Genomic DNA, 72089 nt, shown 5'->3' with positions numbered 1-72089 from the left:
CGTGGAAGAACTTTGTGTAAGCATCGCAGTGTCGTGAATGCATTTTTTAGTATGTTATTTGTTCTATAGTAACTCTTATATGCACGACAAAACCCTATGAATGTGTTGCAGAGTGTTGTAAACATACTATTTGATTATGTACTGTTGTTTTGACTTTTTGAGTCACATTTCTAGGTCTTTTTTTCCTACCAGAGGCTATTGTTGGTATCCTTGTGATTCTCAGAGTTGCTTACTGATCAAATTTGGTTATTTTTATTGTGTTTTATCTCCAACAAGAAGTATTTTTCCTTGTTATTGAGGATGTAGTGTATTTTATTCAGATTTATTTATATGATGTATTTATGGCTCTAGCTAGAGGTATAGTGCCTTTTTGTTAAGGATGTCTTGTTTTCTCTAGCAAGTTGATAAGCCTTGTTGTTGAGGGTGTTTTCATGCTAGCTCCAACAAGATGGTTGAGCCTCGATGTTGAGGATTTGATATAGTTTATGGTTGAGTAAGTGGATGTGGCCTTACTCTTGTTTATCATTATGTTGATTCTTGTTGAGGCTCTTGTTTATGCTTTGGTATCTTGGCATTTTGTTATTCCATTAATTGTTTATGTGATGTGGATACTTTCTTGATATTGCTATCGAGGCTTCTTATTGTTTATGTTGCCCCAAGGTCTTGAAACATGGTTAGGGGGAGTGGGATTTCATGTGATGACCAGGGTCATGAGAGCTAAGCTACTAAGAGGTTCCTAGTAAGAGTGCTTGGAGTCTAAACCACCAGGGCACATTGAAAGTTTTCCTTGTTTAAATAAGGGATAACATTAATAATTAATAATATGGGATGGGTAGTTAGGATTCGTCTAAATAAGATAATAGTGGTTGGATGTGAGCCTCAAGACTTATTCCTAGGGAGGATGTTTTAGGATAAGCTTGGGAAGGCCATTTGATGGAAAACCGAACTCCCTGGATCTCTCATAGGTTGATTTGGTTATGCATGTGTGTCACCTATCAAGAGATTCCTTGTAAGGATGCTTGGAGTTCTAATATATTAAGAGGTTCCTTGAAAGGATGCTTGTAGATATAGATGACAACATATTATGACACTCTTTCCCCACATGTGTCCATGGTCCTTATGCCTTAATTGTTGGTATGCCTTCAAGAGTTTATTTCTCTTCAATTAGCCTTGTGATGTGATTTTGTGTATTCTTATATGGCTGCATTTCTTGGTTGTGCTGTTGTCCTTAGTTGTTAGGTGTTAGCCTAGTTCTAGAGTGTTAGTTGAAACCTTGTGTCATCTCCTAGAATAGGGGGTGGTTCCTTATTGGTTCCACATAGTTGGATGGTTTGATGCCTTCTTCCATTGGGATAATCTTCATTGAATGCTAGTGTGCATGGATGTAGACTTATATATCTCATTTGTATGGATAGATTCTTGGAGCATATTCTATATTATGTGCTTGTAATGATGTACCTTGTAACATGAGAAAGATGTAATTGTAAAAGAGACTATGTAATGTGCATTTTTGTATCTTGTAATCATATGTAATAGGATTTGTAGTAGATTGAGACTATGATGTATTGTAATAAGATATGATTGTTGTAATCATTGTAATGTCAATATTGTAATTGGATAAACATAAATGTATTCATTGATTGGAAAGGGAATTAGGAACATTTGGTTTGGTGCTTTAGGAACTTCAAGGATGATGGGGATATGTTAGAATATGCATATGTCAATTAGTGGTTCTAATGATTAATTAAGAAATTAATCGGTTAGTAAATGAAAGTAATTAATGCAATGCTATCATAGATGTAGATGTGTTTATGAGTTAATGTTTAATTAAGTAATGATGTTTAAGTGCCCTAGAGAATGATGGTTGTTGAATTGTTATTTTTCTTGAGTAATATGATGTTATGAATATGATTATGTTTAAGTTATTTATGAATTAATGAGAAGCTATGATTAATGAATAGGTGAAAATGTATCTTTATATATCGCATTAGTAGATGTTTAAAAAAAATTATCTCTATTTGTTAATTAGATTAGTTATTTTCTCCCTCAAGCAAGAGGAAAATTTTTGGGGCTATGCTAAGAGGTCTGCCTCAGTCAGACCCTCATTTTGGTGTTTCCACCTCCACGGATAGCCAAGATAATAGCCATGGATACATAAAATGATAAAGAAACAAGTAGCTAATCACAATAATAGATATGCTTGATAGAAAATAATGGATGTGTAAATGAACAAAGAGAGAGAGAGAACTCCCCTTCAACACTCAAGGAGCTATGACCCGAAGAAATGAAATTGAAAACCAAGAACTCTTTGAAGACTGTGATAATGGTGGACCTTGAATGCTATAAAATCCTATGAAACATAAAGAGTAGAATGCCAAGAACTCAAGTATTCTCCAAATGATCAAGAAGTCCCAAAATAATCTCAAATAAGCAAGATATAGAACCTAGGGAAGAATCCCAATGTTGGTGGTTGCAAATAGAGGCATTATGAACTCTTTCAAGTGCAAGAATAACGCTCAAATGGCCACCTACATATTGATATATTCACGAGATACTTGCATGACACACAAACATCTCCACAATGCGCTAGTGTTCATAAGTCAAATGGTCAACATGGTCAAGAAAAGGCCAAATTCTAAGCTAACAAGGTGATCCATGTGGACAAAAGGACAAGGAGATGAAGAATGACTCCAATTAACCTAAAGCAAAGGCATTTATGTGGCATGAAATTGCATGGGGTGCAACTTATGATGTTACATTTTGCCCCCACTTTACCAAGCATATCATTATTGAGAGATGAAAAGCTAAAGTAGAGAGATGTTACTAAGATTGTGAAGGGGAAGCCAAATTCATTGATCGAATGAAATCATCCCCACTGAAATAAACTTGAAATTGCATTATATTTTGTTAGGTTGTTTCATCACAAACACGTTAGCAATAGACAAATGTGTTAGATGAGAAATTAATAAAAATGTGATTAGGCATGAAGAAAACAAGATGGTGTAATAAAAATAGACCCCACTTAATGGAGGATAACCCCTATTATAAAATTTACAAGATAGCGTTAGTATGGGTAGAAAGTTGTGTTATGCTAGATAGTCATACAACAAGGTGACCATAGATTGATTTGATAAGTGGTGTATTGGCCACCACAAAAGACGACAAGATAAATAGATCATGTGGCTTGGCCCCCACAAAGGAAAACAAGATAAATAAATTTAGTGGTTTGGCCCACACCAAGGCAAACAAGATAAAAAGATCAAGTGGTGTGGCCCCCACCAAGGCAAACAAGATGCCAAGATAGTTAATTGCAAATGTAGATGTATACACCTAAAAATGGTCTGAAGATAATTAATTAAATAAGCAAATATTTAATTAATCCCCCTTCCTAATTTAATTGAATTCATTAGCAATTTGATTAAATTCTCCCATTCATCTACTTATTAATAATCTAAGGGTTTATTTAATAGGTTCATTTCAATAGTTCCCTTTGATTAATTAATTCAAATTAATTAATCCTCCCCCCATTTAAATCAATTCTTCTAATCCCCTAATTAATTAAAACAAATCAATTTATGAGTTGTTAAAAATTAATTAGTCTTTTCCTATTATTTGAATTTTTAAATTCAAATTACCCACATGCCTCGTAACTTCTAACCACCTAACCTAACCATCCCTCTAACCTAACCCATTTCACCTAACCTTGGGTTTAACTAACCCTATCCTATCTTGCACATCCTAACCTCCTTATCCTAACCTTCTATGGTGTGGATATTCTCCCCTTGAGACACAGGGCACTTTGGCCACATGTCTCCTCTCTTGGACACTTGCCCTCTTATGAGAAAGGCTCCTTAACACTTGTCACCATAGAGATGACAAGTGTCCCTTCCTCCGACCTCTTCTCCAACATCCTCCAATTTTACCCTTGATATCTTCAGACTCAATCTTGACTGTTGATTCCTACCATCTCACCCCTAGCCTTGGAAATCCTATAAATATCCCCCATTTTGGACCACAAAGGATCCCATCTCATTATCAATTTAGGAATTGTTACTATAGGCATATTCATTCTAGCATATCATTTGAGCATTGTTATTATAGGCAATTGCATCTTAGATCTAGTTTAATTTGATCTTTTCTAGCATAATTATTGAATCATGTAGCTTAATCAATCTCTTTTCTAGCTTAATTGCATCATCATCATAGCTTAATCATGCATATAATTAGCCTAATTAGTCTCTTGGATCAATATATCATAATCAATCTCATCTAGCTTGCATATCATTATCATTTCAAATCCTTCATCTAGGTGTAGTCAAGTCACTGGGATTGCTTATCTAGATCTAAGCAAAAATCCATACTCACATCTCTTAGGAGGTGATAGGTCACTTTTTCATGGTTTATCTTTCATTTGATTTTAATTTGATAACCATGCTTGTAATGATCTATTGAGTGTTTGTGTTGCAGCTGCAGGTACCACACTTCACAGGCACGATAGTAGATATGCAGATATGATAGCCCCCCTTTAAAATGGTATGCATGAAAGGCATGTCATTCTAAGGAGAAGAAACATTATGGTACATCAGCATAACAAGATGTATGAGTGTAATGTCACCCTTAATAGATGACACATAAGACCCACAACATCAATGAAAAAATGTAAGAGCATAGGGGGGTCTGATAATTTGGCATTAGAACCCTTTACAGTAAGATAAAAAATATATATATCTGCAGATAGGTGTTTCATCACAATGCCAAAGTTCTCAGATCTGAAGAAGGAGACATGAAAACAAAGATAAAAAATAAAAAATTTGGGTCAAATTGGAAGAAGGCCTAAATGCCCCCAATGCTTTGTATTGTCCCCAAATATAGAAAAGAAAGATATGACAAAGAGAAGAAAGAGATTATCAGATAGAAGAAGGTGCATGATAGAAAATCCCTTATATTCAAGCACTTATGGAGTAACTCGGGTACTCCAAGAGAGCACAACATATAAAGAGAGTCAACCTCCTATTTCCAAGAAGCAACAAAGTAACTTGGGTCCTATGGGAGGGAATAAAACATGTAAAGAAAGCATAGGGGAACAAAAACATGCACACATGCTAAGCTACAAGATAAGAAAGGTATTATCCTATAGGTTATCACTTAGGATATCATCATCCTCTCAATCTAGATCATATGGGGAAGGAGGATGTACCCAGAGAGGAACCACTACAAGAGAAACACCAAGCATCTTACCAGTAGTGAGAGCAAGGGACAAGGCAATTTCAACATCCACATCCATAAATGATGCAAAGATGAAGTTAGATGAGTGTGACGGAAAAGGATTCGTATAAATCTACAATTCACTTTTTTTTTTATCAACAAATTTATTGGACTTATGTTTTCTTTCACCCACCTTAATAGCTCCATTATCAATATGGTCAAACTACATGTCTAAGATGATAATAGTGTTCAGTATCACATCTAGGCACATGGTGATATTGAAAAAAAATTGAACCATCATACGAATGAGGGTATGATCTATTATCAGGCAGAAGTCTGATCTCCAAAAGGGTTATAAGGTTATCCTTTAATAGCTTTCACATTATACTCAAATGGGAGTTATTCAATTTGGTGAAGAACCTATTACATTGTGGTTCTTGTGCAATAGCTATCTGTGGTGTAGCTATGACATTAGCCACAACTTTTTTCTTTCTAGACCTTTTGTGGACATGCCACCAAAAGCACCAATATGGGAGTTCAAAGCAAACTCTCTGAACTAAGACATCATATGATGGTAATTGGTAAGTGCAGAACATAAATTAGCAAACTTTTGGTATCGATTAAGAGACAACTTTTTCCTCAACATTGGCTGTAGATTTCCAATAAACACTCTCTAAGTCACTATCTGGCAAGGCAAAGGGGATTCTAGTTGAGAGAGATTGGTATCATGAAATAAAATTTGTAACCTTCTCATTTAGCTTTTTCTTAGAATGAACAAGTTCTGTGATGGTGACCCTACTACCAATGTTAGCTTGGAACTGTTTGAGAAACAAATCCATAAGCTAATCAAATATCTAAATGGAATGATCAGGTAACGATCTATACCATTCTAATTCAATTCCCTTGAGGGAGCACAAGAAAGGCTTAAATAAAACAAAATCTAGACTATGGTAATCACTACACATGATCATGAACAAGTTGATATGCACATTAGGATCACCATCTCCATTGAATTATTCAAACTTCAGTGCTCCAAACCCTTGAGGAAGGATACTGTTAAGGATGGTTAAATCAAGTAGGCTCTTTTGATAATAAGAAGGAAAAGAAGATTGGCTAGAGATCGATGCAATATTTCTGAGTTGTTGCAATTGTCCCATGTTCTACAATATGGTATTCAAAATAGGATTTGAACATGGAGGAGGTGGTGGAGGAGCACCATGCATACCACCAACTCCACCAGCCCTAATATGAGGACCAATCCCACCACCAGGGATAGTATTAGCACCTATACCAACACTAACAGAAGTGGTATGAGCTGTAGTGGAAGTGGTAGTGGAGTTGCTAGACATGCTAGTGTAACCCAAGGAAATAGTAGAAACATTGATGCTAGGGATAGTGGGTCCTGATTCAACCATGTGTACTATCATCCCAGGTATGTCAACACCAATTTCAAAATTATAGGTTTCAAATTGATTGTCTTGGGGAGGATTACCTAATAGGGGAACATGACTCTTAATAATTAAAGATGATGTCCTCAATATCTTTAGGCCTCTTCTATCTAAAATCAACATATCTCTTAAGGTGTTTACGAAACTCCAAACCTGAGGGGGGCCATTTTCTTGGTTCAAGAATCCTTTGAAATCTCTCAAGTTATCTTCTAACATATGAAGCTAGTAAAACTCAATAGTGATAGTAGAGTCATAATCAATAACTAGAGTAGAATACGGTGGAGAGTTCATTGGGGTGTTATTTCAAGAGTTAGATTGTGAACTAAATGAAGAAAGACCCCTTGTCAAAATGGTCCTAATAAGGTGAGAAGCCATGAAGCCATTTGGATCAGGAAGTAGTTCCTTAAACATTGAACTTGACCAAGGGGGACTGTAACAATTTAGAGGAATAATTTTCCTAACAGTGCTTCTCACAATAGCTCCTATGGAAATTTAGGTCATAAAGCTCATAGACAAGCTCTATGACACTTCGACCACTCTATGAGGGTATTGTAAGGATCCTACAATACTTAGTGATAAAGGAACTTTATTGAAATTTTCTTTTATATGTATATTTATTTATTATTTACTTTTAACTTATGACAACACACATAATGAGAAAATTAAATGCAACTGATTTACATTGCATTCACCAAAATGTAGAAGATGGGATTTTCTACTCTTGAAGTGATGAACTTGAAGGAACAAACCAACCTTCGCTCTACCTCACTTTAAAAGGGTTCTGGTGAGACAAGGGATACAAACTATAAAACTAAACAAATAGGCCATCAAAACCTCTAGAAGACCTCTGTTAGGTCTCTATTCCCAAGACAAAGCATTGAATTGGGGCACTAGCACGATGTGCTAATGTCCTATATCAATAGATTATAGAATCTATACAATGAATGTGGATATAATAGAACTATTAAACTTGTTAGAAGTGTCAATTTTTGCTGATAGTTTAATTTCTCTGTGCCTTAATGTAAAATGCCCTCCTTTCTATTTCATTGTTGACTGGGTGCAGAAATTTGCAAAATTTCAATTCATAATCAGGAGGGTTCTCAGTTGTTCGACAACCAATCCTATGTATTAGGTTCTATATATCATGTCGATTACCATTTGAATGGCAAGCGGGTTTCTAATTTTCTTTTAAGTCCCTAAATCCTTATTTCCTAGAATTTTAAATCTCATTGCCCCATTACCCTCAACATAAGGTCCACATGCTAATTTTGTCTCTTAAGTGACAGCCTAGGGTAGATTAGCATTCAACAGGATGACAGGGTCCAAGCCCTTCTTTATTACCCCACAAGGTTCATTTTGCACTTGAAGAAGAGTCATTGGGTGGTGGGCTGTATGCTAACAAGAGAAAAACCTTACCCCTCATGGCTTCTTTTCAAAGCAATTTTATGTCATGGGATAGCCAGATGCACATAAGGCGTAGTGAAGTCAGTCATCATGCCACCCTGTGTGGTTGGGATAGTGATGAACATATGACTGCAGGCTAGCAGGATGAGGCCAATGAGAAAAGAGATGAGTTTCCTCATAGGCCCATAGAGCTATGAAGACATGAAGAAGAAATCATCCCACAGGCTGGCGGGATGAGTCTTAAGAGTGACACTAATTTCACCCCACAAAGGTCAAAGCGCCTTGATAAAAGTAAGGTAGGTTGGCAAGATAGCTTACAATGTAAGAGGAAAGTGATCGCCCCACTACCCCATGAGTCAAACATAAAGAAGATAATGTTACCACATGGTAGTGGGATAAAGAAGAGTAGAAAAGGAAACTTCACCCCATAGGGGCCAAAAGGCCTTGAAGGATATCAAACGAGCTAGCAGGATGACATAAATGTTAAGAGAGGACCTTGACCCCACTACCCTGCAAGCCAAATAGGAGGATGATAGTGTAATAACAGGCTAGCAGGATGGAGAAATTACAAAGGAGAAATCTTATCCCCACTACCCCATCAGCGAGATAAAAAGAGGATGATAGCACTGCAGGGTAGTCAGATAAGGAAGATAAGGAAGAAATATATAGCTTGACCACCCCACAAAAGGAAAGATTAAGGAAAAATGACCCCATGGGGTAGAAAGGGGATGGAAATGATGAAGCTCCACCACCTCGTAGAGAGAAATAACACACATAGAGATGACAAAAAATTATGAAAGAAAAACTTTAGAACATAAAGAAAATCAAAGGTGGTGGAGGAGGAATTACAAGGTGCCATGTGAGCAGTCAAGGAAGTCAAAGATGCAATCCTAGCCACCCATTTCTAGATCAACGGTAGAGTTTGAATTTTGAAGCCACCAACTCATCCAGCTTGCACATAGAAATTAATGGTAGTCATCAAATGAATAATATAATCAATTCCTGAAGCCTAATTGTGCACCCTACATTCAAAGAGTGATTTAAGAACGATTCAAGGTGACCCAGAGTGATTCTTAGAGCTTCAATTGCGCCCCTAAGAACTTTTTGAAATCAAGCAATTACCAAGCCTATGACTCTATGTTTTCATGGAAGAATTAGAAAGTCATGTAGGGTTTGTGCTTGTAGTAGAAGTGTTATTCATATCCCTATAGCATAGAAATGGCATCCCCAATGAAAGACAACACCTCCCCAGCTTCAGAGAAAACTCTTGAGAAAGATGAGACCTCCACCATCCCATAAACCACCCATGCAAGTCCCCTTGTAGTAGTTCACCCAGCCCTTGCAATTTCAAACAAAGTAGTTGTTGAGCCTAACCCTCCCTTTGCTAAGAAAAATCCTCCTAGTGCATAATCAAGCAAGCCATCCCAGGAGGAATCCTCTAAGTCGAAGAGGAAGAGGGCACCAAAAATGGTTGCTACACCACCCCTTCAGAAAGAATATTTTGCTGAATAACCCAATCCCTCTTCTCAATCTGATGCCCCATAGCCAAAGAGAAGGAGGGCTCTGACCAAGAAGACTGCAACTTTGTCCTCCAAACAAGAACCACATGTTGTTGAATCTAACATTCCTGCCCAAGAGAAAACTCTGAAGCCAAAAAGAAGAGCTCCTGCTAATTAAAAAAACTACTTCCTCATCCACTGAACAAGCCTCAGTTGTCGAGGAAAACCCTCCTACTATTGAAACCCCCCCACCCAATCAACAATAACAAAATGCACAAGGCTCCATTGTATCAATTCCTGCCAAAATTGTTTAGCAAACAAAGTTGATGAGAAACTAGAAGAGGAGATATGTAAGGGACCTGCATCAAGATTTCTTGGAGTTTTTCAAGGGGTCAACCATGCAGGACACCTACAAGAATGTCTTTTTAGATAAGAGCTCCAAATGAAGAGATGTCATCACTACTGATAGTGGGTGGGGCATCTTCTATTATTTCTATGACAACAAAGACAAGCCAGCACCAGTTTTAAATTATTGAAATTTAGATCTAGCCAAGCTAGTTGTCCCAAATATTTTTGTAGAGCCATTATTGATCAAAGAATTGGGTAAGCATTACCATATTGAAAGCATGACAATGAGAATGGTAGATGGGCACATTTTAGTTGATATTTCTAGAGAGGACATCATTCAATATTTTGATTTAAACAAAATTTCTCTCAAGATAATTGACTTGAGTATATTAGAAATAGATTATAGCATCAAAAAGGATTTTTATAGAGAGCAGTAAACCCCCCATTATAGAAAAGGGATGTTTCAGATGATGAAGAATTACATTTTGAACATTGAAAATGAAACTTTTGATCTAGTAACTTTTGAATTAATTTGTAAAAACATATTATGCTCTTTGCCAGGTTTTGGGGATGGATTATGGGAGGTCAAAGATTCCAATATATCTAATGATAATGGAAATAAAGATTCAGCATCCCCAGTCTAATGAATTGTATGATTTTGCATCATAGATTCAAGGTAAGTTGCATGAAGGGTTGATGAGTGCAAAGAAAGAAAACGCCCCATTGGATTTTAGATATTAGTCATTATAGTGTCACTTGTTTCTTTTTCAAAATAGGACTGATTTGGATGCAACTCTAAAGGTAACCAAGTTTGATCCTGATACACGTGACAGATTGCTGGTCCAAAGATGGACCCAAGTGTGGGATAATGGGTCTAGGTGGTCTAATTATAATGCATTTTTTGATCATTTTTTTAAAAAGCTCCTAGGACATTGTGGGTTCCAAATGCCAAGGCTCCCCAAGGACATTGCTACAACACTAAGAGTAAAGGATGGTAAGCCCAAACATGTGCAGTTCCTAGAGGGAGCATTTACCCACAATTTGGAGACTTCTTATTATATTTGGACTGCACAATTATCAAAATTTTGGGATGCAACTAGCCACCCCACATCCTACCACTTATTGTTTCTCCAAGATTGGCTTTCTTCAAATTCATGTGGCAAATGATGTGGATGGAGAAGAAATGGGTTCAGACAAAGAAAGGAACACACCTCCCTCGACTTACTATACATGAAGACTTTACTATTGGGAGTGAGACATTGGATAAGGTGTAAGATTTCATGACTGAAACATATCGCCTCAAAGGTTGGGAAAGATCAATAAAATGATCTAGAGGGGTATTTAAATGATCTCAGGACTCAAAATAAGAAATTAAAAGGAGTGTATCATGAACATGATGAATATGAGGACCTCATAAGGAATTTCCTCCCTAGTGAAGCCATCCAGAAAAGGAAGAAATGGGATATTCTGAGGAGGATGGAACAAGAAAGAAGGGAGACGGATCCCGATTTAAAAGGTTTTTGTTCAAATGGTAAAAATTATTTTGCAAGGATGTTGAATAAAATGAGATATTTTGAAGAAATATGTAAAATATGCACAGGCAGAGTTGCCATAGGGTGAAGTTGAATAAGAAAGGCCTACTTATGCACGTTTAATGTCTTTCAAAATAAAGGAAAGATAGTTTTGATTGAGGGGTCTTCCAAGGTTTCTCCCTCTCAATGGATCTGACCAAAGGGTTAGCCTACCCCTCAAATTATCAGAAAGGTTGAAAAGGGTAAGGCAATATTATTTAGTTTTATTGAGGTGATCAATGATGATGAAGTGGATGAAAATATTCCACCACCTTCTCCTCCAAGAGAAACTTTTAAGGATGATGATTCAGCTATCATTCTAAATGATCAACATAGAGCAATTATCCCTTGCTTTATCCTCGAGGAGGAGTAAAAATATGAGAGAATAGTACCCAAAGTTCAAGGCCTTTTGGCTGAAAGAGAAATTGAAAAATATGTTGGATGATGAAATTGAAAATTTTGGTAAGGATAATATAGATTGCACCCCATAGGAGGCTAAGGAGATCATTAAAGTTTGTGGCATGATTTTAGTTCTTGGGTGGGATTTGGAGAATTTTTTTGTCTTGGATAAAGTAATGAGGCAAGAGAACCCTATATATGCCCAGGAATTTGGAAAACATGGCTCAGGGTTCAATCCAAACACCAAAGCATTCACACATTGGGAGAAGTCCCCCAATATAGAAAAGATAATTGTGTTGCACAAGATAGAACAAAGGGTGGGTGATGCAATAATCAAGACACTTGAAGACACCACAGCTTTAAAGGCTTCCACATTAGCATTCCATGCCTCACATTTTGCAAAAGTGGTTGTTGAGGAGAAAGAAAAGATACATGAGGAGCTCAAGAAGAAGCATATTACTCTATTTTCCAGTCATAATGAATTATATATAGAAAATGTAAAACTAAAGAAAGAAATAGAAACAAGGGATTATGCCTCTATGACAGGACAATAACTTGAGGATCTATAGAAAATGAAAGAAGATTTATAGAAAATGAAGGAGGATGAAGAGAATATGTGCCTAGAAACAAGAAAGGAAACAATTTTACAAATCACTAATAAAATTCTAAGAAATTTGGATGAGGTGCATGCCTCCTATTCTTTTGTATTCAAGATGTGCACCCAATTGGGTGAAATCCTTTCATTCTTCCAACCATTAAGAACCACATGGTTTCCAAAAGCCACCATGTTGAAAGAAATGATCTTCCCAAGATTGTGGGGACAACATGGAAAAATTATAACATAGTGATAAAGGAGCTCCCACATATAGAAGATGAAGACAAAATATTAAAGGAGAAGATAGCATCATTTCGGAGTCTTCAAAAATTGAATGTTCCCAATATTTTGACTAAGAATGACCAAATCAAAGATTTGGATAGGTGGAAAGTTGATTTTGAAGGTTCAATAAATATAATTTTAAGTCATTTTGTGGGAGGAGAACACACCCAAAAGGACAAATCAATTAATCATTGAAAGAATTCTTGATGTTGATTCTTTTTATTTCAAATTTATTGTAGAAGTTGCAACTGTACCCACTCATAAGAAAAGGGAAGAAATAAATAAGTTGCAAGATCTGAAAATATTTTCCTGGCCTACCGTAGAGCATATGGACACCTGGCACAAACAATACTGCTCACTTGAGGAGCGGCCAAAGAAAGAGGAGTAGTCACCATTTTTGCCTTTTTTGTGTCTGCCACATTCTTTTTGCAGGTTTTCATTTTTGTAAGTATCTCTTAATCACACAATCAACATGTACCTGGCCAAGTCTCATGCAACCTCCAATGCCAACTTTTGAATTTTGGCAGTGATAGGAGATGAAGAATGAAGAAATGTGAGCCCTCGCCCTTTCAGGCTTGTTGCACTATTTCTAAGAAGTTGTTACTATAGCTGCCTTCTAGCCCCTCTCCCAAGGGTTATTTTTTTAATGTACTTATCAAAGATGGCTTTTGGCATATTCTATTGTATCCAACAATTATTTTTGACAAGTGTCTTACTCGGCCTGAAGCTTGTTTTGATCCCTTCTCCTATAAAAGGGAAATCAGGGCCAATAAGAAAGGATTCTAAATATTTTGACAAGTAGAATGTATTAGGAGCTAAAGCAATGGAGAAAGTTCTCTTTCTGCAATTTTTTTGTGAAAATTTTTTGTGACATACCTTATCTTTTTTTAAATCAATAGAAGAAATCAGTTTGAGATTGCTCATATTATCTTTGTATGTGTTGTATGAATTATTGTGTTAATGACACTTTAATTTGTCTTCTCTAATGGGGAATGTATACTCTTATTAATAAGTCTCTTTCAAGTAAAGGAGTTAAATTGTGTTCTAAAAACATTGCAACATGTATGCGGATAAATGTGATTGAAAATATTTTTGATTTTGTATATTTGTTGATTTCAGTTGAACATTGTATGCAAGGCATAGAATGTTTAAAGAAGGGTTGTAATGTTGAGATACAACATAGTTGTTCATGATTTTCTTGTAGTTAGAATCTTTTGTCTATAGGATAAGAACTAGTCTTCTCTTTCAAATAGTTTTAGGGTCATTCATTATCAAAATATCTTTTTATTTTTGTTTGTAGGAGTAGGTGTAGACTTAGTGTTAGTATAGAAATCAGTCCTAATGGTTTAGTGAAGGTTTAAAACCAGGATTGCAGCCAAAGTATAGAATTCATAATCTTTCCTTGGTATATTTTCATTTTGAAATATGCTATACAACAATGTTCATCTATGTGTTGAAATAACTTGTTTAGGCATTGTTGAGGTACACCCATCTTGCTCTTGCACAGCCAAAAGTGTGGAAGATTTCAGTCCTAAGACTAAATCTTGTTCATTGGCCAGGTCCCATATTAAACTTGTTGATGATAAAGTGGCTAATCCTCTAGGGTTTAGGATATATTGATTTGGGAACCAAAAAATTAGCAACTCTATTGGGGACTTAGTTAAAGTATTAAGATATTATAACTTAGTAGACCATCCAAAAGGTCCAGAATCATGTTCAAAAAGTTTGCAGAGATTTGAAAAAATTACAGTGATAAATCAAGTATATCCCTTACATGGGTGGTGACTTTGAGAAGAAATAAGCTCGTTCAAATATTAAAGTTCATATGAGTAGAGAAAAGGCTTCAAACATTGCAACAAGGAGGAGTGAACGCATAGCCAGGAAAAGAGCTTCAAAGGTTGAGCATAACTCAAACAAAGTAGTTGAACACAAAGAATATGGAAGCCATCAATCGAGAAAACCTACCATAAGCAAGAAGTGGAATTTTAAGAAAAAAGTTAACCCTGAAACTCTATCTATTGTAGATTTAGTGAACAATAGTTTTGGGATCCCCTTAGATGATTTAGAAGGTTCATATCAATTGCAAAATTATTGGAAGGGAAATGGTATTTCAGAAAATTATTTTAGTGATCCATATTGGTCTGCACAAGAAGTAGAAGATATTAGTAGTGATGGCTCTTCACTTAGAGAGAACCTCTTTTCTTGTCATACCTTCCCAGCAATGGATAGGAACCCTTCTAACTCTTTCTATGAAGACCCTATTCAGGAAAAAGTAACTTAGGATAGGATTTATGCAAAATTTGAAAAGGATAGACTACAAGCAAAATATGAAGCTAGATATGTTGAAAAATTAGCAAATGCCTAGAATAGGTCCAATATTGAGGTGATTATGGCTACTCATATATCAATGAATCAGCCTCCTACATAAGTCCCATGTCAAGCTTAGTTTATTGATTCTAATGTATGATCTACTTCTGGTAATACATCTGGAAAATCAATAGAAGAGTTACAACAACAGTTGGACCAAATGAAAGCTCAAAAGGATAGGTTGTAGCTCATGAGACAAAGGGAGATAATGGTGCAAGAGATACTAAACCTAGCTTCCCAGTCAAAAATGTCTTTTTCTTCTCTATGTGGTGGACATAGTAATAGTGGAATGATTTAGATACCTATAACATCAAATAATCCTTCAAAATACTATTTCCTACTATCCTCTACATCAAATACTACCAATATGCTTGCTAATTTTTCTACGAATGTTTCTATGCAAGCCCCTATGGTAAGTATAGTTGCATCTTATCCTACCAGTACCATCCAAGCAGGCACCCAAATGAATACATCTAGTGTTGCAATGAGTATTGTCTCTATGTCAGTTCTCCAAACCATAGGAATTCCTAATGTATCCTATGTCTTTGCAAATTTGAATCCACCTCTTGTGAGTGTTCAATACACTACTACTAGTCAAGCTGAGACTAGTCAGCAGAAAAATACCCAACAATAATAGTACAATGGACAAAATCAATTCAATAGGCATGGGCATGGATACAATCCACCTCCTCCTCAATAGAATCCTCCTCCATAGTATCCTCAAAATAATCCTATGGAAGGGAATATTGCTTATTAGTAGTACTTGCAATATTTGTAGTATCAATAATAGATTGCAAATCAATACCAATAGTATAATCAAATTCCACAACATCATTTTAATCAAGGATGCAAAAAAAATAATAGATCTCTAATCCACCTCACAATCCATTTGCTAGAAGACCTATGTAGTTGGATAGATATACGCATATTAACTTTACAGGGATTCAAGTTTATCCAAATACAATTAGTAATGAGTTAAGAAATCTCATGCCTAAGTTCTCCAGAAATAATGCAGTCACTAGTGAAGACCATATTAGAGTATTTTAAAATATGATGGATAATTTTGAGGTGGAACATGGAGATTTTTATGCAATCACTCACTGATGATTCTTGATAATGATATATAATTATGCTTGATGTGTCAATAAGGTGTTTCTAGGATTTCAAGAGAATGTTCAAAGATCAATATGGTGACCATTTTGATCCAAAGTTTTCCTTGCATGAGTTGACTAACATAAAGAAAGGGCATAATAAAGAGGTGTCCAGCTTTAACAATAGATTCATCAAGTTGTACAACAAGATACCTCCTCTCTTGAATCCAATGTTAGCAAAAATCAAGAAGGAAGACTGAGAGGTGGGGGGTGAATCAATCTTCACTGGATACTAGCAAATTAAACTTCAAAACATAAACTGATAAACTGCAGCAATAGCAGATAAGAAAAGTAACAGCACGACACACAACACAAATATTTTTGATGTGGAAAACTCAGTTAAGGGAAAAACCATGATGGGAACCTACCCATGGTAAGATGATACTCTACAGTAGCATGTGAAAATATTATAATGGGGAATTCACATGTATTCAGACACACTACCTAGAGCTCACTACTTAAAAGATATATGCTCGGAAGGCTACAAACCTCAAGGAAGTCTCATTGACTTACAATATGATTCAGACTACAATCCATAAGGAATGAACTCCAATGATAGCATCTACAAATACTTGATGACAATTCCAGTTAAGCACAATTGTCTACTTTGCAACACCAATCTCAAGACAACACTTTACCAGATCATAAATCTTTTGTTCACATAATAACCTCTCTCTGATAATGTACGATACAAAGATAGACCACCAGACCAATATTATGATTTACATTACATAGCATGGACCTAATTCAAATTCCCAAATGATTACATCCACTAGAAATCGTGCCAAGATCAACTGCAACACGCTACACCACCAGAATTACTGCATAACACAAAAATCATCACCCGTTCATAGAAATCACCAAAAAATTGCACAACGATCAATGTGGATCACCAAAAAAAATAGGAAACAAATAGGAAACACCAACAAGAATGTTAGAATCATCTAGAACAGTTGGACCAACACCTCTTTTCAAATCTTCATCGGTCAACATCTCAAAGCTCAAGAACACAACCAATCAGAAACTCTCATGAGGAAAGATAGCTTGTGGAACACCAAATAATGAACGATCTAAAATAAAGATACACAAGATCATCCAAACAATAATCCAAAGTCTCAACACAAGATCTGATCACACCAGATTATATTGGAAGAAATACCAGATTCTGCAAAACAGTGATCAGCAAAACCAAACTACAAAACCAGATGAAAAACTCTTCCCAAACTCACCAGAATAGACCATAGGAATATGTTAACATCAATGACAATAACATATCCTAACAGAAAAAATGAACAACCAAATCCAATAATCTCCCCCTTTGGCATTAATGGCAACATATGAATGTAAAAAATAGTCAATGCAAAGAAAAAAGATATTACCAGCAAACTCCCCCTAAGATCAAGATAGATAAAGCATCTTTTCACATGATCTCTTTCCCCCTTTGACAACAATACTAAAGATCTCCAAAATAGAAAATCAAACTCTTAATACAGAATCATGAATCTCTCTCCCTGGGATACACAACCAAATCAACAAACTACTCCAACAGAGGAGCAGTACCAACTCATCAATCCGGATAAAAGAATAAGGCTCTGAATTCCACCAAATCAGTGCAACTCAATGCATTTAATTCTCATCAAGAGGGGTAGATACCCCTAACTTGTCTCTCAAATAGATAAATGTGTCTGTAGGCAAAGGCTTAGTGAAAATATCAACAATTTATTCCTTTGTAGATACATATTTCAGCTTCACCTTTTGTTCACTGACTTGCTCTCTCAAGTAATTATATTTGATTGATATATGCTTAGTATTTGAATGTTGCACCAGATTCTTAGACATGTTAATAGCACTGGAATTATCTTAGTCTTTGAATGCTGCACCGGATTCTTAAAAATGTTAATAGCACTGGAATTATCATAGTGTATAATAGTAGGCTCATCACAAATATTTCTCATATCTTTCAACATTTGCTTCATCCAAACTATCTGAGTGCAATTACTAGCAGCAGCAATATACCCAACTTCAGCAATAGATAAAGATACTAAATCTTGTTTCTTGCTAGCCCATGAAACCAACTTCTTACCTAAAAATAATGCTCCATCGGTAGTACTCTTTCGGTCGTCAATATCACCAGCCCAATCTGCATCAATTTAATCACACAACATGAAATCATCATTCTTTGGATACCATAAACCATAATCCACAGTTCCCTTTAGATATCTGAATATTCTTTTCACAGCAGTCACATGACTCTCCTTCGGATCAGCTTGATATCTAGCATCCATATACACAACATGCATAATGTCAAACCTAGTCTGAGTGAGATATAATAGTCCACCAACCATAGATCTGTACAAACTCTGATTAGCTTTTGGTGATTCATCATTTTTAGATAATTTACAACCAGTCACCATAGGAGTTCTTGTTGGCTTGATGATGATTGTAATGAATGACTTCATATGTTGTCATTGATGGAACATCTACACACACATATGTTCACATTGACTATCGGTATTACTTCTAAAGATTACTTGTATTGCAACTGGTATTAGAAGTTTTTCTTATGATGGTGTCAAACTGGTACATGGAGACAACTGGTATAAGCAGGAGATAACTTTACATCAACTTGAAGATCCAGTGGAGATTATCAAAGAAGCAATGGAGGACAATCAGTTTACATGTTGACAGAAGTTAACTCTAAACAGTATCGGTGTTCCAACCGGTATTCATTGATTGTGTGATGAGTTATCACCAGTCATGATGAGTTATCCTAACCGACAATTTTTGGATGGTAATTTGTGATGAGTTATGTTTGATAGTCCAGATACATTTCACCTAGGAAATTGTGATATGATTTCCAAGCCGACATAAAATCTAAATGTCTATATAATGATATTATGATGAACTATTTTAGAGACATGATATGAGATTATTTGATGTGAAGGTAGAAGTGTTAAGTTGCATAATATGTTGGTAATACAGTTTTGAGTGCGCAAAAGAGGATCTACTCAAGCAAGTTGTGCTACTTCTAGATCACACCACCTGTTGTTTTTTAATCACTACAACAGCCAAATCCCCTAATCGGATAAGCTCTAACAAGCTTCATTGTAAAAATCCTCTAACCAGGTGATCCATTAGTTTGGATTCAGAAATCCTCTACTAAGGTTACTCCTAATAGGGTACTACCTTTAATAGGGTATAGATCCTAATAGAGCTTTGGGATCTTTAATAGGATTTTCCCCTAGCATATCACTTTTGTAGACCTTAACCGATTAGTTACCTATTATTCCAGATAGTTAACTTGTTTGTCCCATCTCACCGTGGTTTTTCCCATTTGGGATTTCCACATATAAACACTTGTGTTATGGTGGATGTTTTACCTATTATGGATTCTTTAATATCATTTTGGATTGCATTTATAGTGTTCAGTAAACTTGTCAAGTATATCTACCAGTCGTTGTTTGAAGTAGTATTGTTTTTTATGTCACTGATTCACGCCCCCCTCCTCTTAGTGCTTTATAAGTCTATCAATTGGTATCAAATCCTAACTTCTTTAAGGCTTAATCACTTGGAAGGAAACCCTAAAGCCATCATGGGGGATATGAGCTACTTTGAGATGGCTAGAGTGCTTGAAGCTACTAAGGATGAGCTTGAAACCCTAAGGGTCAGATTCAAATATTCACAAGTCAAAAGGAAAGAGCTAACTGAACAACTATTGGAAATATCTGATAATAGTTCTTTAGATGAAGCTAACATTGATGCATTAGCTGAAGAAGTTGAAAAACTAAATGGCGAGAAGCTAAATCTAAGAAGAGAGTTAGAATCCCTAACCATCTGCATGAGTCAAGAGCTAGAAGCTACGAGGGTAGCTAAAGATCTTGTCAAAGAAAAAGATCATGAGATGGCTAAGATCAAACAAGAAAATGCAACCCCACATGAGCATTGCCATGCAGAAAAAGAAGAAAAAGAGGCTTTGCAGCTAGATCTTGAAATGGCATCATCTCTAAGAGAGACTCTTACAAAACACAATGAAGATCTTACTAGAGAACTCACTGACGCTAATGGAAAGATGGAAAATTTCAAAAAAAGTTCTACCATGTTGGATGAGCAGATTCAATCACAAAGGATGAAAGGTGATACATCTGGAATAGGCTTTAACACATCTGAGAAAGGAGAGTCTTCCGGTATAAAGAGCAGCATTCATAAGGACAAAACTGCTCCTAAGGCACAAGCTTATAGGTAAGAAAGTTTTAAAATCTATTTGCTTTGTCTATCATAAGCCTGGACATACTGATAATGTGTGTAGAAATAAACCCAATAGAAATACAAGCTACAATGCAAATACTAGGTATGTATCTAAGAGATTTGAAGGTCATTGTTTCACATGCAAAATGTATGGACATAGATCAGTTGAATGCAGATATGAAGCAAATAATCTAGTACCTCATATAAATCCAAGACCTAATGGTAACTAGATGAGAACCTATAATAACCGGGGTAACATGAACTAGAAGAGACCCTATGTCAACTGGTTTAGTCCATTTGAGATGGAAAAGGTAACTAATGTCATTTGCACCATTTGTAACAATTATGGTCATGTGGCTATGAATTGCAGAAGGAGAACTAGAAGAGGCAATGCAGGACCTTAGAGATCATCTAAAATGGCCTGCTATCATTGTCATAAACTGGGACACATGGCAAAGTTCTGTAGATCCAAAAAGAACAAACCGGTTAATCATTTTAAAGATCCTAAAGGAAAGAAGAAGGTAAATCTTGAGGAAGCCAAAGAAGAGATGAACCAAATATAGAAAAAGAAGAGTGATGATATACCTTCAAAAGAACCTAATCCTTCACCCAGTGTGGAGAATCCTACACCAATGAACTGAGCCTTTCAATAGGGCTAAGGGGAGCATAGTGGTAAATCTACTTTCAGACCCCTTGAAAGATGAGTGGTAAGAAAGTTTGAATTTTGAGTTGTTATGTGTGAAATCTTGATATCTTTTGTCAATCAGTTTTCCAAAAGTATATCAACTGGTTTTTACACCTGTTAATATTGTATGCATCATAAAATGGTGTATTAGGGTTTGTAACCCTAGTGGTCAAGCATTTAATGTAGTAGGTAAAAAGGATAAAAGCAAGTTTTACTATGTTATTTTTACCCTAAATGCATTCGAAAGAGAATTCTTGAGCACTTGCAGAGCGAAGAGAGAATTGCTAGCTGGTTTTAGTCGAATCCGTGTCATGATTTGCATGATTGAAGTTGATTCGAAGGTTAGTGAAGGTTGAACTGGTGTGCATTTGAGTAATCAACTAGTAACTGAGGCAGTGCGTGAGAATTAAGGTATTTCTTTGTAAATCCTACTTTGAATCTAGTTTATCTAAATGGCTTCATCTTCTAAGCAAGTAGAGAGGCTAATGATCACATCAGAACCTATGGAGGTTGTGGAGTCGCAACGAATTGTGTCTTATAATTCTTTATCTCAAGTTCCCGATGGTGTCATTGTAAAAGGTGATTTATCTAGCTACATTGATTGTAAAATTGAAGATTTAGGATCATTGTCCATTTATTCTCAGTTGAAATCCCTTTGCGATAAGAGCGGAAAGATTCAACCCAAGAATATTAGGGTTTATGAGAAAAGTTTTCATAATGCAACTTATTTTCTTGAGGATTTTTAAGAGGAACATATCCAAATCATTCTGAGTTGTGTTCATGGTGAAAATATGTATTTTGAAAGGACACACGCTATAACCAAGGAAGCTATCCAAGTTGTGACTGGTTTTTGGTCAATCAGTGAAATTCCTAAGCTAAGGCAATTTTTTAAAGAAACTGTAACCACTTTAACCTCATCTACCTTTGATGGGCATGCACTTTCTATTAATAACTTTAAGGACCTACTGGTTAAACTGGCTACTATGGTTATAGGTTATCAGATATGCTATTCTAGTAGAATGAACAGTGTACCATTTTCAGCAGTGCATACTGTCTATAAAATAATTGTTGAGAATGTAGATTATGACCTTTGTGAGGCCATAAGGAGTCATGATGTTGAATCTATAGTCAATCAAGAAGGACAACACTTAGAAGTTCAAATTTGGTCAGTTATTGATTGGTTTATTCTTTTATTTTCAGAATTTTCTATCAGGAATTGGTGATCTTGAACGGTCTAAAGACCTATCGGTAAGTGCTCGGATCAAGAACAACATTAAGGCTATTAAGAACACTTTCTCTATTGCAATGAACAAATATTTCAATGAATTTCAGAATAAAATGAGTATGAGGGTAAGGCTACCTAAGGATGTGGTGAAAAACTTTACTAAAGACATCATTTTCATAGTCACTATTGATTTCTGTCTGATGGAAGCTGTTGAACCTAGAGAAGATGAAATGGACATGAACTATGAAGTCAATTATGACTTATTTATTGGTTATGCTAATAACCTGTTGGCATCTCTAGTGGACAAGAAGAAGAAAAGACTGAATATTATTGAGGAGCAAACTACAAAAGGTGAAACCAATAGTGCTCCAACCAGTAGTGGTAAAGGAAAGAAGAAGAAGGCTGAGAAAGCACCTCCAGTGTCAAAAAATACTAGAGTGACATGAAGTGTCCAAACTAAAAATGAACCAACACCTAAGGTATACATAAAGAAGCAGAGTGCAACAAAGAAAAGAGGTCGACAACTGATTCTTCAAACAGAATCTAATGATACTAATACTGAGGAAGAACCAAAGAAGGTAAAGTCAACTGGCAAGAAGTCCAAACTAGTTGAAGCCATCTCCCAGTAGACTATTCCTATTAATGTTTTGTCTTACAAGCCTATGGCTGATTTTGAGAGAATAGTATAGACATTGGGAAGGAATAGATTCGATAATGTCAAGGAATGTTTTGATTCATTTGATGAAGATCAGAAGGAACAAATTGTTAAATGGGTAATCAACCATTTGTGTCATTACAGTCGATTACCTCATGATCTTAAGAAGGATATTTTTTATTCTTTATATACTATTCTTTTGAATAAATGGGAAGAAGATGTGAAGAAAGAAAAAGAAATTATTAATAATGTGTTTATACAATATTTTCCTGATTTGTCAAAAGATGAGTTAATTGCATTGCTTGATAATTACAAAACTCAATTTTATTTTAAATCAAGGAGATTAAGGCTATTAAGTGGAAAGGTGCAATCTGTTGAAGTTGAAACTCATCAAATAGAAAAGGAAATTTAGAATATGTGTAAACTAATAGAGTCCCAATAGACTAATGAGCAAGATACTATGGATATACCGGAAATGGCTGAGGAAAACATAGTGCAAGCTGATATTTTCTATCCTATCAAGAAGAAGGATGACACTACTTCCCAACTGGTAATTTTTGTTGATGATATACGAGATGCAATAGATCTATCTAGAAACATCATTGCACCAGATATACAACCACCTGAAATTACTGATTCACAGGTTAATACAGTGGAGATATCGGCAACTCAACCAAGTGTGAATATTCCCCCCCCCATCGGTAAATGATCAACCAGTGAAATCACAACTCCCACCGGTTTCATAGGATACTCAGGAGGAACCTGCTGAAAAAGTTGTTGTACAGACCTCTGAATAGGAGAAGGAGAAAGAACAAAAGGACGAGAAAATTGAGAAGGAAGAATCTGTTGAACTAGAAAAGGCATTAGTCAAACAACAAAATGATGATAATGATGACTCATTTGGCATCAAAGGGCCTATAAATGTTGATAATATGAGTGCATCAGAATTACTAGAGTTTACAAATGTGATGCAATCCAGAGATCAGAAGAAGAGGCTTAAAGAATAGAGAATGGAAGTTGAAACCATTCAAAATATTGTAGATATTTTGTCAAGCCTTCTACCGGAAACTGCTACAGGGAACTTGTCAACTCCCATTGGCAAGATTGGATAGTTGGTTGTTGATGCCTTTGACCAACTTAAGTCCCTTGAGGAAGCAGTGTAGACCTATGCAGAGAAGAGCTATAGGAAGAAGCAAGGAGAACGGATGATGAATGATATTGATACAGGGAGAATTTCCCTATCCCTAAATAAAGATCTATTAAGAAAAGCTATTGAAACGGGAGGAAAAATTCTTGCATTTACATCCAATTTTTCACTTTCATATTGATATCAATCAAAGGCAAACAGAGACCGAGAAAGAATTGGAAAAGATATGTAATGCTTACATACCTTTACAGGACTCAATCTTAGCTTTTGGAAAATCTGTAGATGATTTGCAAAACCAGTTAAATGTCTATGATTGTGAACAAGCAAAAAGACTTCAATCTTTGAAGGAGTTGAAGAATTTACTTAGACCAAAAGTGGACATGTTACAAAAAGAATTCAATAATGAATAAGCAATTTTGGCTACACCAGAGACGTGTACACTTGATGCAATGGAAAAAATTTGTACACAGGTCATGACTACAATAGAGATCACTGAAACCTTGCTGGAGACATGAGAAAATGATTTTTCTCAATTGAAGCATACTTTTAGTGACATTTTTCTAAGAATTGCAATGAATAATCCTTGATTCAGATTTTTAAAGTTTTTGTATATGTAAACTTTTGATGCAAATTTTTGCTATATATGTATACATTTTACTTTTCAATTTGGTATTGTTGTTAAAGGAGGAGTAGTAATATGTATGTGTGTTGTGAAAATTTTGTACATATTAAGGGGGAGAATGTATTTTGATATGTGTCGTATATTTTTTTTGTAAGCACACTTAGTTGTATAGTTTGAAAACTTTCTAAGTGTTTCCATCAATGCCAAAGGGGGAGATTGTTGGCTTGATGATGATTGTAATGAATGAATTCATATGTTTTCATTGATGGAACATGTACACACACACATATGTTTACATTGACTACTGGTATTACTTCTAAAGATTACTTGTATTGCAACTGGTATTAGACATTTTGCTTATGATGGTGTCAAACCGATACATGAAGACAACCGGTATATGCAGGAGATAACTTGACATCAAATTGAAGATCCAGCAGAGATTATCAAAGAAGAAATGGAGCACAATTGGTTTACATGTTGATAGAGGTTAACTCTTACCAGTATTCATTAATTGTGTGATGATTTATCCTAACCGACAAATTTTTGGCAGTAATTTGTGATGAGTTATGTTTGATTGTATAGATACACTGCACCTAGGAAATTGTGATGTTATTTCCAAGCCGACATGAAATCTAAATGTCTATATAATGATATTATGATGAACTATTTTAGAGACATGATATGAGATGATTTGATGTGAAGATAGAAGTGTTAAGTTGCAGAATATGTTAGTAATGCAATTTTGAGTGCGTAGAAGAGGATCTACTCAAGCAAGTTGTCCTACTTCTAGATCACACCACCTATTGTTTTCTAATCACTACAACAGTCAAATCCCCTAATTGGGTAAGATCTAACAAGCTTCATTGTACAAATCCTCTAACCAGGTGATCCATTAGTTTGGATTTAGAAATCCTCTACCGAGGTTACTCCTAACAGGGTACTACCTTTAACAGGGTATAGCTCCTAACAGAGATTTGGGATCTTTAATGAGATTCGCTCCTAGCAGAGCACTTTTGTATACCTTAACTAGTCAGTTACCTATTACTACAGATAGTTAACTTGTGAGTCCCATCTCACCATGGTTTTTCCCATTTGGATTTTCCACATATAAACACTTGTGTTATGGTGGATGTTTTACTTATTGTGGATGCTTTAATATCATTTTGGATTGCATGCATAGTTTTGAGTAAACCTGTCAAGTATATCTATCGGTCAGTATTTAAAGTAGTATTGTTTTTGGTGTTACTCATTCACCCCCCCCCTCTCAGTGCTTTCTAAGTCTATCAATTCCAACCAGTTTGGAATCATCTAATCCAAACTTCTTCAGCAACTCCTTCACATACATAGTTTGAGATATAAAAATATCTTTTCCTATCAGTGCAATCTGCAAACCTAAGAAAAATTTCATCTCACCAATCATAGACATCTCAAATTATTTTTTGCATATCACTGGAAAACTTCATACTCATATCATCATCACCACCAATGATAATGTCATGAACAAAGACTTCAACAATCAAAATGTTATCATTTTCAATCTTAAAGTACAAATTACTATCAGTGGCACCTTTTATTAATTTGAATTTTAGCAAGTGTTTATCTAACCTAGCATACCAGGCTCTAGGATCTTGTTTCAATCCATAAGGTTCTTTCTTCAACTTCATACCATGTCTCCATCATCTGACAATGAAAATCCATCAGCCTATTCAATGTAAACTTCTTCTAGATCACCATTCAAAAATGCAGATTTGACATCCATCTGATATACCTTGAAATCTTTATAAGAAGCATAAGCAAGAAACAATCTAACGGCTTCAATTTTGGCAACTGGAGAAAAAATGTCTTTATAATCAATCCCTTTTTTCTATGAATATCCTTTACAGACCAGTCTGGCTTTATTTCTGCCTACTTCATCGGCTTCATTCAATTTTTTCCTAAAAACACATTTAGTACCAATAACATTTTTACCCTTAGGTCTAGGCACAAGTTCCCAAGTGTTGTTTTTTTCAATCTAATCTATCTCTTCTTCCATGGCTCTTATCCAGTTATCATCTTTATAGGATTCAACATCTTTAGGTTCAACTTTAGAAATCAAACATACTTCTTTTGTAGATAACCTTCTTCTAGTCATCACATCTTTATTCTTATCACCAATAATCCGATTCTCAGAATCATTTATTCTGACACACCTCAGAGTCTTCTGATTGTTTTGATCCTCAGGTTTCTGCACATCATCACCAACAATAGCAACATCCAGATTTATAGTCTCTACTGGATCATTATTCTTAGGCTTTTCAGGCTGAATAAGAGCTAAAATAACATGTTGACCTTCATCATAAGCTCTGATATCCTTCCCAAGGTTTTCATCCACCTTCACATTTGCACTCTCAACTATCTTTTTAAGTCTCTTATTATAACACCGATAAGTGTTTCTATTTGTAGAATATCCCAAAAAGATACTTCATTACTTCTAGCATCAAACTTTCCAATATCCTCATCTCTCTTGATATAGCATTTGCTACCAAAAACTTTAAAATATTTCATAGTAGGAACATGACCAAACCAAAGCTCATAAGGGGTCTTATCACTATCACCTTTGATGTGAAATCTATTGAATGTATAGACTGCAGTGCTAATAGCTTCTCTCTAGTATACCTTTGGAACATTTCCTTCAATCACAATGGTTCTTGCAGCATCCAAAATAGTACGGCTCTTCCTTTCAACAATCCCATTCTACTGTGGGGTCCTAGGAGCAAATAGTTGTCTTCTGATTCCATGCATCTCACAAAAATAATTGAACTCATCGGAAAACAATTCTCCACCTCTATCAGATCTTAGACACTTTAGCTACAATACAGTCTTGGTTTCAACTTTAGCTTTAAATATCTTGAATTTCTCAAATGCTTCTGATTTTTCCTTCAAAAAGACAACCCACATCATTATGGAATAATCATCAATTAGTAGCATAATGTATCTATCACCCTACACACTTCTAATATTTGTAGGTCCACATAGGTCAGTATGCACAAGATCTAACAATCACCAAATGTATACCATTTTCTCTTGAAATAAGTCCTTGTTTGCTTACCCAACTGACATTCCTTACATACCAAATTAACAGGTTTAATAATCTGAGGTAGATCCCTAACAGCTTGTGTAGAACTAGTCTTGATCAATGAATCAAAGTTTACATGACACATTCTTCTATGCCACAACCAAATCTCATCTATCTTAGCAATCAAACAACTTTTCTCGTCGGCATTCAAATGAAAAATGTTACCTTTAGTCTTAGTTCCAGATACAATCTCTATACCAAAGGCATTCAAGATCTTGCATTTACCATCTTTGAATTGTAGATCATAACCCTTATCAACCCTCTATCCAACACTCAAAATATTATGCTTCAAACCTTCAACATACAAAACATCATCAGTGTTATGCTTACCATCAAAAGAAATGGAACCTCTCCCATGGATTACACAGGCTTTGTCATCTCAAAATCTAACTATTCCACCATCATACCTTTCCATGCTTACAAATTTTCTTTTATCGTCGGTCATATGATATGAAAAACTATTGTCAATCACCCATTCACCCTTTTCTTCTACCTTTGTAGCCAAAGCTTTCTCCTCAACATAACAGCTAGTGGAATCAATAGGCAAAGGTCTATCCTATTTAATGGCAATAAACAAAACTTCATCTCCTTCTAATTCATCATTTGTAACACCTTCATCTGCAACATAATAATAGTACTTCTGGTTCCTAAACTTCTGGTTAAACTTATAAGGCTTATCATACTTTTCATGCTTCTCATATCTATCATTCCTATCATACTTATAAAACTTATCATGTATGTCATACTTAGCCATTCTCTCCAGGCATCTAGAAGCAAAATGTCCTATCTTATTACAAGAAAAGCATTCCAAGGATAACTTTCCATCATACTTACCAACACCTTTGGGAAATCTTCAGGCAATTAGTGATGATGTGATGAGTCAATAAGGATCTGGACAACTACTGAGAGGGGGGTGAATCAGTAGATAGAAAACTAACTAATCTTTCACCAAACTCAAAAACAATCTCACAAGTCAATCACTAAACTAACTGGTTCAACACTAAGCTACAAACTGCAATAGCACTGACAGTTTACCAGTTTGACTGGCATATCAAAATAACAGTATAAAAGTTCAGAAACTCCCAAACCATTTAACCAAAACATCAAATCATTTTACTAACAATAGTAAAAGCACATTTCAAATTACTGTTGGTCATCTTAACATATCTAAATGGCTTTACCAGTTAAACAAATTAACCATATCAAAACATAACCACAAAAACCATTCACCACTTGACACAATGATTTTTTATGTGAAAAACCAAATGGGAAAAACCACGGTGGGGATGAATACCCACAAGTATTCTGAACTCTTCTAAAGTTCATCTTGTTAGGAGCTAAGCCCGTTCAAGCTTTACAAAATGTCCTATTAGGAACAGATCATGTTAGGGACCACCCGGTTAAGGGATTGACTATAATGCCCTGTTAGAAGCAATACCCTGTTAGGAGTAACCTCGATAGAGGATTTGAAATCCAAGCTAATGGATCACCTGGTTAGAGGATTTAGAAAGCACTAAGCTTGTTAAAGCTTACTCGGTTAAGGGATTTAACTATTCTAATTGCTAGAGAACAAGAGGGGTTTGTTGATCTGGTAAATAGCACTACTCTGCTTGATCAGATCCTTTTCATTCTCCTATTTGCCTTCACACATACTATAGATACTCCTTCTGGTTTGGAAATCAATCACACTGACACTTAACAAAAATTTCCAACACTACAACAAAACAACTCATCGACCTTATAAGAAAAACAATAGGTCAGTAACACATCACAAACCTAAGATCTCATAGAGATTACAAACAAATCAGTTCAAGTATGACCATTATATTACATAGAAATCATTGCACATTTTACAAGACAACCTTGACCGCTCCTTGATCACCGCTTCATCGATTCCTGTAATGCATCACGCAGTTTCCTCTTCATGCAATGTATTCTCTCATTCCCAAGATAAAACTGTTATCTCTACGCACCAAAAACCACTTTTAAATTTATCACATACAACATGCATATGTGGCATAATCATTATCGATCACCATTTGATCATAAATCAATACAACCAATTCACCAAGCTCCATCGGTTAGAGTTTGGCACATCAACAAGTAGGGTTACCGGTTGATCTCACTACTTCTAAATTAATACTGGTTTCCTTCACTTGCTCACCTACCGGTTGCAAAACAACATCATAAAAACATCATTACCAGTTACAATTAACATCAATGACAACATAATAGTTCATCAATGCAATCTTCAATCAAATACCAACAATCTCCCCCTTTGGCATTGATGGCAATACAAATATCAATACCCTTGATTGTGATGATTGAGAGTAATACACATATACAGGTATAGGAATCCTAGTTTACATTTTACCATGTATTCTCCTTCAACTGAGTCTGAGTATCCCTGTCTTCAATTGATATACAGTTCTTCTCCCTATCAATCATACAATTCTTCTCCCCATAATCAAACAATTCTTCTCCCCCTTTGACAACAATGCCAAAGTGAAAGTAAAATATGCAGTGTCATACTTCACTGTTATGCATCAACGATATGTAGCTTGATGCTCCCCCTGTGGAGTAGCTCCACTCTACACCAATCCTGCTTCAAGATTCTTCAATTAGCTCTTGGACTAATGTCTTCCACATCTACTCAATTGACCTCATGTAGGGGCACAACCTCTCGCTGACCTCTAAGATACTGAAAAGTAGTCTTAGGAAGAGGTTTAGTAAATATATCTGCTAGCTGCTCCTTAGTAAACACATGCTCTAGTAACACATCTTTACTCTTCACTTTCTCCCTCAAGGAATGATATTTCAGCTCAATATACTTAGTTCTAGAATGCAACACCGGGTTCTTTGAAATATTTATTGCACTGGTGTTATCACATAAAATCTTTACTAGTTCTATGATCTTCAACTTGAATTCTTCCAGAATGTGTTTCATCCAGATTGCCTGGGTACAATTCATATACATTGCAACATATTCAGCTTTAGCAGTGGACTGTGATACACATCTCTGCTTCTTGTTTCTCCAAGATACAAGTCTTCCTCCAAGAAAGAATGCACCACCAATTGTGCTCTTCATGTCATCAACATTTCCTGCCCAGCCTGCATCTATATAAACCTTCAAATCAAAGTTACCTACATATGGATACCATAATCCATAGTCAATAGTACCTTTCAAATATCTAAATATCCTTTTAGTTGCAATCATGTGTGTCTCCTTTGGGTTCTTCTGAAATCTGGCAACTAATCCAACTGCATGAGCAATATCCGGTCTATTGTGAACAACATAATGCAATTTTCCTATCATTGATTTGTACTCCTTTTCATCAACATATGAAACATCATCCTCCTTAGGTAGTTTACAACCTGTAACCATTGGTGTCCCAACTAGTTTACAGTCTCCCATTCTAAATGTCTTCAATACTTCTTTCACATATTTGGACTATGTCATAAAAATATCATTCTTCATCTGTTGAATTTGTAAACATATGAAGAATGTTATCTCTCCTACCAAAGACATTACAAATTCACTTTTCATCTCATTTGCAAAGCCATCACTCATGTCATCATTGCCTCCAAAAATTATATCATCCACAAACACTTCACTATCAATATCTTGTCTCCTTCAGTTTTGAGATATATATTATTGTCTTCACTAGTTCTCAGAAAACCTATCTCCATCAGTTGTGAATGTAGTCTTTCATACCATTCTCTTGGTGCTTGCTCCAAACCATATAGTGCCTTGTGTATTTTACACACCATATCCTTTGCATCAGTCAAAGCATAACCATCTGGTTGTTCAATGTATACTTCCTCTTCCAGTATTCCATTTTAAAATGTTGACTTCACATCCTCTGATATAAAATGAATCCCCTATATGCTCCAAATGCAAGTAGAGTCCTAACACCTTCTAATCTAGCAACTGGTGCAAATGTCTCACCATATTCTTCTCCTTTTTCATGTGCATAACCTTTGCATACCAATCTTGCTTTGGTTCTGACTACTAATCCATCTTCATTTAGTTTATTCCTGAATACCCATTTAGTGCCTATCACATTTTTATTCACTGGTCTAGGTACTAGGGTCCATGTATTTTTCTTCTCAATCTAGTCAAGCTCCTCTTCCATAGCCTTGATCCAGTGATCATCGCCAAAGGCTTCCTTAGTAGTTCTAGGCTCAATAGTGGAGATCATGCAAGAATTCTCTCTAATTCTTCTTCTGGTTAACTCTCCAGCATCTTTATCTCCAATAATATGGTCAAGATTATGATTGAATCTCACATACCTTGGAATGACATGATCATTATCTTCAGGTTCTTCTTCTTCACTATCATTATCTTCTTCTACAGAATCTACATGTTCTGGTTGAACTGGTACTACAACATTCACTTCACCAACTTCTGGCTTCATCGGGTCTGGTTCCAAAATCAGAATGTAAGGTTCATCTTCCTTCTTCTCCTCACTAGTTTCTGTTGAAACTTTAGGACACTCATCCACTCAAACATCGACACTTTCAATGATTCTCTTTGTCTAGTTGTTGTAACATTTGTAGACTTTACTCTTGGTGGAGTAACCAAGAAATATAACTCCATCACTCTTAGCATCAAACTTACCAACATAGTCACCTCTCTTAATAAAACATTTACTATCAAAAATATTAAAATAACTGACATTACGTGATCTACCATACCAGTATTGATAAGAAGTTTTATCCTTACCTCTCTTTACCAATATTCGGTTCATAGTGTATATAGTTGTGCTGATAGCTTCTCTCCAAAAATATTTTGCTACATCTCCTTGTATTAGCATCATTCTAGCAGCTTCAACAACTGACCAATTGTTCCTCTCTGCAATACCATTCTACTGTGGTGTCCTAGGTGCAAAAAGTTGCCTCTTACTTTCTTTCTCTTCACAATATCTAGTGAATTCCTCTGAAGTAAATTCTCCTCCTTGATTAGTTCTCAAACACTTTATCTTCTTACCACTTTCCTTTTTAGCTAAGGCCCTAAATGCCTTAAACTTACTAAAGGCTTCTATTTTGTCCTTCAAGAATGTGACCCACATCATTCTTGAGAAATCATCAGTGAAGATCATAAAATATATATCACCTTGAATACTTTTAGTCCTTATTGGTCCACTAATAGGGAGGATGCTAGAGAAGTGCTCAACAAGGTGAATTAGGCCTTAAGGTTCAATTGGTTTCCAAAAGACTTGTTTATGTCTGTCATGTATGTTTACAAATCAATTTGTTATTTTAATACTAAGCATCTCAAGCATAGCTTCCCAAACAAATTCCCCTTTTGAATGAGCTCATTCCCTTACTCATCCATTGTTGATTATATCCAACCATTACATTATTTCCTACACATTCCTCTATCCTTTGGGCATTATTTTGATTTTTCTTTGTCATTACAAGCTCCTCCAAATGGTTTACAAACCTAGGTAAAGGTTTTGTCCAAACACTTGCTTCATTATGTTGTTTTAGGCCTCCTAGATTTACATGCTCAAACCCAACTTACTAGGTCTCAAAACCCAAGATTGCCTCACAAGGATGTCACAGAGGTTTCATGAGGTTTCTCCACTATTTTGAGTTGTCCTTCAAATATCTCTCCAAACCCAATGAGCTCAAGGTAATCGGGTTCCTTATATTGTGTGTGTGAAGCCTAAAAAGGGCTACTACCCCGTGGAGGGCTAATTGGAAGAAAATTGTTCACCTAGCCCAATGATGGGTAACTCCACCATAAAAATTGACTTGGATGATGTTCATGAGGTCTATACTCCAAGATTTTTTAGGTCTTAGTCTCTATGAAGTAGGTTTGATGACTGTCCTCAATTTTGGGCACAAATGTAGGGTTTTGGAGGGTTTTGAACCATGATGCCTTGGAAAATCACATCTCTATCTTGTATCAAGCTTCCACACTGATAGAAACCTTCTACCACAACAAACTAATGCCTGCCCTATCTCTATCTTGCAAATATTTCAACAAACACTTGGCAAACAAATACCAAGAAAGCAATTCTTGACAGCAAAATCACTGTTTACTATTGTAATACTGTTAAATCTACTCATTGAAGGAAATGTAATCTGGTTTTCTTCCTTCACAATGCAAAAACAACTTCATAACACCATAATAAACCTTCAAGTAGGAAGATTGACAATTAAAACTCATTAGTAATTGACTGAGACCATTAACTTGCTTTCTTCTAATTGAGTTTCCACCATGCACTCGCCTAGAACTTGGTCTCATTCATCTTTTCCATCATGTCTGACAGCAAAACCTTAAAATACAATATGTACAAAGGTCCAACTTGGTCTCCAAGGTTCATTTATTCTTGGTTACCCATGGAGACCAAGTGTTTCAACCCATTTTCTTCAAAACCCCAGTTCAGGGTAGTCAACTGGCAAAAACTAAAAGATTTTTTTTTGATAAATCAAAACATAGTAAAAACCCTAACACAAAGAATGAAAAACCTTCATAAAACCATGACGTAAACTCCAATGAAAGAACAATATGGAAATAGTGCTTTGTACGGACTGTTACAACAATTTAAGCTCAAAAGGGATGAAAAATAGTCATATTTCATTAACTTCTTCTTGCTAACAAAAAACCAACCCCTTTACAATGTTTTAAGTGTCCTTATATAGGCACACTCAAACCATTTCAACCATTATGGCATCTATAACTACCTTGTAGAGTGATTTTACAGCTTTTCTCACTTTTTATCAAAATGTTGCTTAGCAACATTGGCAATTTTTTACTCTTACTACATTTTTGACCTACAAGACAAATATCTTCCACCTAACCATTTGAGAAGGTGTAAATTCAACTTTTCCACCATTTCTATGGAGACTACGTTGTCAAGAGAACCATTCTCAACTACAACCTTACATACTTTACCCTTGCATTTGCACTTGGTTCTGAAAATGGCCTGTCTTGGATCATATCTACTCTACATGTTGTTAGGAAATTATTTCTTCAACTCTCACAACTCACAACTAACTGCAAGGATCTACTTCCTTGCTCTAATACCACTATGATAGGGAGGATGCTAGAGAAGTTCTCAACAAGGTGAATTAGGCCTTAAGGTTCAATTGGTTTCCAAAAGACTTGTTTATGTTTATCATGTATGTTTACAAATAAATTTGTTGTTTTAATACTAAGCATCTCAAGCATAGCTTCCCAAACAAACTCCTCTTTTGAGTGAGCTCATTCCCTTACTCATCCACTGTTGATTATATCCAACCATTACATTCTTTCCTACACATTCCTTTGTCCGTTGGGCATTATTCTGATTGTCCTTTGTCATTACAAGCTCCTCCAAATGGTTTAGGAACCTAGGTAAAGGTTTTGTTCAAACACTTGCTTCATTATGTTGTTTTAGGTCTCCTAGATTTACTTGCTCAAACCCAACTTACTAGGTCTCAAAACCCAAGATTGCCTCACAAGGATGTCATAGAGGTTTCATGAGGTTTCTCCACTATTTTGAGTTGTCCTTCAAAGATCTCTCCAAACCCAATGAGCTCAAGGTAATCGGGTTCCTTATTTTGTGTGTGTGAGGCCTAAAAAGGGCTACTAGCTAGTGGCGAGCTAATTGGAAGAAAATTGTTCACCTATCCCAATGATGGGTAACTCCACCACAAAAATTGACTTGGATGATGTTAATGAGGTCTATACTCCAAGATTTTTCAGGTCTTAGGCTCTATGAAGTAGGTTTGATGACTGTCCTCAATTTTGGGCACAAATGTAGGGTTTTGGAGGGTTTTGAACCATGATGCCTTGGAAAATCACTTCTCTATCTTGTATCAAGATTCCACACTACTAGGAACCTTCTACCACAACAAACTAATGCCTACCCTTCCTCTATCCTGCAAACATTTCAACAAACACTTGGCAAACAAATACCAAGAAAGCAATTCTTGACAGCAAAATCACTGTTTACTGCTGCAATTTTGTTAAATCTGCTTATTGAAGGAAATGTAATCTAGTTTTCTTCCTTCACAATGAAAAAAAAACTTCATAACACCATAAGAAACCTTCAACTAGGAATATTGACAATTAAAACTCATTAGTAATTGATTGATACCATTAACTTGCTTACTTCTAACCAAGTTTCCACCATGCACTCGCCTAGAACTTGGTCTCATTCATCTTTTCCATCATGACTGACAGAAAAACCTTAAAATACAATATGTACAAAGGTCCAACTTGGTCTCCAAGGTTCATTTTTGCTTGGTTACCCATGGAGACCAAGTGTTTCAACCCATTTTCTTCAAAACCCCAATTCAGGGCAGTCAACTGGGAAAAACAAAAAGATTTTTTTTTGATAAACCAAAACACAGTAAAAACCCTAACATAAAGAATGAAAAACCTTCATAAAACCATGACACAAACTCCAATAAAAGAACAGTATGGAAATAGTGCTCTGTACAGACTGTTACAACAATTTAAGCTCAAAAAGCATGAAAAACAGACATATTTCATTAACTTCTTCTTGCTAACAAAAAACCAACCCCTTTACAATGTTTGAAGTGTCCTTATATAGGCATGCTCAAACCATTTTAACAATTATGGCATCCATAACTACCTTCTAGAGTGATTTTACAACTTTTCTCACTTTTTCTCAAAATGTTGCTTGGCAACATTGGCAATTTTTTACGCTTACTGCATTTTTGACCTACAAGACAAATATCTTCCACCTAACCATTTGAGAAGGTGTAAAATAAATAAATACACCTACTCCAAGTCCTTTCTAGGATTTTTTACAAGTTTTTGAGCATATTTTCACTATAATGCCATTTTTGGCTTACAAGGCACTATGGGCCAAAACTGGAAAGAAAACTTGAGAAAACTATCTAAACAACTCTAAGATAAACTCAAACTATAATGAAAACTAAAACACACACTTGGAATCTTAGAATAGTCCTTTATTCAATTCATGATGCCATCAGGATCAAACAAGCTAAAATTGTGAAGGTGCTCCTGCACCATCCACAGAGGTCTGTATGAATAACAAATGTTCTACTTAGAAATATTTTCTCTTAAAAGTTGAGGATGTCATCTTTCCTAACTGACATTCCTTACACAGAGCATTCACCAGTTTGTCCAACCGAGGCAAACCTCTTACTAAATTGGACTTACTGACTTTGATAATGTTGTCAAAATTTATATGACAAAATCTTTGATTCCAAAACTAGTTATCATCTACTTTAGCAATTAAACAGTTGTTGACATTAGGATTTAGGTGAAACAGGTTACCTTTTGTCTTCTTTCCATTTGCAATCGGTTCACCTTTTCTCTCATAGATTTTGCACATTCTATTCTTAAATTCCAATGGATAACCTTTGTCATTTAGTTGAGCTACACTGAATAGATTATGCTTTAATCCTTCAACCTAGTAGACAGCATATGCACTGCTCTTTCCATTAAGAGAAATGGTTCCCTTTCCTTTTACCATGAAGGGTGAGTCATTTCCAAATCTCACTACTCCTCCATAAAATTCCTTCAAAGTAAGAAATTTACTCTGGTCACTGGTCATGTGGTGTGAACAGCCACTATCTATGATCCAATCATAAGAACTATCCATGTGAGAAACTAATACCTTCTGATCAGATGTCTCCTCTTTAATGGAAACAAAGAAAATGTCTTCATTAGCATCTCCCTCAGATTCCTCATCAGTGATTCCACCCTGAATTACAATGAGGCAATCTCTTTTGCCTTTTCCTTTTTACTTCTTGTACTTCTCACGCTTATGCTCATTGTCACCATTAGGATAGTTAGCAGCAATATGTCCAATCTTGTTACATGCAAAACATTTCAAAGGTAATTTACCTCTGTACTTACCAGTACCTCTAGGTAACTGCTTGGCCAACAATGCTTCAAGCTCAATCAAACTGTCTTCATCATCAACTTCTCTGCTAGATCTGGACTCATAACTATGACTAACATCTCTTCTTTTCCTCATAGGTGGGTTAGAAACTAAAGCTCTAAATGCAGATTTGGATTTTTGAGCACTACCATCATAACCATTTAATTCAAATGCAATAAGTTTACCAATGATGGATTCAAGAGTAACCTTTATTTTATCAATAGACTTTAGCTCTTTAATGGCTCCAACTCGGATAGCGTAGACCGGTAGAAGAGTTTTTTGGCAATATGGATGAATTGATTATGTGTTGCATTGATGTTTTGTCACTGATGTCAATACTATCTGTTATACTTGGACACTTCTGGCATGTTTGGATCATTGATGTCAACACTATCTGAAGATCTAGTGTTACCAGCAGAAGGAACTATCTATTGGACACTTCCGGCATGTTTGGATCAATGGAGTATACTTAGTTTTATGTCTTACATGCTTCTGGAGCATGTTTTGGTTAGTTGGTATTGACTTGGTAATCAGATGCTATCATAGACTCTTGTAAACCCTTACTGGCATGGGTTTAAGGTTTAACCGGCAGAGCTTTCACTGAGAAACCTTGTCAGAATGCATAAGTGGTGTTGGTGCGGCTTCTAGATAGAATTCAGGATGCATAAGGTGATCCCTGATCGTGCCTCAACTATTTGAAGACATTTCTTTAGCATGGTGGACCTAGATTAGGTTTGGTGCCTATCTATCTTATGGACCGGTATCATGTTAACGTGTTCTCTACACATTACCAGGATGATTTATGGATTGTTTAGTGTTATTTTTGTCTTAAGCCGACATGGCATATCATTGTAATATGGATTTATGTAATGATCTTATTGTAATATCTTTTAGGTGGCTGACCTAATTAGTTTAGGCATTAGGGTTTGTATAAAATAATGTAAGATCTCATTGTAGATCAGGGAATAGGTATGGTATGGGAATGAAAATGTAATGTTTGTGATCATGGAATGCAATATCATATGCAAAGGAGATTTGGTCGATCATAGGTGATCATATTGGGCTTAAGGAAGAGGTCAAAGGCCTCTTGTATTGAGCTTAACTGGGACTATAATCAGGCATGGTAGATGCTATCTCTGGCAGTTCATTCATCTAGATTGTTGTCCATTTATCTTGAGGTGGTTATAACCTCTCTTTAGTCAGTAAGACTCTTTTGTAATGAGCAGTACGCCCTAGGCAGTGTGCCTTCCTACATGTGCAAGCCCTTTATTGTATCACATACTTTCTGCAAAAGTATCATCTGACTATGGGTAAGCTTCCCACCGTGGTTTTTCCCTTTCCAAGTTTTCCATGTACAAATCATGGTGTTATGTGGTATGGTTGCATTGTATTAATTCTTTGTTTCATTCTTAAGTTTTATTGCTTACCAGTATCCATTTCTTCTATTCCAGTATTCTATATTTACATGATCCAGTTAAAGGTTATTAAGTAATTTGATTGACATAATCTGTTAACAATTGATTCACCCCCCCACCTCCCCCCACCTCTCAATTGTTCACTGGTTATCCTAACAATTGGTATTAGAGTTTTGGTCCTCTTTTGCAGAAGCTTATCCACTTGAGGTAGATCCTATGGTATCTAATACTACTAATCCACCGGCAACTATTTTCAGAAGAGAAATCCCTAAGCTTGATGGAACAAATTATGGGATATGGAAAATCCGAATGGAGACTCATCTTAGATGTCTTTGCAAGGATATCTGGGAGATCACTCAGAAAGGACATACACCTTATGATCTAGCATCTGGAAATCCTACTCCTACATACCTGGACAAGAATATTGAAAATGATTGCAGAGCTAGAGAAGCCCTCTTGTGTGCACTTAATTATCAGAAAATCATGAGATTGACTAATAAATCATCGGCAAAGGTTATGTGGGATAAATTGCAAACTCTGACTAAAGGTGAACCTACTGTCAAAATTGCTAAACATGATGGTTACCAGGTAACGTATGAAAACTTGAAAATGGAAGATAATGAAAGAATTGTTGTATTTATGGAAAGAGCAAATGAGATTGTTATGGGAATTCAATGTTGTGGAGGATCTCTGAGTGAAGATGAAATTGTTTCCAAATTCTTGAGAGACCTTCCACTAGCTTACAAGATGAAGGCAACTGCAATTAATGAATTGAAAAAAATGGCAAACACTTCAGTTAACAGAGACATTTTGATTGGGAAATTGTCTGCTTTTGAGCTTGAAGAATTTGGATCTTCTAGAGCTACAAAATCTAAACCTACTTTTCATGCATCATCATCTACCGGTAAAAGTGATTGGAAAGCCTTATATGCAAAGGAATTGGAAAATATGAGGAAAGAGGATGAAGAATTTGAGCAACTTTAAGCCCTATTTAATAGAAGAGTACCTAAAGGACCGGTAGGAAGTAAGTATGAAGGAAAAACACCTTTTAAATGTTTTGCATGTAATAATATTGGTCATTTTGCATCTAGATGTTCTGAAAGGAATGCAAGATTTGAAGAGAGAGTTAAGAAATCATTTAAGCCTAACCAGAATAGGTATAGATTCAAGAAAAGTAAACAATGCTACATAGTGGATGAGGAAGGAGTAAGTGATGACTTTGAGGATGAACCAGCAATAGACTTTGCTAGTGGATCTGGCAATGGAAAGGAATGGGTGTTCTATGCTTCAAAGGAAGATGAACCGGAACCGGCTATCATGAATGAAGAAAAGGCCCTGGCAGAAAAAGTTGAAGACAAGGATGAATGGGTGATTGATAGTGGATGCTCACATCATATGACCGGAGATAAAAGAAAAAATTTGTCCTTGCAAGAATACAATAGCGGTCAAGTCAGATTTGGAGATGACAAAACATGTATGATCAGAGGTAGAGGTATTATTTCTCTGGATGGCAAGCACAATGCTGATAACGTCCATTATGTAGAAGGTTTAAAGCATAATCTTATAAGTGTTGTTCAATTGGTGGACAAGGGTTTCCAACTTCAGTTTAAGAATAGAAAATGCAAAATCATTAACAAAACTAGTTTGGAGATTGCAACCGGTATTCAGACTAGAGGTAATATCTTTCACTTGAATACTGGTAATAAAACATGTTTAATTGCTCATATTGATGAGAGTTGGTTATGGCATAAGAGGTTGTGTCATGTTAATTTTGATTGTATTGTTAAGATCAGTTCAACTAAGGCAGTTAGAGATATACCTAAGATTATGAAGCCTCATAATCCGATATGTAAGGAATGTCAATTGGGAAAGAAAGTTAGAACTTCTTTCAAGAGCATACATGATAAATCTAATGATGTACTTGATTTGATTCACACTGACTTATGTGGTCCGGCAAGGACTAGAAGCTTTCAAGGTGATAGGTATTTCATGCTGATTATTGATGATTATTCTAGAATGATGTGGGTGACTTTTCTTAGGGAGAAGTTTGAAGCCTTTGAAAAATTCAAGATCTTTAAAGCTAAGGTAGAAACAGAAACTGGATTGAAAATCAAATGTCTAAGATCACATCAAGGTGGTGAGTTCACTTCTCATGAATTTAATAGTTATTGTGAGACAAATGGAATTAGGAGACAATTATCTGCACCTTAGACTCCTCAACAAAATGGAGTAGTGGAAAGGAAGAACAGAACCATTTTGGATGCAGCAAGAACTATGATGATGGAAGCTAAATTGCCTCACATCTATTGGAGAGAAGTAGTGAGTACAACAGTCTACACATTCAACAGAGTTCACATCAAAGGTGAAACCAGTAAGACCCCTTATGAATTATGGTTTGGACATACACCTACTGTTAGATATTTCAGAATTTTTGGAAGTAAATGTTATATCAAAAGGGGTGAATCAATTGGGAAGTTTGATCCTAGATGTGATGAAGGGATATTTCTTGGTTATTCAATTCAAATCAAAGCATATAGATGTTATAACAAAAGATTGCAGAAAATTGTGGAGAGCGCAAATGTGAAAGTGGATGAGCAATACAAAAATCAATCTATATCATATGACAGGGGACCGACAGTGGAAATGATCATAACTAAACCGGCAATGCCTCAACTGGTATAGGAAACTAAGATAGTTACACCAGTACAATCTGAATATTCAACTGTGACTGATGATCAGAGCAGTGAACCTAAAGTTCAGAAGACACCAAGGTATGTAAGGTTAAATCATTATGAAGATCAAATCATTGGAGATAGGAACAAGGGAGTTATGACAAGAAGAAGACTAGAAAATGAAGAGGTGTGTCTTATTTCTCAAATTGAACCAGCATCTATTATTGAAGCATCTAAAGATAAACATTGGTTAAAGGCTATGGAAGATGAATTAAATCAGATAGAAAAGAATGAGACTTGGATTTTAGTTCCCAGACCTAAAAATAAGAATGTTATTGGAACTAAATGGGTTTTTACGAATAAACTGAATGAGGATGGTCAATTTGTAATAAACAAGGCTAGACTGGTTTGTAAAGGATATTGTCAAATGGAAGGAATTGATTATGGTGAGACATTTGCAACTATAGCTAGAATTGAAGTTGTTAGACTATTTCTTGCCTATGCAACTTATAAGAACTATAAGGTTTATAAAATGGATGTTAAATGTGCATTTTTAAATGGTGAACTTGAGGAAGAGGTATACATTGAGCAGCCTGATGGATTTTCACTGACAGATGATAAAGATATGGTTTACAGATTGAAACAAGCTCCTAGAGCTTGGTATGCAAGGTTGGATAAATATCTTTTGAATCTTGGTTTTAATAAAGGCAGTGCCGATAGTAATTTATATTATAAGATCACTAATGATGACATTCTAATTATTGAAGTATTTATTGATGATATCACTTTTGGAGGAGAAGATAAATTGTGCATGGACTTCTCTAATAATATGAAGAATGAATTTGAAATGTTCATGTTTGGTGAAATGAGATTTTTCTTAGGTTTGTAGATTACTTAAACTGACAAAGGCATTTTTATCTGTCATACTAAGTATCTGAGGGAATTGTTGAAGAATTTTGGTATGGATAATTCCAAACTGATAAGTACTCCTATGGTGACTAGTGAGAAATTATCTATGAAGGATACATCTACACCGGTAAATCCAACAAGGTATAAGTCTATGATTGGTGGCTTGTTATATCTAACTCATAATAGACTGGATATTATGAATGCAGTAAGTATTGTTTCAAGATATCAAAGTAATACTAAAGAAAATCATGAATGTGCAGTAAAGAGGATATTCTAGTATTTACATGGAACAACAAAATATGGCTTGTGGTATTCTAGAGATGATAACTTCACTTTATATGCATATACAGATTCAAATTGAGTAGGAGATACTGATGACAGGAAGAGCACTTATGGTGGAGCTTTCTTTCTTGGAAAGAAATTGGTTGGATCAGAAAAAAATAGTCATGCATTTCTTTATCTACTGCAGAAGCTGAATATGTTGTAGCAGCAACTAATTGAACTCAAGTCTTATGGATGAAGAAAATGTTGAAGGATATCAAGGTAAATTGTAGTGAATCGGTAGTTATCTATTGTGATAACTCTGTAGCTATTGACATGTCTAAGAATCTGGTATTTCAGTCTAAGACTAAACACATATCAATAAAATATAACTTTCTAAAGGACAAGGTAGAAGAAAAGGAAGTTAAATTGGTTTATGTGAACATTAAAGAACAGATTACAGATATATTCACTAAACCATTGTCTAAGGAATCATTTGAGTATTTGAGAGACAGGTTAGAGGTTTCTGCCCCTCTGGCAGAGACTTGATTGATGTGGTTTGGCATCAGTCCTACATGCATTATCAAAGATATTATTCATTCTAGCACCGATGTGTGGTGCTACCACTCAGGGGGAGTAGTCAGCTTTGAGATTCAGAGGTTTATATTCTTGCTTTGATATTTTTGTCAGATTTCTGACATTGATGTCAAAGGGGGAGAGATAGTGATGTGAAAAATAAATTTAGAATTTTACAGAGATATTATTCTCAGTGGGAGAGTTATTGATATTCAGGAGATTGTTGGTTGTCTTCCATAGGGGAAGACTTGTTTGGCATTTCTCGGTACTTAGATGTTTTTCACATCTAGTGTTGCCATCAATGCCAAAGGGGGAGATTGTTGGCAATATGGATGAATTGATTATGTGTTGCATTGATGTTTTATTATTGATGTCAACACTATCTATTATGGTTGGTTATCAGCAAACAGGTTTTGGTTACCGGTAGAAGATCTAGTGTTACCGGCAGAAGGGGCTATCTGTTGGATACTTTCGGCATGTTTGTATCAATGGATTATATGCTTGGTTTTATGTGTTACATTCTTCTGGAGCATGTTTTGGTTAGTTGGTATTGACTCGATAATCAGATGCTATCATACACTCTTGTAAACCCTTACTGGCATGGGTTTAAGGTTTAACCGATAGAGCTTTCACTGAGAAACCTTGACAAAATGCATAAGTGGTGTTGGTGTGACTTCTAGATAGAATTCAGCATGCAGAAGGTGGTCTCTGATCATGCCTCAACTATTTGAAGACATTTCTTTGGCATGGTGGACCCAGATTAGGTTTGGTGCCTATCTAGGTTATGGATCGGTATCATGTTAATGTGTTCTCTACACGTTACCAGGATGATTTATGGATTGTTTATTGTTGTTTTTTTCTTAAGCCAACATGGCATATCATTGTAATATGAATGTATGTAATGATCTTATTGTAATATATTTTAGGTGGCCAACCTAATTAGTTTAGGCCTTAGGGTTTGTAAAAATTGATGTAAGATTTCATTATAGATCAGGGAATGAGTATGGTATGGTAATGGAAATGTAATGTTCATGGTCGTGGAATGCAATATCATATGCGAAGGATATTTGGTTGATCATAGGTGATCAAATTGGGTTTAAGGAAGAGGTCAAAGGCCCTTGATATTGAGCTTAATCAGGACTGTAATCAGGCATGGTAGATGTTATCTCTGGTAGTTCATTCATCTGGATTTTTGTCCATTTATCTTGAGGTGGTTATAACCTCTATGTAGTCAGTGAGACTCTTTTGTATTGAGCAATACGCTCTAGGCAGTGTGCCTTCCTCCATGTGTAGGCCCCTTATTGTATCACATACTTTCTACAGAAGTATCATCTGACTGTGGGTAGGCTTCCCACCATGGTTTTTCCCTTTCTGGATTTTCCACATACAAATCATGGTGTTATGTGGTATGGTTGCATTGTGTTAATTCTCTATTTCATTCTTAAGTTTTATTGCTTATCAGTATATATTTCTGCTATTCTGGTATTCAATGTTTATATGATGTGGTTAAAGGTTATTAAGTGGTTTGATTAACATAATTTTTTAACAACTGACTCACCCCCCTCTCAGTTGTTCACTGGTTATCCTAACAGGGTTCTCAACACCTTACTAACCATTGTGGCATCTTCCATTTTACCACCAGCACTTTTTATGTCACCAACTATCTCCTTGATCCTCTAACCATACTGTTGAATATTCTCACCTTCAGCCATCTGCATGTCATCAAATTTACCTCTCAGACTCTCTTCTTTTGCAATCATCACATGCTCATCACCTCTATAGATCTCCTCAAGTTTCTTCCACACATCATAAGAAGTCTCCAAACCATGGACATTAATATACTTTGAATCAGACAAAGAACTAATAATGACCTCCAATGCTTGATTATTCTCTTGTTGCTCTTTCTTTTGATCATCAGCTAGAGTCCCACTAGGTGCAGTATATTGTGTAACAACATGTTCCCAGTATTGACTTCCTAGACTCTTGATATAGATTTTCATCCTATCACTCCATATTTTGTAGTTTTCCCTATTTAACTTTAGACCTTCTTTCTTCATCGTGTTCTTCTAGATCTTTACCTCAAGTTGTTAGGCTTAGACTCTAGAGGACCTAAAACACTCTAATACTGATTGATGATGTGATGAATCAATAAGGATCTAGACAACTACTAAGAGGGGGGGTGAATCAGTAGATAGAAAACTGACTAAACTTTTACCAAACTAAAAAACAATCTCACAAGTCAATCACTGAACTAACTGGTTCAACATTGAGCTACAAACTACAATAGCACTGACAGTTTACAAGTTTGACTGGCATATCAAAATAATAGTATAACAACACTGAAACTCCCAAACCATTTAACCAAAACTTCAAATCATTTTACTAACAATAGTAAAAGCACATTTAAGATTACTGTCAGTCATCTTAACATATCTAAGTGGCTTTACCAGTTAAACAGATTAACCATATCAAAACATAACCACAAAAACCATTCACCACTTGACACAATGAGTTTTGACATGGAAACCCAAATGGGAAAAACCACAATGGGGATGAATACCCACAAGTATTCTAAACTCTTTTGAAGTTCTCCCTATTAGGAGCTAAGCCTGTTCAAGCTTTAATGTCTTGTTAGGAACAGATCCTATTAGGGACCACCTGGTTAAGGGATTGACTATAACATCCTATTAGAAGTAATACCTTGTTAGGAGTAACCTTGATAGAGGATTTGAAATCCAATATAATGGATCACCTGGTTAGAGGATTTAGAAAGCACTAAGCCTGTTAAATCTTACTCAGTTATGGGATTTAACTGTTGTAATTGTTAGACAACAACAGGGGCTTGCTGATCTAGTAAATAGCACTACTCTGCTTGATCGGATCCTTTCCATGCTCCTATCTGCCTTCACACATACTATAGATACTCCTTCTAGTTTGAAAATCAATCACACCGACACTTAACCAAAATTGCCAACACTACAACAAAACAACTCATCAACCTTATAAGAAAAACAATAGGTCGATAACACATCACAAACCTAAGATCTCAAAGAGATTACAAATAAATAAGTTCAAGTATGACCGTTAGATTATATAGTAATCATTACACATTGTACAAGACAACCTCGACCGCTCCTTGATCACCACTTCATCATTCCTTGTAACTCATCACGTAGTTTACTCTTTATGCAATGTATCCGCTCATTCCCAAGATAAAACCATTATCTCTACATGTCAAAAACTACTTTGAAACTTATCACATACAACATGCATATGTGGCATAATCATTACCAATCACCATTTGATCATAAATCAATACAACCAATTCACCAAGCTTCATCAATTAAGGTTTGGCACATCAACAGATAGGGTTACCGGTTGATCTCACTGCTTCTAAAGTAATATCAGTTTCCTTCACTTGCTTACCTACCGGTTGGAAAACAACAACATCATAACAACATCATTACCGGTTACAATTGACATCAATGACAACACAATAGTTCATCAATGCAATCTTCAATCAAATACCAACAATTAGTGCTTCAATCTCATCAAGCTCTATTTCTTGCTCTATTATCTCTCTTCTTTCTCTTTCATATATGGGTCTCCTACACTCATCAGGATCATATTTCTACTTACCAGACACAGATACTGATGCTTTGAATATTGTCTCAGACTTCCATCTGATTCTCCAAATTCACTCAACTTAAATGCAGCAAGTTTTCCAACCAACACATCTCTTGTTGTTGTAGTTACACTCTGGATCTCATCAATAGCAGAAACCTTATGTTTATAAGAAGGAGGCAAAGAGCTTAGCACCTTAGTAATAATCTCATCTTCTTTAATCTTTCCACCAGAAGATTTGATACCAAGAACAATCTCATTCACCTTATCCATGTATGAATGTATGTTCTCATCATCTCCCATCTTCAATGTCTCATACTTTCCTTTTAAACTCTACAACTTAGAAACTTTCACTTGACTATCACCTTCATACAAGATTTCAAGCTTCACCTAGATCTCATGTTCGGTCTGAAGTTCCATAACATTTGTCATTTCAGAATCAGTCAGGGCACTAAGAAATGCTTCCTTCACTCTGATGTTATATTCAACTTCCTCATCAGGAGTGGATGGTCCATTCTGAGAAATAACATAGGCATTCTTAGTAATCATCCAATAATCTTCTTCAAGACATTTCAAATGCACCTCCATCTGTCTCTTCCACACAGTATAGTTGCTTCCATCAAACCACAGACTATCCTTCTTGAAAAGAATGCCTTGTGTTGCCATCCTGGATCTCCTCAAGCAATTAAGATTATATTGAATGATCTAGCTCTGATACCAATTGTTAGCAACAATCAAGAAGGAATACTGAGAGGGCGGATGAATCAGCCTTCACCAGTTACTAATAAATTAAACTCCAAAACATAAACTGATAAACTGCAGCAATAACAAAGAAGAAAATCAACAACATAGCACACAACACCAAAAATTTTGACGTGGAAAACTCTGTTAAGGGAAAAACCACGGTGGGAACCTACCCACAGTAAGATGATACTCTACAGTAGTGTGTGAAAATATTACAATGGGGAATGCACATGCATTCAGGCACACTGCCTAGAGCTCACTGCTCAAAAGATATATGCCTGGAAGGCTACAACCCTCAGGGAAGTCTCACTGAATTTCAATATGATTCAGACTATAATCCGAAAGGAATGAACTGCATTGATAGCATCTAAAAATGCTCGATGATAGTTCTGGTTAAGCACAATCATCTGCTTTGCAACACTAATCTCTCCACAACACTTTACTAAATGATAACTCTTTTGTTTGCACAATCACCTCTCTCTGATAATGCAAACATAAATCGATACTTAAATTACATAAGCATCTCACTTATATATACAAATCATCATCCTTGATAACAAGGTTGGCTAAACCCTCAACCCTCAACTCATAATTACAAAAATTACATTGCACAATACAAAGATCAACCACTAGACCAATATTATGATTTACATTACATATCATGGACCTAATTCAAATTCCCAAATGATTACATCCACCAAAAATCCCGCCAAGATCAACCGCAACACACTACACCACCAGAAATACCGCATAACACAAGAATCATCACTAGTTCATAGAAATCACCAAAAACTCCCACAATGATCAATGCAGATAACAAAAATAAATAGGACACGACTAGGAAACAACAACAAGCATGTTATAATCATCTACAATAGTTGCACCAACACCTCTTTTCAAATCTTCATCGATCAACATCTCAAAGCTCAAGAACACAACCAATCAGCAATTGTCATGAGGAAATATAACTTCCAAAGCATAGAATCATAAACCATCTAAAATGAAGATACACAAGATCATCCCAAACAATAATCCAAAGTCTTAGCACAAGATCTTATCATACTGGAATATACCAGAGGAAATGCTAGATTTTGTAAAACAATGATCAGCAAAACCAAACTACAAAACTGGATCAAAAACTATTCCCAAACTCACCAGAATAGACCATAGGAATATGTTGACATCAATAAAAACAACATATCTTGGCAGAATCAATGAACAACCAAATCCAACATCCAACTAATCATATGTGTTTGATTTTCTATTATAATGCATTTGATCCTAAAATTGGCTATGAACTAAGGTCTAGGAACCCCCAACTCTTAGTGAAGCATGCAAATTTTCCCTCACTATAGGAGGGATGATGTTCTAATCTTACAAAATCCTAAAGGGCATCATAGTAAAAAAACTCAGGAAGAAGACGATATAGACAAAGCTATGAATGCTATAAAAGATTTGAACTACAAGATTGCAAGAAATGAGAAGGGGTTGTCACAAGATAGACCTAACTATCATTGAAATGATAGGCTAAGATTGCATGACATGCCATACAACACAAATTGGAAGGATGGAAAACTTCAGATCAATCATCAGAAGCACTCAAGTAGTAAGGAAATGCCTGATCCCCTGAAAAAGTCAGGAGCATATTTTATAGAAGATAATCCATGGTCTATTTTATACAATTTGCCACATGCTCAAACTCAATGTGTTATTGCTAAAGCAATGGAAGAATCATATGAGGTTTATGATAGCTACAAGGAGGATGACTTTGAACCTGATCATATGGTCAACATGATTTCCCTTGGGATGTGCAATGATAATGCAGGATATGCTTATTCTGAAGAAGATGGGGAAGAGTTTGATGTTGATAACTGAAGAAGGTGGAGTGTGGGACAGCATCAAGAAATCTTCTCGAATGATGAAAATGTGGATGAATATAGGGTCAATGCAACTAATGACCACTTTAAGGAAATAAGCTTGAGGAGACCTTCAGATGATGAAATTAGGGAACTAACTGTGGTTGCAATTGCTCAAGCCAAAAGTGATTAAAATCTAAGAGCAAGGGGTTCCCTGCCCAATCAAGGAAGATTGAGAGGTCTTTTCATGAAGAACAGGCAATCAGACCCTAAGGTGCAACATAATTTCAAAGGAGGTGAAGATAAAAGAAAAACGGTCAAGACAAATCAAACCCAATAATACATCTCTAAGGCAAACCAAAAGAACAAGAAGCCTAACAAAGAAGGTGCATCAGAAACATTTTCAAAATCCTTGGTGATAGTGGAGAAGGACAAGCAACCAAAGGTGGCCACACAAAAGGAAGTTAATCCAAGTACTCCTTGTACACCTTCATTTGACATAATTCAAACTTTATCACAAATAAAGATACATGTTCCCTTATTAGAAATGATGAAAATACAAGAGCATAGGGATAATGCATTGTCTTTAATATCTAGTGTCCCAAATGTATTTCAAAAGGCTAAGGGTGATGGCAATGACTTAGAGAATAATAATGCATATGTTCATGAAGAAGAACCTGAAATTATGCAAATCCCTTAGGTGCATTTAGGAACCACCATAACTAAAAACCCCTCTCAAGTAGACCCATTCTACTTGACCTTGTTAATCAATGACAAATATGTAAAAAATTGCATGATTTATTTCAGTGTTGCCATAAATATTGTGCCTTTTGGCATCTGTAAAGTGAAAAATTGGGAACCTTAGCCCATTCTCCACATAGAGGAAAGTGGGAACTTAACTAAGCTTCAATTTTCACTTGGGGAGACTTTTCATTCAAAAGAGGGGGATGAATCTACTAGATCCAATCCCAAAGGATGCAAAGGATTGAATACTAAGTAGATTGGAATGGAATTAACCCTCTTTTGTAAGTTGATTGATTGAATTAAGACAAAGTACTGAAAATAAAGACAAATTATGCAAAAAAAATGAGCTATAGGTTCGGGATTCATTTGTGCACCTGGATCTAAGAAGTGGGAGATGACTCAAAGCTACTCTATGAAATCTGGTAAAAGTTGCAAGGACCATGTGTCCATATAGGGGCACTCTCCTATCAGTCCTCTAAACTCTTCGTGTGTTGAAAAGGGTTTTTTTGTCTCTGCAAATAAAGATTAATTCCAAAAGTACAACTGCACACCTATTTCTTGCACACAAAAAGAAAGGGAAATATTTTGGGAATAGGGGTTTGTCTTCATATCAAACCCCGATTTTAGAATTAACCAAGTGGTTGAAATAATGTAAATGAAATGATTGAAATTAGAAATCCTCCTTTTTGAGGGGATGTTGAATTGAATGAAATTGAAATGCTTATACCTCATTGTGAAGTTTTGTTTGCCTCCACATGGAATTAGGGCTTCATGAAGTAGAATGTTGATCTCCTCTTCAATACTTGAAATCTTGTCTCTATCGTTGCTCCAAAGCTTGAAGGAAGACTGAAAATGATCAATTGCTCTTGAATGTTTGAATGCTTGATCTCTTGAATGTCTGGATGTTTGATAATGATTGTGGATGGATGTCAAATGAGAGGGGAAATCCCTCTTATATACTTTCCAGTGGGTTTAACTAGCTGATTTTCTCACTTGGGCCGACATGGGGGATTTTCCCACTCTAATTTGAGATGAGAAAAAGGGAGGGACCCCAAAATAGGTCCCAAATAGGGGATCCCAGGGCACTAGACCGTGGTCCTAAGGGATCCTAGGGTGCCATGCCCTGGTCCTACCCTATTTTGTGGCAAGATAAAGGTATCTTTGAGGTGCAAGGTTAAGAAAAATGCAGATTTTGACTTGTATGAGAAGATTCGGGTCTCCGATCAATCCAAGGGGCGCAAACACTAAGGCAAAGAACCAAATGCAGTCAAAAATTGCAAGGGGTGCAATTTTAGGACATGATAGTGTCATGAAAGAGTTAGGACTATGAGTTGACAATGATTACAAGAAATGTTATGCCATGGATAATAGGTCAATATGAATGATAGGTATCCTAAAAGATTTAGAGGTCAAATCGGCTAATTTCCTAAAAGCTACATACAAAGTGGATGTGACAGTGGTAGACGTCCCACCTAATTATGGTATGTTGATATCAAGACAATGGAAAAATGTTGTGGGTAATAATGTGAAATTAGACCTATCCTATGCAACTATTCCAGTGAATGGTCAGGATGTCAAGTTGGAAAGAGAATCAAGATAAGATATCATAGTTGAACATATAGACCCAAACAATATAATATGCTTTTGTGACATTGATATGGGTAACTTCAAAGTTGAACCAGCCCAACCACTTCCCCAAAGTATAGACCCTATTAATGAAGAAGTCAAAAGTGGTCAAGGAGGGTTATGACACATGTATTTTGATGGGGCATGCAGAAAAGAAGGCTCAGGGACTAGTGTGATCCTTATTGCACTTGATGGAAAAACTTTTAAGTATTATTTTTAATTGTTGTTTGAATGTACTAATAATGTGGCTAAATGTGAGGCTCTTCTTTTGGGATTAAATTTGGTCACTAAACATGGGATCAAGATGTCAACAGTATGGGGAGATTTGGAGCTAGTTATATCCCAAATCAGATCAAAGTATTCTTCCAAAATATAGGAGATTGAAGCAATATATAAGTGTGTTGTTTGGGATTCAATAGAATTGTTTGATGCCTTCAAAATTAGTTGGATTGAAAGGTCGAAGAATATTATGGTAGACATTTTGGCAAATGTTTCCCTAAAGAGAAATGATATCACTCTCACTGGGATATCAAAAGTGGAAGTGAAGACTGGACCATCTATCCTAGATAACATTTGCAACTGGTAAGTATTTAATGATGATGCTTATCTACTAAGGTTCCTGTTGGAATAGAAGGAATCCAAGAACATTGAGAGGGGGGTGGTGAATCAGTGTTCTGTCAGTGATATAAGATTTTACCTTATTATAAAATACACATATAAGCCGGTAAATGAAGAAACATATAAGATGAAGTAAATAAACCATCCACATGAATGAACACCATAACACACTGAATTTTATACATGGAAAACCTCAAAGAGGAAAAACCACGGTGGGATTTGTGACCCACAATATCAATTCACTGGTCATATGAAAGATATTACATAGCATGGGGACCTACACATGCAGGAAGGCACACTACCTAGAGTACACTGCTCAACACAAAAGAGTCTCACTGACTGCAGGCTTCTACTGAGATAAAATTGTGAGAATTTGCCAAGATCTATAGGCAATGGAAAGCACCAATAAGAGAGACAAAATTTATGATAGGAATAAACTATATTCTATCAAGATGCAAAATATGATCAACTGGATCATTACAAGATGTTCAATGAATGCTTGTACAAATAAATTAGATGAGCATGCTTATATAGGCAAGGCTATATGGATACGTGAGCATACAAATATGACATATGTCTCAATAAGAAATAAGGTTAGGTAGGAAATAGGTGTGGGTAGGTAGGAGAAACAATATAATATTCCACATGAGGTGGAATATAACAACAAGATAAGATCAACACCATAAAAGGTGGAAATTCTCCTACACACACTATCCCAATGTGGCACAAACACCCAAGTGTCTCATACACAAACTACTATTAAATGCATGTACCTAAGTAAACTTAAGTAAAGTGTAATAATATCCATGATGAATAATTATTTACACCAACACCCCCCTTAAGTGCAACTTAGGGGATTGCATTAAAGTCTACAATGCAACTAAGCAATGCAAGATGGGTCCCGGCTACGAGGCCATGTTAGGTACCCATGTACAAATGCAAATGCAATCTCCCATAAATAGAGAAAGAGAGAAAAACCCAATGGGAAAAAACCCTCCCCCAAAACAGAGATGATGAAAGCACAGAATGCTCTCAATGATGAATGAGAAGAACAAAAGATGTCCCCCCCATAAGAGAGAAGAAGAGACCACGAAGCCCTCCCTCAATATTGAATCTCCTGCAAAGATGGTCCAATGATGTTGACCAAAATACCTCCCCATAAGGAAGAAAGAGAGCCTATGTTGCACCATAATGTCAAAGTGTGACAAAACTAGGTACCAAGTCGATGATGATGAATCACTCGCTGCAACAAAATGAAGATTAGGCATGGATACAACCTGCTTTTATCATCATCTGGATACTCATAAATGGTAGAAATACTAGTACAATCCAAGTCTCACGAGAGCCATGCACAAATGTGTACAATCTAAGTCTCAACTGGAGTCATGCACCAAGTCTCACAAGATATTCCTAATCTACATGTACAAGAGGATTACATCAAATAGTCAACAATGACAAGATACAAAGAGGTGTGACACTTTATGATAGTGTGAGTACAACATTGCTCATGCAAGAGCATACAACATGATAGTGAAAATCTGTAAACATGAAAATGATGCCACCAAGAAGCCTTGTAGAATGTTGCACAAAAAGATGCCTCTGATTGGGATGTGGCCAAGAGATATAAAGGAGAAAATCGACCCCCCCCCACCTTGACTGCCAGTTGGAAGCACTGCAAGACAGGTATGAAGTGACAAGAAAAAATTGTGTTCCCAATTTGACTTATTCTATGATATTTTTGTTTTTAAAAGATTTTAAAAATCTAAATAAAAACAATTTATTATATGCCCATAAAAAAACTTTATTAAAAAATAAAGAAAAAAATTTAAAAAGGTAGTCATTTTTTTTAAAAAAAACTTTAATAAAAATTTATTAAAGAGAAAAAAAATTATTAAAAAAAGTTTATTTTTTTGTTAGTTAAAAAAACAAAAAATAAATAAATTTTAACCCCCCCCCTATGGGAAGGGGCCCACAAAGCCCTGCGGATACCCACGGATACAGTGCGGTTACCCGCAGTGCCTGCGGGACCGCATGTATGTGAGATTTTGCCAAGATCTAGAGGCAATGGAAAGCACAAATAAGAGAGAACAAAATAGATGATAGGAATAAACTATATTCTATCAAGATGCAAAATATGATCAACTGGATCATTACAAGATGTTCAATGAATGCCCGTACAAACAAAGTAGATGAGCCTGCTTATATAGGTAAGGCTATATGGATATGTGAGCACAAAAACATGACATGTGGCTCAATAAGAAACAAGGTTAGGTAGGAAATAGGTGTGGGTAGGTAGGAGAAACAATATAATACTCCACATGAGGTGGAATGTAACAACAAGATAAGATCAACACCATAAAAGGTGGAAATTCTCCTACACACACTATCCCAATGTGGCACAAACACCCAAGTGTCTCATACCCAAACTACTATTAAATTCATGTACCTAAGTAAAGTGTAATAATATCCATGATGAATAATTATTTACACCAACAAAAACAATAATGGTGAACTCACAAAATGCATTTACAATGCCAAAAAGAGTTTCGGTTATAGCTTTGTTTTGTACCAGTTCATAAACCTTAAACCCTTTTACTGGTATCTCCTTTACTCTAAGAAATCTTTACAAACTGTCTACTAACCATTGCATGATATTACTTTTGCATACAAATGATCTACATACATATCCTTTGCATAACTTTTCTTCTCCACATTTGTTATACCATTCTCCTATATCAAAAAGACCTAATAAACTGACTTATATACCCTTTACAAACAATATGCCTTATGTCGGCTTAAAACATGTTACAATAGATATTCAATTTCGGCTCTATACAATAATTACGAAATGATTTTACAAATAAAACCTTTTCTCGGATCCCAAATTGATGTCAATTTCACTGTAGGATGTTGGTGTCGGTGTCAGTGTCAGTGTCGGTGTTGGTGTCGGTGTCAGTGTCAGTGTTGGTGTCGGTGTCAGTGTCGGTGTCGGTGTCGGTGTTAGTGTCGATGTCGGGTCAATGTCAGTGTCAGTATCTACCGGTGTATGCTTTCTACAGAATCTTGTTTCCATCAATTATAACATGTGAATTCAATGAGTGTCAATTCTCAACAATCTCCCCCTTTGGCATTGATGGCAACACTCATGTGAAAAATGGATTCCCTGTCGGTTCAACTGAAACTGAAACATGCTCCCCCTGAGCTAATTGACCACTTTGATTCATATACTCTCTGTCTGATATCCTCCCCCTAGGATTGTATACATACTTTCCTTTTCATTTCATTTTTCACATACATATACTCCCTCTTTGGAATCAATGCCAAAGACTAGTGAAAGAATTGAAAGAATTGTTAGGAATCTGTGCAAAAGAATGAATAATTACATATTACTTACTGGAGCTTGACCAATTTCAATATTTCTGGATAAGCTTTCCCTAGTAACTGTATATAAGTATCCCATCCAATTTTGAACTTTTCGGATATGGATACAAGTCCACTTAGTAAATGTGCAAGTGATTCTTTCTAAGTGACTTCTGCCGGTGTGGGCTTCCCAAGAATATCCATGCATTCCTTCTTATGTACACCAAGTGAATCCAATCTTGGACTCACCAAACCTCTGAGACTTTTGGCTCTCTGAATGATCTTATCTCTTTCCTTTTCAAAAACAAAAATTTGGTTCTCCAAAGTCAAAATTTGTCCATCAATAGATGTTGTAAGTGAAGTTAGTCCATCAAAATAATTAGCAATATTAGCAATATTTTCTTGTAACTCCTTTATCCTCTTATCTACATTTGTTGTAAAAATCTCTATAGTACAATAGACCCTGAAAATATTAGTACAATGTTTCAAATAATTTTCAATAAGTATAAGTTTCTCTTCAATCTTCCTCTTTTATGTCTCAATGATTTGATCAAAATCAGCTTTCTTAGCCAAAGTAAATCTTTCAAGTGCTTGTCAGTCAGAAATTTGCTATAATGATTGAAAGTTTTTAGAGATGTGCTTTGTCAATGCCTTAAGCTTTCCAGAAGAGCTCACTTCATTTTCAATCATACATTCCAAAATCAATCTGTGCAAAACTTCTATTAACTGATATATTATCCCCTTGTCTACATATCCCTCCTTCATTAGTTTTTGAGCAGCCATCATCATTAGCTCTGTGGGACTCATCTCTGTGATGGATTTTTTCTCAACTTGAGAAGTGTCAATTGCCAAAAGTTTTGATGAGGAATCATCTGCCAGTTTGGTACTGGATGTTTGTGCAGCTTTACTCTTATCAGTCTCCTTTTCCTTTTCATCGTTTTCCTTATCCTCTCTTGGTGTATCCCTTTTCTCATCCTCTTTTGCACCAGTGGATTCGCCACTTGGTGCAGTATCTATCACTTTCGGTGGATTACTATCCATAATATTATCTGTATCATGTACATTACCTTGCTCAAACTATACATATGTTGTCTCTGTCAGTTTAGCCTATACACTCTCATTAATTTTAGGTCAAGCTACTAGTGGATTATGTACATACTTATCTGATTGAGAATTATCTACCGATTCATTCAAAGTTTGATCTGAGTTCCCCAAAATTTCTTTTCCTTTTGATCTATCCGGAATAGTGGGAGTTTTTGCCTTAGCAAATTCTTCTTGGGAAGTAAAGAAATTAGGATTCTTTTGGAAAAATTTAGCCCATCCTTCTCTGGTCTCATTTATTATTTCATTGACTCTACCCATCATTAAGCTTATTTGTCGGGGTTTGCTACTAAAGATTGTTCTATTTGCAACTTCTATACACCTTTTCATTTCCTCATTATTTATAGTACCACAAATGCCTAAAAGTTCAACTTCTTTAATTTCTCTATCCCTCTTGATTGCATCTAATCATCCAACTTATTATACAAAGATAAAGGAATTTCCTTCAAAATCTCTACCAAGGCCTTCTTATATATGTCTAAATATAACCAAATTGCTTCTTCCATTTTATTTTACTCATTGTCATCTAATTTCTCATAAAAATTTGACACATTCTTCAAAATTCCATCTTTAGTTACCTCATCAATTAATTTTGCACAAGTCATATTACTGGATTCAATTTCTTCATCTATCTCACTCTTTTTCTTCTTCTTGTTGGGGGTTGCAGGGGCGGATGGAGTTGGCTTCCTCTTCTGGATAGGTTCCCTTGCTAGAGGTGTGGATGTTGTTGTCACCTTTCTTACTACCTTCCTCCTTGGTTCCATCTTCTTCTCTTCTACCGGAGGCTTGTCAACTTTCTTCCTATGTACCCTTCTAAGCGCAAGAGGTTGATTATCCTCTGTATCAGATTCAAAAGTGGTAGGAGATATGAAGGTTACTAGCCTCTTTATCTCTAGAGAACTTTTCACTTTAGTCATTTCCGGTTGATCTATCGGTTTAGATCCAGAACCTAGTTATGTATCTATCATGTGAATTAAATTATGAACGAAAGCAGACATTTTGTCTATTTTCTTTTCCCTCCTTTTCTTATTGAATCCAATTTTAACTTCAAGTGCTTTCTCCTCTACAGTACCAAAGTGTTCAGTCTTATCATCCAAAGGAGCATTTTTGCATACAATTCCAGAATGTTGTCATCAACTTCATAGCCCAATTCAGTGACCCATATTGTTCTAGGTTCCACCGCTTCCATTAGAGTCTCATATGTTTTCACCATGAAGCAGATTTCAATGGAGTATTTCTCCATAATGTGTTTGGAGATTCTCTCCCTCAATCTCATGTTCTTTTGGAAAATTTAAAGAAACCCCATAACTTCTCATCCCTGTTGGTGCTAATACCGGTGATTGCATCTCTAATCTGCCTACCTACCAGAATGTCATGATCCCATCGTTTCTTTCCCAAACCCAATAGCTCATTCATGAAATATAGTAGACAATAAGGTTACCATACTGGAATGTCCCTTTCTTAACACCTTTGATTTTTCCAAGATTTATCATCAATTCACTTCTTAACCATTCACACAAATCGTATTTTCCATCATTCTTTATCATTTGATATGCAGCATGGATATAGGAACTAGCAATAAAGTTTAAGCGATTTGATTGTGTTACCTTGTAATCGATGATCATGCTGGAAAATTTTACATCTGAGTCCTTAATGGTGCTTATCATCATCGACCTTCCATCATGGGTTGCGACGGTAAGCTTTTCAACCTTAGTGTTGGAGATCTTCTTGGCGGGTTCCTTCTCGACTTTGGGTAATCCGATGACTACCTGAATTGCTTCTTTGGTGATCATATGAGGTCGGTCCAACCAGATGAATTCATTATGGACCCTTCTCAGAACATATCTTACCATTTTGTCCTCAAATTATGATATATACAAGATTCTGGTTAACCCTAGGTCTTCAATGATTTGGAATTCCGGCTTGATTTTTCCAGAGCTACCTAGTATCATAGATTGATACATTCCCTTAATTTCCTCAGTTCCTAATTCCTCCAAAGTGTAGTGAATATAAGATCTGAAATCTTCCACATATACTACGCCATCAGGAACCCTCAAAAATGCACCAATAGAGTCTTCCTTCATTGCTATTTGAGGAACCTCTTTGAACATAGGTCTAAGCCTATCCTTAACCTCAACTATAGTGGGATTCACAGTGAAAGTAGGAGCAGAGGATGATCTAGATGCCATTGCAAAGAAATACCTAGATAACAATTGTCGGTTGAAAGATCTTGATGACTTCTCAGATAACTGCTGGAAATTTCTTTAGAATGCCTTTTCTCGCTTTTGATCACCTATGATTCACCTTTTCTTCACTCTTGTTTTCTCGAGTGCTAGGTGAGTGAAAATGAGTCAATTTTCCCTTTTTATCAGTGAGTAAACCCTAATTCTTCATTGTCATAAATGCTTAGTGGTGTGCCCTACCGGATGCTAGTTTCACAATTTTATGTTGGATAAACCTCCATCAATGATCAATACCACTCTCCAGATCTCTTTCCAAATCTCTTTCGGTGAATATGCAAGATTTGCAATGAATTTTCCAACCCCTAAGGTGTATGCCTCTAGCTGAATTTCCTATCGGTGCAGGAATGCTCTATTCTACCGGTGGAGTTACTGGTGTAGTTGCATCTCCACTTAGTTCTTCAAAATTTCTAACCCATCTCTTGGTGTGATCTTGATGTAATTCATCTACCTTCTTCTTTCCTTTCTCATTTTCTTTGTCATTGCTAACCGGTTTAGTCTTTCTTCTGCAGTAATTAGCAATATGACCTATTTTGTTGCATGCATAACATGTAACATTGTTATTTTGAATTGCTTTGTCATATCCGGTGTCATTCCTTGATCTGCATTGGTTAGCCAAATTTCCAAACTTTCCACATGCATGACATTCATTCTACAATCTTCTGACTTATGACCATATTTCTTGCAATTTGTGCATTGAACGGGAAGTGAATTGTAGTTTTGATTTGCTCTATTTCTACATTGTTTAGCCATATGCCCAAATTTATTACAAACAAAGCATCTACCATTGAATTTGTAAGCATTAGATTGCCTTACCAGTTTTCTCTAGTTTGATGAGTTCTGCATACCGGTTGTCTGATCTTTATTTGTAGTATCAGAGCTTTCACCTTGTTCAAATCCAAGTCCTCTAGAATCTTCTTTATGCCTTTGTCTTTTCAATAGATCATCCAATTATGCAGCACTAATCCTGAATTTTTTTTTATACTCACAGTAGTTAGATCATTTCTCAGAGTCATTATTTGTCTTTCAAGCTCTTGTTCATTATTCAGGGATTGTACCAAATCAGTTCTCAACATATCAATCTCATGAGCCAATTTGCCACATTCCTCAAATTTGTTCTTTAGAGATGCAACAAGATTTTCTTCCTTCTTCTTTATGTCCTCAATTTTTTTTGACATCCTCATAGCCAGGTCTTGCATTTCATTCTTCATGAGCATGTTTTGTTGACTCATCTTTTGACATTGTTGCTTAAGTGCATCTTTCTCTTCATCATCCTAGTTTTGAAAAAGTTCCTTTCTCCTAGCTTGAGCAGATGACAAACTTTCTTGCAGAACAAGAATGAATTCATTAGCAAAATTCAATTCATCTTGCAGCTTTAAGTTCTTCAACCTTTCAGCATCATAATCCTCAAGTGCCATCTCCATTCGCTTCTCCATGGCCATATTCAATGATTCTAGTTTCAAGATCTTCCTCAAGTTGTTAAACTTCCTCTGAGGCACTAGGCTCTGATACCAATTATTGGAATAGAAGGAATCCAAGAACACTAAGAGGGGGGTGAATCAATGTTCTGTCAGTGATATAAGATTTTACCTTATTATAACATACACATATAAACCGTTAAATGAAGAAACATATAACATGAAGTAAATAAACTAGCCACATGAATGAACACCTAACACACTGAATTTTATATGTGGAAAACCTCAAAGAGGAAAAACCATGATGGGATTTGTGACCCACAATATCAATTCACTAGCCATATGAAAGATATTACATAGCATGGGGGCCTGCACATGCAGGAAGGCACACTACCTAGAGCACACTGCTCAACACAAAAGAGTCTCACTGACTACAGGCTTCTGCTGAGATAAAACAATAATGGAGAACTCACAAAATGCATCTGCAATGCCAAAAAGAGTTATGGTTATAGCTCTGTTCTGTACAGGTTCATAAACCCTAGACCCTTTTACTGGTATCTCCTTTACTCTAAGAAAGCTTTACAAACTATCTACTGACCATTGCATGATATTACTTTCACATACAAACGATCTACATACATATCCTTCACATCAATTTTCTTCTCCAAATTCATTATACCATTCTCCTATATCAAAAAGACCTATTAAACTGTCTTATATACCCTTTACAAACAATATGCCTTATGTCAGCTTACAACACTTTACAAAAGATATTCAATGTTGGCTCTATACAATAATTACAAAATGATTTTACAAATAAAACCTTTTCCCGGATCCCAGATTGATGTTGGCTTCACTGTAGGATGTCGGTGTCGGTGCCGGTGCCGGTATCTATCGGTATCTACCGGTGTATGCTTTCTACATAATCTTTTTGCCATCAATAACAACATATGAATCCAACGAGTGTCAATTGCCAACATTTCCTCCATTGTGTAGATGAGTATGAAATTCAGGAGATATATTTTAATGTCTTTATGGAAGTTATAGATGGGAAGGAAATAGTGTTTGGGAATGAGATTGTTCAACTGAAAACCAACAAGATCCCGAAAGGGTTGGTATCACTAGAAAGGATATTTGATAGAAATGACAGTCAATCCACAAAGCCATCTCCATTAAATAAAGAGGACCTAGAAGAAGTAAACTTGGGTATTTATTCATCCCCCAAGAAGGTTTACATTGGCAAAAAAATTAGCCCATAGATGAGAAGTATGTTGGTGGCTTTGCTGAGGAAGTATAAGCATGTTTTTTCTTGGTCCTATGATGATCTGAAAGCCCATAGAAGAGGATCTATTCTAGCATGAAATAACTTTAGATCCTAATGCAAGACCTTTTAGGTAGAAACAAAGGCCAATAAATCTTGTACTCGGACCGAAGATGCAGGAAGATCTCATGAAACTTAGAGATGGTGGAATCATTAAACCAATTAGACATTCTTCTTGGATCTCTAATTTAGTTCCTATCAGAAAGAAGAACGATGACATAAGGTTATTTGTGGACTTTAGGAACTTAAACATGTCATCATTCAAGGACAACCAACCCCTCCCAAACATGGAGGCAATATTGCAAAAGGTAACTAGATGTGAGTTGCTCTCTATGATGGATGGATTCTCAGGGTATAACCAAGTGAAGCTAATAGATTTTGAACAGTATAAGATTGATTTTACTACTCCTTGGGGGACATATGTATATGTGAGGATGCCATTTGGATTAACCAAATCTTGAGCTACTTTTCAAAGAGCTATGGATGTGGCTTTTTCAGACCTAATTTATATCATTTTGGTAGTGTATCAGGATTACTTGACCGCGTTCTCCAAGAAGCCAGAAGAGCATTGCTTACATTTTGAGAAGGTGTTCATCAGGGCCTTTAGAGTATGGTATATCTCTAAATCCCAAGAAGTGTAATTTTGTTGTGACTAAATGTAAGTTACTAGGCCATATTGTATCAAAGGATGGGATTAGGATAGATCTAGAGAGGGTGGAAGCAATTGATAAGATACCTATCCCTAAGAGTGTGAAGACAATATAGTCATTCTTTGGCCAAATAAACTTTATCCGTAGGTTTATCTCTAATTTTGCTGAGATTGTCAAGCCCATTTCAAAAATGTTGAAAAAAGGAGCCAAGATTGATTGGACTATAAAAGCTTCGGATGCTTTCATTCCTATTAAGCAAGCAATCAAAGAGACACCAATGCTGAAATCTCCTGACTGCAGTAAGCCTTTTCAAATCTTTTATTTTGCCTCATTCCATATTGTTGCAATTGTTATGCTCTAAAAGAATAATGAAGGATATGAGCAGCCTATTGATTTTTATAGCAAGTCACTTCAAGTTGTTGAACTCAAATATGACATAATGGAGAAGCAAGCATATGCATTGGTAAAAACAATCAATAATTTTAGGCCATATCTTGTAGGGGCCAAAGTTATGGTGTATGTACCAAATGCAACTATGAAGGACATTTTTGTCTAGTCAGAGGTAACAAGGAGAAGATGCAGGTGGATAAATAAGATCTGGAAGTTTAATATAGACATCCAAATTACATAGTTGGTCAGAGGAATAGGCTTGGAAAATCTCATGGCAGAGGAGAATGTAGAGGCTGCACAAGTAAATGCTTAGTCTACTTCAGAAGATAACATCTGCAGCCTTCAACGTACCCCTTGGCACATAGATATCATTCATTTTTTGAAACCTATGAAATTCTCAGATGATTTAACCAAAAATCAGAAAAGAACCCTAAAGTTGCAGTCACAGAAGTATGTTTTCATTAGTGGGGATCTCTACTATAGAGGCAAGGATGGCATTCTATTGTTTTGTTTAGATGAGCATCAAGCATAGACGGTAATAAAAGATATGCACACTGGACTATGTGGAGGTCATTTCGCAGCAAGTACTACAACTCATAAGGTGTTGAGAGTCGGTTATTTTTTGCCTACTTTGTTCAAAGATGCACATGCCTATGTCAGAAGGCATGAATCATATCAAAACAATTTCAGGTAAACTCAGTTATTCGAGAGCATTACCACTCAGACCTATTCAAGTAGAGGCTCTATTTTACCAATGGGATATTGATTTTATTGGAGAGATGGTTGAAAGATCAAGTGGTGAAAATAAATAGATACTTGTGGCTACTGATTAATTCATAAAGTGGGTGGAGGCTATCCCAACAAGGCAGGCAACAAGTAAAGTTGTTATTGATTTCTTAATAAGAAATGTCATCACCAGGTTTGGGGTAGCAATGAGGTTGATAATGGATAATGCAATGTGCTTCATACTAAGGAATTTACTGATTTTTGCAAAACATGTGATATATGCATATCTTATGCATCTCCATATCACCCACAGGGCAATAGGCAAGTTGAATCCAACAACAAGAGTCTCATGAAAATCATCAAAAGAAATCTTGAGAAGAATAAAAAGGCATGGGACTCAAAGTTGAAGATGGCAATATGGGTTGATAGAATAACAACCAAGAAATTTATTTAAAAATTACCTTTTGAACTAGTGTATGGGACACAAGTAAGGTCACCAGTAAACAATCTTCTACTTGTCTATATATTCATCCATGAAAATGATTTGGATATGCTAGAACCAATGAGTGAAATAATGGCCTATCTCGTTGAGATAGATGAGGTTAGAAGTGAATCACATAGGAAGAACTTAAAGTTGTAGCTTAAAAGAAAATACTTGTTTGACAAGAAAACTTCAGATATGAAGTTCAATGTTGATGGTATAGTCCTACTATGGAATGCAAGAGCTCAGGATAAAGGAAAGCATGGGAATTTTTAAGCCCAATGGTTGGGCCCATGCATAGTTGTAGACAAGAATAGTGAGGACTTTTACTTTCTGAAGGACATGAATGGTGAAATGCAGGAGCTTCCAATGCATGGATAGTTCCTCAAGCATTTCTTTGCATAAAAATTTATTCCCATGCATAGTAGATTAAGTTTTGTGTAGTTGTGCATATGTAAGTATTCCCTGAGTTTTTTTTTGGTTGGTCTACTCCCCTATAGATTTTAGATTCTCACTCTAATCCAGGAAATCAGGCATCCCTAGCTAGAGCCGTTGTTAAGAGTGTCAATTTTTGTTAATAGTTTTGCCCCTTTTTGTCTTCTAAGTCCCCTAGGGTTATGAATTTTCTGAAAAATCTTGGAAGGGTTTAAGTTTTTTGTGCCTTAGTGTAAAATGTCCTCCTTCTTTCTATTTCATCGTTGACTGGGTACAGCGGGTTGCAAAATTTTAAGTCATAATTGGGAGGGTTCTTAGTTGTTCAACAACCGGCCCTATGTGTTTGGTTCTATCTATTGGGTCAGTTACCTTTTGAATGAGGGGAGGGTTTTTAATTTTCTCTTAAGTCTCTAAATCCTTGTTTCCTGGTGTTTTGAATCCATGGCCCCATTACCCTCATCATAAGGTCCACATGCTAATTTTGTCCCTTAAGGGATAGCCTAGGGCAGATTAACATTTAGTGGGATGCCTGGGTCCAAGCTTTATACCCTTCATTGTTATCCCACAAGGTTCATTTTGCACTTGAAGAAGAGTCCCGGGGTGGCAGGATGTATGTTAACAAGAGAAAAGAATTGCCCTGCACGACTTCTTTTCAAAGCAATTTTATGCCACAGGATGGTGGGTAGTGAAGTCAATCACCCTGCCACCCCATGCGGTTGGGATAGCGATGACAATATGGTTGCGAGCTAGCGGGATGAGGCTGATAAGAAAAGAGATGAGTTGCCCCACGGTCCCGTAGAGCTATGAAGACATGAAGAAGATATCATCTCGCAAGCTAGCGGGATGAATCTTAAGAGTGAGAATAATTTTACTACGCGGGGGTCAAAGAACCTTGATTAAATTAAGGTGGGATAATGGGATAGCTTACAATGTAACAGTAAACTGACCACCCTGCAACCCTGTGAACCAAACATAAAGAAGATAATGTTACCACAAGGTAGCAGGATAAAGAAGAGTAGCAAAGGCAACTTCATCTCACAGGGGCCAAAAGGCCTTGAATGATATCAAGCGAGCTAGCGGGACGATAAAAATGTTAAGAGAGGACCTTAGCCTCACTACCCCACAAGCCAAACAAGAGGAAGATAGTGTCATAACAGGCTAGCGGGATGGAGAAATTACAAAGGGGAAGTCCAATCCATGCTACCCCGTGAGCCAGATACAAAGAGGATGATAGCACTACAGGGTAGCAAGATAAGGAAGGTAAGGAAGGAATAGATAACCCCACCACCCCGCAACAAGAAAGATTAAGGAAAAAAGACCTCGCGGGGTAGTGAAAGGATGAAAATGATTAATCCTTGCCACCCTGCAGAGACAACTAAAACACATAGAGATGGCAAAAATTTATTAAAATCAAAACTTTAGAACGTAAAGAAAATCAAAGGTGGCAAAGGAGGAATTACAAGGCACCATGTCAGTAGTCAAGGAAGTTAGAGATGTGATCCTAGCCACCCATTTCCTAATCAATGGTGGAGGTTGAATTTTGAAGCCACCAACTCGCTGAGTTGCACATAGGAATTAATAAAAGCAATTTTTGAAGCCTAATTGTGAACCCTAAATTCAAAGAGAGATTCAAGGTGATCTAGAGCAATTCTCAAAGCTTCGATTGTGCCCCCGAGAGCTTTTAGAAATCAAGTGAGTGATTACCAAGCCTGTGACTTTGTGTTTTCCTGAAAGACTTAGAAATTCATGTAGGATTTTTGCTTGCAGTAGAAGTGTAATTCTTAGCCCTATAGCATAGAAATGGCATCCCCAATGAAAGAAAACACCTCCCTAGCTTCTAAGATAACTCTTGAGAAAGGAGAGGCCTCTTCCATCCCAAAAATCACCCATGCAACTTCCCTTGTAGTAGTTCACCCAACCCCTGCAATTTCAAATGAACCAGTTATTGAGCCTAACCCTCCCTTTGCAGAGAAAAATCCTCCCAATGCATAATAAAGCAAGCCAGCCCAGGAGGAATCCTCTAAGCTGAAGAGGAAGAGGGCACCAAAAAAGGCTTCTACTCCACCCCTTGAGCAAGATTTATTTGTTGAAGAACCCAATCTAGCTGCTCAATCTGATGCCCTACAACTGAAGAGAAGGAGGGATCCCACCAAGAAGACTGCAACTTAATCCTCTGAGAAAGAACCACTTGATGTTGAGTCTGACATTCCTACCCAAGAGGAAACCCCAAAGCCAAAAAGAAGAAGAGATCCTACCAAGAAAACTACTTCCTCATCCACTAAACAAGCCTCTATTACCAAGGAAAACCCTCCTGCTACTGAAACTGCCCCACATGTTCAACAAGAATAACCTACACAAGGCTCCACTATGTCAATTCCTATCAAAATGGTCGCATAATAAGCCAAGGAAGTTGAGGAGAAACTAGAAGAGATAGAAAAGAAGAAGAGGAGAGATGCAAGGGGCCTACATCAAGATCTCCAGGAGATTTTCAAGGGGTCAACCATGCTAGATACCTACAAGAATGTATTTTTTATATAAGAGCTCCAAATGTAGAGATGTCATCACTAATGATAGAGGGTGGGACATCTTCTATTGTTTCTATGGCAAAAGAGACGAGCCAGGACCAATTTCAAATTGTTGGAATTTAGATCCAGCCAAGCTAGTTGTCCCAAATATTTTTGTAGAGCCATTATTGATCAGAGAATTGTGTAAGTATTACCATCTTGAAAGCATGATAGTGAAAATGGCATATGGGCATATTTTAGTTGATATTGCCAAAGAGGCCATCATTCAATATTTTGATTTAAACAAAAGTGCTCTCAAGCCAATTGACTTGAGAAGATTAGAAATAGAGTATGACATCAAAAAGGATTTATATAAAGAGAAGGAAATCCCCCATTACAAAAAAAGAATGTTTCAAATGGGGAAGAATTACATTTTGAACATTGAAAAGGAACCTTTTGACCTAGTAACTTTTGAGAATTACTTTGTAAAAACATATTATGCTCTCTGCCAAGTTTTGGGGATGGATTGTGGGAGGTCAAAGATGTGAATAGATCTCATGATGATGTCAATAAAGATTTAACATCCCTAGACTAATGAATTGTATGATTTTGCAACATATATTCAAGATAAGTTGCATGAAGGGCTGATGAGTGAAAAAAATGAAAAGGCCCCATTGGATTTTAGATATTATTAATTGTTGTGCCACTTGATTCTTTTTCAAAATAGGACTGACTGGGATGCAACTCTAAAGTTAACCAAGTTTTATCCTAATAAAAGTGGTAGATGGCCAGTCCAAAGATGGACCCAAGTGTGGGATAAGGGGTTCAAGTGGTCTAATTATAATGCATTATTTGATCATTTTTAATAAAGGTCCTAGGAAAATGTGAGCTCCAAATGCCAAGTCTCCCTAAGGACATTGTAACAGTACTATGAGTAAATGATGCTAATCCCAAATATGTGCAATTCCCAAAGGGTGCATTCACCCACAATTTTGGAGACTTCTTATATTCAAACTACACAATTATCAAATAAATTGGATGCAACTAGCCACCCCACATCCTACCACTTACTGTTTCTCCAAGATTAGCTTTTATCAAATTCATGTGGCAGATGATGTGGATGGAGAAGAAATGGGTCCAGATAGAGAAGAAAGGAACACACCTCCCTCGACTTAATGTACATGAAGACTTTACTGTTGGGAGTGAGACATTGGAAAAGGTGGAAGATTTCATGACAAAAACATATCACCTCAAGGTTGGAACAACTTAGGAATATGATCCAAAGGGGTCTTTAAATGAGCTTAGGACTCAAAAGATGAACGTAAAAGGTGTGTATCAGGAACATGATGAATATGAGGACCTGATAAGTAATTGCCTCCCTAGTGAAGCCATCTAGAAAAGGAAGAAATGGGATATTATGAAGAGGATGGAACAATTAAGAAGGGAGAAGGATCCCAATTTCCAAGGTTTTTGTTGAAATATGAAAAATGATTTTGCAAGGATGTTGAATAAAATGAGACACTTTAAAGAAATTGTAAAAGATACATTGGCATAGCTGCCACAAGGTGGAGCTTAAGAAGAAAGTCCTACTTACATGCCTCCAATGTCTTTCAAAATAAAAGGAAAGGCAGTTTTGATCGAGGAGTCTTCCAAGGCTACTCCCTCTCAATAGGTCCCACCAAAGGGTCAGCCTACTCAAATTATCAAAAAGGTTGAACTGGGTAAGGCAGTGTTGTCTAATTTTATTGAGATCATCAATGATGATGAAGTGGATGCAAATATTCCACCACCTTCTCCTCCAAGAGAAACTTTTAAGGATGATAATTCAACTAGCATTCCAAATGATCAGGATAGAGCAATTATCCCTAGCTTTATCCCTGAGGAGGAGGGAAAAGATGAAAGATTAATTGTTGTAACTCAATTCTTGTCAAACCCCAGAGTTCAAGGTCATTTGGCTGAAAGAGAAATTGAAAAATATGTCGGATGAGAAAATTGCAAATTTTGATAAGGATTTTATAGATTACACCCTATGGGAGGCCAGTGAGATGATTAAAGGAAATGGCATGATGTTAGTTTCTGGGTGGGATTTCCAATTTTTTTTTTACTTAGATCAATTAATGAGGCAAGAGAACCCTATATATGCCCAAGAATTTGGAAAACATGGCTCAAGGTTCAATCCAAGTATAAAAGCATTCGCACATTGGGCAAAGGCCTCCAATACAGAAAAAGCCAATTGTGTTTCACATGATAGAACAAAGGGTGGGTAATGCAATAATCAAGACACTTGTAGACACCATAGCTTTAGAGGCTACCACATTGGCATTCCATGCCTCACATTGTGCAAAAGTGGTTGTTGAGGATGAAGAAAAGAAACATGAGGAGTTCAAGAAGAAGCATGTTGCTCTTTTTGCTAGTCATAATGAATTATATATAGAAAATGTAAAACTAAAGAAAGAAATAGCAGCAAGGGATTCTACCCCTTGATGAATACTAAGAGGGGGGGGTGAATTAGTATGCCAAAAACCTTCGCACTTAAACACTTTGCAAGACTAGCAGTAAACTGGTAAAACAGTTTAACAGACAAACCAATCAACAAACATGCAATCCAAATAGCTAATAATGCATTTACCCACAGAAGCACAAACACCATAACACATGATATTTTGACGTGGAAACCCAAATGGGAAAAACTACGTTAAGATGGAACTCATAAGTCACTATCTGTAGAATAGGAACCAGACCAGTTAAGGTCAGACCAGTTAAGGTCTTACAGTGTTCTTTACCAGAACAGATCCTGTTAGGAATCTCAATCTCTGTTAGGAGACAAGTCCTATTAAAGACTACCTTGCTAGAGGATTTTAGATCCACAGATGTGAACCACCTTGTTAGAGGATTTTGGGCCTACCCGGTTAAGGGCTACAAACTTGTCAAAGATGTGAGTAATCAACAAGTGTTTGATCTAGCTAATAGCACTGACTGCTCGGTTAGATCCTTGATAGTTCATTCTTAATGCACTATTGCATTACTTCAGTCTTCTACACACTCATAATCTCTCCAACTCCTCAACCACCTTAAACCCTAGCCGCAATATCAACTATCGCAACAACAATAACAACAACAACCTAAAACCCTAGACATGATGTCCTTATAAAGGAAACCGATTTCATGTCGATCCAATAGGATTACATCACAATTTCCTAGGTTCAATGAACCTGGACATACTAGGTAATACGTCACAAAAGAATCACTACAGTATCGGCACCATCAAACAATCGGTGGGTAACTCATCACATAGTATTACCGGTTCATACAAAGTTTCGGTTGCCAGTTCGACAAAAATGAAGACCGGCAGAAATGTGTTATGCCGCTTTCATCCCTCGTACCGCTTGAGGTCAACATGCCACTTCAGACCGAGAAACACATTATGCAAAACATCAATAATCTAAAGACTATAATACAACATACCGGTTGGAACAAATACCGGTTGTGTTTTAACTCATACATATAAAGAGGATCTCAATGCAAGTGTGTGTCCATTAATGACAATCACAACATAAATATCAAAAATGCCAACAATCTCCCCCTTTGGCATTGATGGCAACACTTAGGAAAATAAAATTTTGACATCTAAGTGTTTTATAACAAAATCATGCCATTAGCAAAATTGCTCCCCCTAAGCATATATACTATCCCTTTGACAATACAATGTATAACAATTTTGCATAAAGAGCTTAAAGAGGATAAACATTGAGATCTATAGAGCATATAATCAAAATTTGATTACTAGATACTTATCCAAATAGAATTCTTCTCCCCCTTTGCCAACAATGACAAAGTACATCTGAACAACCCTGTTTTCATTTGATATTAAAAATAATAAAAGTTTGGGACAACAAGGAATGATACTTGTCAAAAACAGATATAAAGTCCTGCAAGAATTGTTTCATCGACAAAGACCAGGACTCAAGTAGGGAGGTGGCTACTTCTTGCTCTGTCTGCATCTGGGAGACTTGTTCTTCCATGGCATCGATTGTGTTCATCTCCTGTGTAACTATTAAGGCATCCAGGTTCAGATAGCACTTCTGAAGAATTTGCAATCGTGGGAGTAGAACCAGTTGTAGCTCCTGCAAATCTCTAGACTGAGTGTTGATCTCTTGCTCCATTTTTACTGACTGGATGTGAAACCGGTGAATGGTTTCCCTATAAGTTTTAAAGGAATCATAAGGCGGCTTGAATGTGCTCAAGTAGGACTACAAGTCCTTTTCAAGTTTTTGCTTCTGAGCAAGCACATCATCATAGAACAGATGGGGTTGGCAGATTTTGCTGAGTAGCAAATTCCCCTCATCTAGAGCGTCCCTTATATCCTTTTGTCCTTTCTTCAGTTCAGTCCGAAGCTCATTCAACTTCTTCACCAGAGCTATATTAAGAGCATTTTGATGCTCCTTCTTCACATTAGCCTCTTCTACCTCTTCAAGGCTCTGCACCTGATCATCTACTATTGTGCATAGGAGCTTAAGTCTAGCTAGTGATGAATTGGTGTTTGGAAGATTTGTACCGGGTATCAAACCGGTAAGCGTATC

The sequence above is a fragment of the Cryptomeria japonica genome, chromosome 4 (genome assembly GCF_030272615.1).
Source record: "Cryptomeria japonica chromosome 4, Sugi_1.0, whole genome shotgun sequence".
NCBI classification, from domain to species: domain Eukaryota; kingdom Viridiplantae; phylum Streptophyta; class Pinopsida; order Cupressales; family Cupressaceae; genus Cryptomeria; species Cryptomeria japonica.
This window is presented reverse-complemented; position numbering follows the sequence as displayed.